Source organism: Benincasa hispida, chromosome 5, assembly GCF_009727055.1.
Source record: "Benincasa hispida cultivar B227 chromosome 5, ASM972705v1, whole genome shotgun sequence".
NCBI lineage: Eukaryota > Viridiplantae > Streptophyta > Magnoliopsida > Cucurbitales > Cucurbitaceae > Benincasa > Benincasa hispida.
The window spans coordinates 249346-321434 of NC_052353.1; the positions used below are offsets into that span (position 1 = coordinate 249346).

General features: G+C 36.3%; 2 protein-coding genes across 10 annotated transcripts; both read right to left on the reverse strand.

The window, feature by feature from the left end:
• Nucleotides 1-16177: 16177 nt before the first annotated feature.
• On the reverse strand, nt 16178-30764 carry LOC120077803. The gene is made up of 4 exons (XM_039031842.1): nt 30466-30764; nt 30125-30228; nt 29941-30025; nt 16178-16511 (listed from the first exon to the last, which is right to left on the reverse strand). The coding sequence occupies exons 1-4, from the start codon at nt 30691-30693 to the stop codon at nt 16422-16424; spliced, it is 507 nt and encodes a 168-aa protein (XP_038887770.1). The 5' UTR covers nt 30694-30764; the 3' UTR covers nt 16178-16421.
• Nucleotides 30765-63822: 33058 nt separating this feature from the next.
• On the reverse strand, nt 63823-67300 carry LOC120078359. 9 transcript variants are annotated; one of them, XR_005481993.1, is made up of 9 exons: nt 67092-67300; nt 66588-66720; nt 65860-65922; nt 65616-65699; nt 65467-65535; nt 65289-65387; nt 64892-65061; nt 64191-64277; nt 63823-64099 (listed from the first exon to the last, which is right to left on the reverse strand). XR_005481993.1 is itself a non-coding variant. In XM_039032620.1 (8 exons), the coding sequence occupies exons 1-6, from the start codon at nt 67092-67094 to the stop codon at nt 65038-65040; spliced, it is 342 nt and encodes a 113-aa protein (XP_038888548.1). In that variant the 5' UTR covers nt 67095-67300; the 3' UTR covers nt 63823-64099; nt 64191-64277; nt 64892-65037. The 9 variants fall into 9 exon arrangements, 6 of the variants coding, with proteins under 6 accessions (XP_038888548.1, XP_038888544.1, XP_038888546.1 ...); XR_005481992.1 differs by having other exon boundaries at nt 67062-67300; XR_005481994.1 differs by lacking the exon at nt 65860-65922 and having other exon boundaries at nt 67062-67300.
• Nucleotides 67301-72089: the final 4789 nt, after the last annotated feature.

The window sequence follows — 72089 nt, forward strand, 5'->3', positions numbered from 1 at the left end:
CATCTCTACTGGGGGGGCAACACAACAAATTGAAGATGTTCGTCCCTACTGGAGGCAACAAAACAAATTGAAGATGTTCATCCCTACTAGGGGTAACACAACAAATTGGAGATGGATGTTGTCTGCATGATACTACATAGGTGGGATGTGTATAACAAGGTTATGCTAGAAAATTCAATCATCTTTTCGCTCACTTAAACAAATAAGCAGTGTTGGGCGTTGCTTACTTCAAGTTCAAAGCATCACTCATCTAGAGTTCGACTCTTCATCTTCAACTATAGATGTTCTTCAATATCAAGTTCAAAAGTTATGTCAATGCTTCTTTAAATTCAAGTTCGGAGGCTTCACTGATGCTTCTTAAAATTCAATTTTAAAGGATTTTTCAATGCTTCATCAAATTTAAAGCTAAGAGGCTTCGTTAATGCTCCTCTAATTTCAAGTTCAGAGGTTTCGTCGATGTTTTTGTTGGGGTTGATGCCCTAAATCTCGTAGGGTTCTGGAGTTTGTAAATACGTGTATGAACAAACACTTAGATTTATGATATATGATATTTTATTTACTTCAGTCTATGATATATAAGATATTTTAGTTGCATTAACCACAAACCAATAAACTAAGATCCATGGTTATTGTTGTAACTTAAGCATGTATGTGGAGACATACAAGTAGATCGTGGTTTAAATGATAACCTAAATGGTCTGTAGTATATGGATAAGGAGAGATACCTTATCCTAGTGACACTACGAGTGTGGTCCGCTTTGTAGGTGTTACAAATGTTGTAAAGTACTACAAATGATCTAATCCTGATCATACATGTATTAGACATGCGAGTGAGGATATTCTATACAAAGAAGTTTGTATAAGACCGGACCACGAAATGTTTAGTCTCGTTATACAAAGAAGTTTAGTCATTCATGTTTCTATACAACGGAAGACTTTAGAATCAATAAGCACTTAAACATTTAATTTGAGTTTTAAACATGATGTTCATATGACATTCATAAGAGGGTTTGAAATATATATTACCTTTGAAGATCTCTTCCACGAATTCAACAGAAATCCACCAAGATAGAGCTTGAATCTTCAAGAAGACCACCACCAAGATCTTCTCCACTATGCTCAAGCAGGAACGTGTGGTGGAAACACTTAAATCAAGCTAAATTGAGGATGAACAAGTGAGGGTTGAGTAGAGTTTTCAGGTTTTCACTTCAGCAAGTAAAACTCAGATTTCTTGATAATCTTTATGCATGGAGCTTTTATATATAGATGGAATTCATGCAAAACCAATAGGCTGCATGGAGGGCACCACCTACTTGGTAATCATCACAAAATTGAATTGGATTTTGGTGATCATCCATTAAAATATAGTTAGTGAATTTTTCCCAAAAGATGGAAAAACTAACTTGAAAATGATTTCAAAAATCATTTTATTTTATTATTTAAATTAGTTTTATAAAATTAATTAAAAATAATTAATTTAAATAAACNTATCTTAATATTAAATCGATAAAATATCAATTTCACCAATATAAATCAATTTTATATTTAAATCATAACGTAAATATTAATTAATTTTAAATTTTCGTTTAATTTCAATTAAATTTAACGTTTTTAATTGTATCATATCGAAAACCCTAAAATTGAATTTGAAAATTTCAAATTCATAACCCTAATTTCATACATTAATACTCAATTTGTTATTTCAATTTAAGAGCTAGTAGAGGGACCTAATGGACCTACAAATCATCAACTTCAACGATCTGTAATTGATTCGTTAAACTCTATAATTAAATTAATTACTATTCGTTAACTATCAAAACACACCACTATAGCTTGATAGTTGCACTCTTCTCACTGTAGATATATTTTTATCCATGTAAACCATAATTAGTAAGTCGATCCTTCACAGGTCGATCATAATTACAGTTGAGTCAAAATTACCATTTTATCCCTGTAAATACATCTTGTTCCTTAAGTTCCCACTGACCCTCTAATGAACAATGTGATTCATAATACTACTTATGAACAATGTGATTCATATGACTCTCTCTATCATGAGAAGGTGAGGCTCTGATTGTTCAAGACCTGGAATCAGCACTTAAGAGAACAACCTATATGTTAACCCTAAAATGGGTAGGATTGAATTCCATCTTGCAAGGCTATGCCCCAGCTATCCATCCAATCTTTTCCCCAAAATGGAAGGCTTATTGAGCAGTGCTATTGAACTACTCTCACCCATACAGATCAAAGGATAAACCCGAATAAACAAGAGTTCATAGCTATCTCAGGATTAAGATTGAGTTATCCTAGGTTACTTTGGTATGAAATAGTCAATTTTAACAGTAAACAATCGTTGTAAAGAAAAGTGACTATTTCGTGGTCCAATCTATATGCAAACTCATCGCATAGGATGCCCCCACTCACATGTCTCTACATGAATGATCTGTGGATCACATCATTTGATTTACCTATACAAAATGGGTCGCATCCAATAGTGTTACCAGGATGAGATATCCAATTTCATCCATATACTTATAGACCATTTAGGCTATATACTATTAACTTGATCGTGTTTATGTCACCACATAAAGTTAAGGTATTCATACTATAGCATGGATATGTTTATTGGATTTTCATAATAGAATGCAAAATCAACAACTTTATTGAATAAAATACTCAATAATATTTTATTGATAAATAGAATGTTTAACACAAAATTTACGAACTGCAAGTTCTAAGACATTCCCAAAAATCTCCCACTTAGACTAAAACTCCAGTGAGAATAAATATATACAATACAATGTTGAGAAACATAAAAGGGAAAATACAATAAACTAGGGAATCTCTAATACCATAGATATTCTTCCACTTGCCCTAGATCACGTTGCTCGGAGTCCTAGTACAACCAGTTAGCCTTCGAATACTTTCGCCGAGAGGGCCTTCGTAAATGGATTAGCAAGGTTGTCTTCAGAGGCTATCTTCGTGACGATCATGTCTCCTCGGTGTACTATCTCTCTGATGAGACGGTACTTTCTTTCAATATGTTTTCCACGTTTGTGACTCCTTGGCTCTTTTGAGTTGGCAACAGCACCACTATTGTCACAATACAGTGTGATAGATAGGTGTATATCTGGAACTACTTCCAAGTCAGCCAAGAATTTGTGTAGCCATACTGCTTCTTTAGCGGCTTCACATGCAGCTACGTATTCTGCTTCCATCGTGGAGTCAGCGATACAACTTTGCTTAATGCTTCTTCAAACTATAGCTCCTTCATTAAGAGTGAAAACTGATCTTAAAGTAGATTTCCTTGAATCCCCATCAATCTGGAAATCAGAATTAGTGTATCTAGTAAGGATCAAATTCTTAGGTCCATACACAAACATATAGTCCCTCGTTCTCCTTATATACTTGAGGATCTTTTTTACAGCAGTCCAATGACTATGTCTTGAATTGGATTGGAACCTACTGACGATTCCAACTATGAAGCATATGTCAGGACGTGTACATAACATTGCGCACATCAAACTCCCAACTGCAGATGTATATGGAATCTTGTCATTTCCTCAACATCTTGAGGTGTCTTAGGACACTGTTCCTTTGACAAATGAATTCCATGTCTAAAAGGTTACATACCTTTTTTGGAATTTTGCATATTATATCTTGACAACATCTTGTCAATATAAGATGCTTAAGATAGGGCTAGGTTTCTATTCTTTCGATTTCGAAAGATCTGTATTCCTAGAACATATTGAGCATCACCCAAGTCTTTCATTTGGAACCGTGTTGCTAACCATCTCTTTACGTCAGCAAGGAAGCTTGCTTCATTCCCAATGAGCAAGATATCATCAACATAAAGTACTAAGAATGCTACAGTCTTATTGACCATTTTCTTGTATACACAAGGTTCGTCAACATTCTGTTCAAGGCCATAAGATTTGATCGCAGTATCAAATCTTATATTCCATGATCTTGAAGCTTGTTTTAACCCATAAATGGATCGTTTAAGCTTACAGACTTTCTGTTCCTATCCTTGTTCGATGAATCCTTCTGGTTGAGACATAAAAATACTTTCATCAAGATGGTCGTTCATAAAAGTTGTCTTGACATCCATTTTCCATATTTCATAGTCATAATATGTGGCAATGGATAGAAGTATTCTAATTGATTTTATCATGGTAACAGGAGAAAAGGTTTCTTCATAATCAAACCCTTCTCTTTGGGTAAAACCTTTTGCCACGAGTCTGGCTTTGTAGGTTTACACCTTGCCAGTTTGGTCTCGTTTTCTTTTGTAGATCCATTTGCAACCTATAGATTTAACCCCATGCGGTTGATCTACAAGCTCCCAGATAGAGTTGAATTACATAGACTCCATTTCAACGTCCATGGCTTTTATCCACTATTCTCTATCAACATTTTCCATTGCCTTTTTAAAGGTTATGGATCCTCTAATCCATCATCATGTATGATGTTTTGAGTTTCTGTTAAACCCATATAGCATTTAGGTTGCTGAATAACCCTCCGACTACGTCGAGGCATACTCAACTCTTGAGACGGATGTGACGGGACAACAACAATTGTTGATGGACCAACTTGATCAACAACGCTTGTTGATTTTTCTATAGCATCTTTGGTCATTAGTTTACTGTGAGGTAGGTGATTTTTAATATGATCTTCTTCCAAGAATATAGCATTTGTCGATACAAACATTTTATCTTCTTGGGGATCATAGAACAGTTCTTCTTTTGTTTCTTTAGGGTATCCTACAAAGAGGCATAATTTTGAAAGTGTTTCCAGTTTCTTAGGATTTTGTACCAACACGTGTGTTGGACAACCCCAGATACGGAAATGAAGTAAACTAGTTTTGCATCCTTTCCATAATTCATATGATGATTCTAAAACACTTTTTGAAGGAACAACGTTTAGAATATATACTGTAGTTTGCATTGCATGCCCCTAAAAGAATTGAGGTAACTGAGCATAACTCATCATTGATCAGACCATGTCTAACAAGTTTCGATTTCTCCTTTCTACAACACTGTTTTTTTGTGGTGTTCCAAGTGCTGTGAGCTAAGATTGAATTACATGATCTACTAGATAGTTTTTTAATTGTAAATCCATATACTCACCATCTCGATCAGATCGAAGTGTTATTCTTTTCTTAACAAATTTTCTATCTTGGTCTTAAATTCTTTGAACTTTTCAAGAGTTTCAGACTTGTGACTTATTAAGTAAATGTAGACATATCTCGAGTAATCATCAATAAAACTGACAAAATACTGATAGTCTCCTCGTGCTTTTACACTCATCGGACCACATAGGTCTGAATGTATAAGTTAAAGAGGCTCTCTTTGGCATGAAGATCTTTTTTAGAAAAAGATTTTTTTTCGTTTTTCCCCAAGACATGATTCACATGTAGGTAAAGAACTATTTTCTAATTGACTCAAATGACCATTTTTACCAATCTCTCAATCCTGTTGAGATTAATGTGACCAAGTCTGAGATGTCAAAGATAGGCATTAGGAGAAACTTTCCGTTTTTTATTTTGAGTCTCAGCCGTTTTAAACATCTCTATATTTAGAATTGCCTTTGCTTCAGTTGGTTTTAATATGTACAAGTTATTTTCGAGTCTTGCAGAACAAATATGAACACCTCTTGAAAAAACAAACAGTTTATTAGATTCAAAAGATATTCTATACATATTTTCTAGCAGACAGGAAATGGAGATTAAGTTTCTTTTCATCTTAGGTACATAATATACATTCCTAAGTAAGACGAAAGATTCTCCAAAAAATAGCTTGACATCTCCCACTGCATGAGCTGAAATGACTTCACCCATTCCCACTTTCACCCGCTCCCACTGCATGAGCTGAAATGTTCATTTCCTGTTCAGAAAGATTCTCCAAAAAATGACTTCATAGCTGGGTCAAAATTATCGTTTTACCCCTGTAAATACATCTTGTTCTTTAAGTTCCCACTGACCCTCTAATGAACAATTTGATTCATAATACTACTAATGAATCATGTCCCTCTCTATCATGACAAGGCGAGGCCCCAATTGTTCAAGACTTGGAATCAACACTTAAGAGAACAACCTATCTGTTAACCCTAAAATAGGTAGGAGCGAATTCCATCTTGCAGGGCTATGTCCCCAACTATCCATCCAGTCTTATCCCCAAAATGGAAGGCTTATTGAGCAGTGTTATTAGACTACTTTCACCCATGCAGATCAAAGGATAATCCCGAATAAACAAGAGTTCATAGCTATCTCAGGATTAAGATTGAGTTATCCTAGGTTACTTTAGTATGAAATAGTCAGTTTTAACAGTAAACGGTCGTTGTAAAGAAAAGTGACTATTTCGTGGTCTAGTCTATATGTAAACTCATTCATAGGATGCCCCCACTCACATGTCTCTACATGAATGATTTGTGGATCACATCATTTTCATTATCTATACAAAATGGGTCGCATCCAATAGTGTTACCAGGATGAGATACCCAATTTCATCCATATACTTATAAACCATTTAGAATATAAACTATTAACTTGATCCTGTTTATGTCACCACATAAACTTAAAGTATTCATACTATAGCCATGGATATGTTTATTGGGTTTTCATAATAGAATGCAAAATCAACAACTTTATTGAATAAAATACTCAATAATATTTTATTGATAAATAGAATGTTTAACACAAAATTTACGAAATGCGAGTTCTAGGAAATTCCCAAAATATCATGATTAAAGAGTTTAGTCAGTTATTCATGTACCGTTGGAGCTTCAAGCTACATGTCCATAAGGTCCTCTTGGTAGCTCAATGGATTCAAGTTGAGAATCAGTTTTTGGGTTAGTTTGAAATGTTCAAATTAACAAAAGAGAATTTGATTATATATGATATAATTAAATTAATTCAATTATATATGATATAATTGTATGATGTATTTGATACATTATTATTTGATTGGAGGAGTTAATATAAATATGATTTATATTAAATGTGATACAATATTAAAACTATAGATTATAAATATAATATGATAAGTTAGTTATATTATTTATTTATAATTTATTAACTATGAGATAATTAAATTTCCTTTTCTCTAATAGCCACCCTTAGTGGTTAGTTAGACAGTTTTATGGCTAAATGGGATAAAGGGAAAAAAATAATTTTTCTATTCATCCAACACATGGCCATAAGTTATCTGATTCACTATCGAGTAAAAAGAGTTTGACTACACGATAGCTTTAGAGAGTCTAAACAATCGAGTGTCGAGTCTATACGATAGACTTCTTCTACTACACAACTGTATCATCGCCTACTCGATTGTTCTTTCTTCTTTACTCCAATCCGTCCCTCACTCCAAAATAAGCCAGAGCCCACAACTCCTGGATTCTAACACCGAGAATACCAAGGTAATCTTGTGGTAGTGTCCTAATTTGTTCGTGGATCGAGTTGATACTCGTTGCTGATGTTCGAGGGAGATTGAGTTCTTGATCATTGCGTTCAAGTTCTTGTTTTTTGTATTGTTGAACGATCGAGGGAAATACATGAAAAAAGAGTTCTTCAAAGGTAGTTTTTTTCTCGATCCCTTGTATTTATTTTCGAAGTATGCTATAATTTATTGATTAATGCATAATCTGTTTAGTATGATTGTAAATGTTTGAGTTCTTTCATAATGAAGTTTGGAACAATCCGCTTCCGCTCATAGGTACTCTAGTTTTAGAGTTCCTTCAGTTTCTCCATCTTCAAGTTCAGAGGCTTCGTCAGTGCCCCTCCATCTTCAAGCTCAATGGCTTCATCAATGCCCCTCCGTCTTCAAGTTTAAAGGTTTTGTCGATTTTCCTCCATCTTCAACTTCAAAGGCTTCATCGATTGCCCCTCCCCCCCCCCCCCCCATCTTCAAGCTCAAGGCTCTTGTCGATGCTCCTTCTATCTTTCCAAGTTCAGAGGATTCGTCGGTGCTTCTCCATCTTCAAGTTCAGAGGCTTTGTTGATGCTCCTCCATCTTCAAATTCAAAGGCTTCGTTGATGCTCCCCCATCTTCAAGTTCAGAGGCTACATCAATGCTTCTCCATCTTCAAGTTCAGAGGCTTCGATGATGCTCCTCCATCTTCAATTCATAAGTTTCATCGATGCTCCATCTTCATGCTCAAGTTTGGAGGCTTTGCAATATCATCTTCATGCTTAAATTTGCAAAGTTAAGCTTAATGCGAAAGATTCCTCGGTGCTTCATCAACTCAAATGTAGAGGATTCATTGATGCTTCGTCAAACTCAATTGCGGAGGATTCATTGATACTTCGTCAAACTCAATTGCGGAGGATTCATCGATGCTTTGTCAAGCTCAAGTGGGAAAGTTCATCGATGATTCTCCATCTTCAATAACAGAGGCTCCATCGATGTTTCTCCATCTTTAAATTTAGAGGTTTCATCAATGCTCCTCCATTTTCAAGTTCAGAGGCTCCGTCGATGCTCTTCCATCTTCAAGTTTGGAGGCTTCACCACTTCCTCTTCAAATTCAGATTTGGATGCTTCACTCCCTCTTTAAAATATTGATGCAGCTTCATTCCTTCTCCAAATTGTTGGTGCAACTTTGCTTCCTCCCCAAAAAATGTTTATGAGACTTTACTCCTTCTCCAAAATGTTGGTGCAACTTCACTCCCTGCCCAAAATGTTGGTAAAGCTTCGCTTCCTTTACAAAAATGTTGGTATGGCTCTGCCTCATATGCGAGAACAACTTTAGTCCACCTGGCTTCACCTCATATGCGATCCGGTCTATTCAACTCCGCTCAAAAGCTTGATGGCATATTCTCCCCATCTTTAAAGCTTGATGGCATATCCACCTCATCTTCAAAACTCGATGGCATATTTTACTTGTCTTCAAAGTCAGATCAAGAAGTGATCAAATAGGATTGTTGGACCTTTCCGTGGTCATCCCTATGTTGATCAGGTGGTGATATAATAGGGCAGACCTTTCCGGGGTCATCCCAATGTTGATCAAATAGGGTTGTTGGACCTTTCTGAGGTCATCCCTATGTTGATCAAGTGGCGATATAATAGGGCAGGCCTTTCCAGGGTCATCCCCATGTTGATCAAATCGGGGTTGTTAGACCTTTCCAAGGCCATGCCCATGTTGATCGAGAAGCGGGCAATATAATAAGGTAGACTTTTTCAAGGTCATCCCTATATGGATCGAATGAGGATTGTTAGACCTTTTCGGGGTCATCCCTATGTTGGTCGAGATATGATAGGGCAGACATTTCCAGGGTCCTCCTTATGTTGACAAATAGGGGTTGTTAAACCTTTCCAAGATCATCCCCATGTTAATCAGGAAGTGGCAATATAATGGGGTAGACCTTTTTGGGGTCATCCCTATGTAGATCAAATGGGGATTGTTAGACCTTTCCGAAGTCATCCCCTTGTTGACCGAGATATGATAGGACAATCCTTTCCAAGGACATCCCTATATTGATCGAATGGTGATTGTTAGACCTTTCCAAGTCATGCCCATGTTGATCAAGATATAATAAGGTAGACCTTTTTCGGGTCATCCCTATGTTGATCAAATGGAGGTTGTTAGACCTTTCCGGGATCATCCTCATGTTGATCGGGAAGTGGCGATATAATAGGGTAGACCTTTTTGGGGTTAGCCATATGTTGATCAAATGGGGGTTGTTAAACCTTTTCGAGGACATCTTCATGTTGATCGAGAAGTGGTGATATAATAGGGTTATTTAGACCTTTCTAGGGTCATCCCTATGTGTGTCAAGGAGATGATCACGCAGCGAGCCATTGCTGCAAATAAACAAAAAAAATAATAATAGTGATAAAAAAAAAACTCACCCTTTGCAAAAATACTGGTGAGTTGGCATAAAAGAAAAGGATTACTCCCTCAATTGAGTAGTAGCTCCTGTAAACCCAAAAGAAAAGGTGGGGTCAAGTTAGTATATATATATATAAAGAAGAAGAAGAAGAAAATGAGAAAAATAAAGAAACAAAAAAAAATGAAGAAAAGAAATAGGAGAATATAGTAGGAGTGGAAGATGAGAATGAGAAACATGTATGTAGTGAACGCTATTTATAAATGCCAAGATGGATTTAAATTCCTAATTTAATTTGGATTTCCTACTAAAATCTTATCTTTCTAAAAGATTTTGATAAGATTTGACTCAAAATATCTTATCTTTTAAATTTGAATTTAAGATTATTGGTGGGTTTGAATGGATTAGCTTTAAATCAAATGATATCAAAATTCATTTACATCAATTTTAAATTTGGGCATATTCCAAATTTTATCTCAAATTCATTTCAAATTAAAATTTAGCCATATTCAAATTTTATCCAAACTCAAATTGTTCAATTTTGAGATTAAATTGTGAATAAAATTTCAAGTTAAAATTTGGTCATATTCCAAATTTTATCCCAAGTTCAAATCATTCAAATTTAGCCTTTTATCCTCGAAGTAAAATTAAATTAGGAATAAAATTTCAAATTTATCTCAAAATAAAATTTGGTCATATTCCAAATTTTATTGCAAATTCAAATCAAGTTTAGCTTTTATCCTATTTCCAAATCAAATTGTCATAAAATATCAAATTAAAATTTGTCTATATTCCAAATTTTATTAAAAAAAAAATCAAATTGTTCAACTTTGAGATTAAATTATATATAAAATCTCAAAATTGTACATATCCCAAAATTTATCCCAAATCTAAATCATCAAAATTTAGACTTTTAATCTCAAGTCAAATTAAATTAAGGATAAAATCTAAAATTAATGTAAAATTCAAATTTAGGCATCTTCCAAATTTTATATCAAATTCATCCAAATTTAGGTTCTTATCCCTATTTCCAAATCAAATTGGGATAAAATCTCAAATTAAAATTTGACCATATTCCAAAATTTATACCAAATTCGAGTTAGACTTATGCACTAAATTCATAATTTGACTGACACATCAATTGAGATCAAATTCAAGAACAGATATATTTGAATTTCGATTCCACCTTTATATTGTTCGAGATTCATCCACCCATATATGTACATAAATCTCGAAAATAGACATTTCTTGAATGAGAAATTTTGGCAAATTGCCACTTCATTCACTAAATTAATGACGAAATTTCAAATCATCAAATTTGGGACCAATTAGGAGTTGACATATGTCCCAAATTGAAGTTGAAGACAAATTCCGATGACACCACGTGGTTTCATCATGACCGTTGAATCAGATAAGTTAATTTGATCTAATTTGATATTATTATTTGGTTTAAAGTCCAGCCATGCCCAAAAATGAGCTAAATTTGACCCAAATGTTAAATGCTCGGATCCAACTAATTGGGCCCAAAGGCCAGGCCCATGGTTCAACCAAGTCCAAGTCCAACTAATTGGGCCCCAGGGCCAAGCCCATGGACCAACCAAGTCCAAGCCCACGAGGCCCACCAGAGAACTCTCTAAATAGAGAAGTTCTCTTCATTTGTCCGGGTCAGTAACTCTACACTCTAGAGGATCTAGAGAAAATTCTCTCAATAATTAGAAGATGCTCTAACTCCTGAAGCTGACCACACTTGAAGACTAAAGTCCTTTGAAGATACAAGTGTTCTTCCAAGACTCCAAGCTCAAGAACATCCACACGTTCCACTTCTATACATCACGCATACGCATTCAACTGAAGAACATCTACATGCTCTGCTTCTATACATCACGCATACGCATTCAACTGAGAGAGAATCAGAGGATCAAGTACTAGAGATCGAACCACATCACAACATTAACATCAACACAATGCAAGTTCAACTCCATGAAATAAGTTTCTCCATAAGGCTCGTGCAAACACTAATCATCCTAGAAGATCAACAAGCCCAAAGCGCGATCATCCGAGAAGATTATCAAACCCAAAGGCCGATCATCCAAGAAGATCAACAAGCCCAAAGATCAATCATCCAAAAAGATCAAGAAGTCCAAAGGCCGATCATCCAAGAAGATCAACAAGCCCAAAGGTCGATCATCTAAAAAAATAAACCAACTTAAATATTAAAGTTTATTTTAAATGCATCAAAGAATTATATATTAGAGATTGTACTTGCTATACTGAAATCAATACAAATACAAAAGTTCAAATTCTCCGATGCAAGTTTCCCCGGAAACTGCGTGCGAACAAGCACTTTCTATCCTTTCTCTCTTAATCCTATCTTCTTCTTGCACACATTGTGAGATGTCTAGCCTTTGGGCAAAAGTAAATGGTACTCTCAAGGTAATAATCAAAGCACTAACAATAAACCCTATAAACATGATATTTCTTTCGACCGACTATTTATTAGATGAGCAATCCTTATAACAGTCACATACTCATCACCACATGCATACCCACAATTTGGCCAAATAATTATTCGCCTTTGGGCCGATAATTATTCATATAAATTCATGAATATGCACACATTATATTTCATAATTAAATTAATTTAGATAACAGAGACTACATCAATTACATATTATTTTGACAAATTCAATCCAAAATATAAGATACAATAATTTAATAATATTATTGTACAAAAATTAACAACCCAAGAAATAAAAAACCACGAGCACTATCAATACTTAACCGACAAAAACTTCAATCGCACGCAAAACTTCAACCCAGAAACGCTCACAAACCTTCAATCGGCAATTAACCAAAAGGTATGGCCGACGTGTCCTTCAACGGCTACTTAATTGAAATAATAATAATAATAATAATAATAATAATAATAACATTCAACGCCGCTGAAGCCTTATTGGAAAAACCCACAAAACCCGGAAAAGAAAATAAGTTAAAAGAAGCAATTGATCAAACCTCCCCCGGCAAGCTTGTGCAATTTGTATGACAATAATTGCACAATCTGTGCATATTTATTTGATTGTACATGTATATATTTTTAATTCTTTTTACTATCTATACCGAAACAAAAATTGAACTCACATTCTCGATCGAAAACAAACATAAACTAACAATCTAACATGAAATTGATGCTCTGATACCACTTATTAGTATAATTACTTTGAATCTGTATTGAATAGATTAATCATAAAATCATTCATGTCAAATTGTCAAAAATAACATACCAAATTTCATTGAAAATTTGATGATGGATATAAAGTGACTATTGTCTTCTTCAACCAAAACTCTGAGGACAGTTTGTTTTGCGGGTATCCTAGATTCCTATGAAATGAGCATCTAGATTATTGTGTTTGTTTTATGGTATTATAAAATGTCCTAACATCTGAAGATTTCTAAGATACACGGACGAAAGGCATCTAGAGAGTTTTGGATGTCTTCCTCAAACATGGGTTTTCCAGATTCTTGAGTTGACGGCATCCCCATTTTACTTTTTTGTTATTCCTTTTTATTTTATTTTGCATATATATATTACTCTTCATTTGCATAAATTAAAATAAATATAGTAAACCATGTATATCATATATTTTTGTTATATCATAATTCTTATTATTTTTTAGCAATATATTCAAATTTAAATTTAAATTAACATTTGTTTTATAAAAATATTAAATTATGATATATTTTGTTGAGAAAAATAACATATAAAATAGTATAAGTTGTATTAAATTTAAAAGAAATTCAAATTGATAAAAACAAATATATTATATATGTTCAAATTATATCAAATTGATTATAAAGTAATAAATAGTCGTAAGAGCATTCTTGAAACATTATGTAAATTTAAAAAATTCTCGAGTAAAAATCCCACGAAACAAATACAGTTATCAAAATATTTCCAGATACCTGCAAAAATATTCCAACAAAACAAACATGCTAAACTAAAAATGCCAAACATTTAAGATTCTAATTATATACCTTCCAAAAACAAACGGCCCATGAGTGCCTTTGTAAGATCTCTCCTAGATGAGATTCAAGAAATACTTAGTGCGTATTGTTTTGGCATATAGGGAAAATCATAACCCTAATGTCTCTTTATATACTAGTTTAATTAAGGTTTCCATTAAACCCTAATTAACTAGAAATGAGTTTCTATCCATTAAGTTCATACTCAATTAGAAATCTAGAACCTTAATTAATTAGATCACATAAGATCCAATCTAATAAAATAACCCAATGTGATAAAATATTAATCCACATACATAGTTCATACTTTAATTCTATGTATTATTATTTAGATATGTCTAACAATATTTGGTTCCCAGTTTTTGTTTCTAAGTTACCCTCATTGGTAGGGGTGCTCAAAAGAAACTATAACCTCAAATATCAGTTCAACCCAATTCATCGTGTTCAGTTTGAGTTGGGTTATAAACATATTTGTGTTGGGTTGAATCTAAATAACTAAAAATTAAAATTTATTGATTGAGTTCGTTTTTGGATTCACCTAAAATTAGTTTGAATTCAACCGAACTAGCTGATTAATATTAAATTAGAAAAAATTGCATACAATAAATGAGTCTTTTTAAATATAAAAAATATTTAAAAATATTTACACTTTAACAAAATTATATATGCATATATTTACTTTAATTTTACTTAATTTCAAAATTCTGGTTGGATTAAATCCAACAACTTTTAAAACATAAATTTTAAGTCTTTTGAATGTAATTTTTCATATATATATATAGAAATCGAATTGCAAATCTTAATTAATTCAAAATTTGAGAAAATGTGTATTTTACGTATTAACATTTTACTTTTTCTCAAATAAAAAAATTTGAATAAATGATAAGTATTAAAACCTACAAATAGTTAATGATTTATATTTGGAGAGAATTTGAACAGAGAATATGTAATAATATAAAATTAGGCAAAAAAAATTGTCACGAAAAAAGGATGGTTGGAATTCGGGGGTTCTTTCTTTGTTTTATTATTGTTGTTATTATTTTATATATGTAAATATATTTCTTTCTCCTACTTTCTTTCTTTTCAAAATTGGAATGAAAAAAAAAAAAAAAAAGGTGGTGGTAAAGAAGGAGATTGACTTGATTCTTGTGGATGGTTAAAAAGAGAGGAATAATCATAAAAAAATTGGCTATGTTTTTTAAATACAAAAATAAAGGGAAAATTTGAACCACAAACCTTTTGATCTTTAATACATTTATATCTTACTCCCTTCTCTTTGATGTAATTTTTAACACATTGAACTACGTAGCTTCCTTCCCTTCCATGTGATTTTTAGCATATTTTGTATAATTTTAATTTTCTCAAAATAAGGTTTAGTTACACGTTTAATCCTATAGTCAAGATAATATAAATTTAAACAGTATAAACTTAAGAGTTTCAATTCAATCTCTATTAATTAAAGGTTTAATCTCAATTTGATTTCTATGTTTTGAATTTAAGCTGTACCTCAAGTGAAAAGTAATCCATCAATGGTAATGTAAAACATAGACCTCAGTTGATTACTTTTGTTATTTACTGCATTCCATAATTGTAACGAATCGTGGAACTCACCTCAAAATCTATAATAAAATTGTGTAATCTAATTGAGGAATATATGGTACTCAATCTGATTGTGATTGAAAATTATGTGAAACCCACTATCTTTACCAGTTATTATTAGAGATTATTATTGTAATAGTATAAAAATTTTGAATCTACTACATTTATTGTTCCCTCTACATTTACCATTAAAGTTAAACAATAATGGTAACGATAAGAATAATAATAAAATGTAAAAGATTCATAATTCTAAATCACGCAATAAAAAAACAATCCAATTATATTTTCATTTAAGACCTATTACAATTCATCCATCAATAAAATCTCCTTACGACTACACTGATTTTAGTCAAGTTTGGTAAACGTGACCTTAGAAGTTTGGGATTCAGTAAGAAATTTAACGAAAATGAGCTCAACTCATTATTAATAAACTCTAAATTGGTATTTACATGAAATTGTAAAATATTCACAAAATAGAACTTAATATGTAAATTTAAGATTGACGGGAATAAATTTACATAAATTAAAATTCTAAAAAATCATTGCAGTATATTTCTAACTGTATAGTGCACCAAAAACAAACACGAATTTAAATAACTCTTTATTTTCTTACCATAGTTTGCATCTTTCATAAGTACAAGGGTTGAATTATTCAAAATCTAAAAATAAAAACACATTTTTAAAAACTACTATTAGTTTTCAAATTTTGGTTTGATTTTTTAAAATATTAGTAAAAGGTAGATAATAATAGTGACCATAAAATTAACAATAGATCACAATAAAAAGATAACCTCTGTTTTAAATCAGAATCATCATCTCTATCAACTTCATATAACTAAGAAATAATTATTCTTCATCTTGGTTTGTTCTAGGGCTCTGAATTTTAAATCCAAAAGAGGAAAAAGGAAAAGCCAACTGAATGATGATGTTGAAGCTCGTACGATCCAGAGTAGCACAAGAGAGGAGGATCAAACCAAATAATTTAACCACAAAAGTTGAGCTTCTTCATTACCTTGGCATATGCTAATGGGACAATGGCAGGCTGTCTCAGTCTCCGCTTTGATCTTTTGGACTGCATTGAATACTCAAAAAAAGGTAATTTCAAGTCGAGTTTGCATTTTGCAATTTTTTAAAGAATATTATAACAACGACAAAAGGGTTCAGTGGAGGTATTTGTAAAGCTGGCATGTACTGGCAAAATACGTAAAGCGATACCAAACGCAAATTTAGTCTAATAACTTACAAATCTACCTGACGCAAAATTAAAAGTTCAATATTCCATTAGATATAAAACTTAAAAATATATCTAAGGGTCATTATTAGTTTTTCAAAATTTTTGAATTTGTTGGGGACCTATTAGACACAAATTGAAACTTCATAATTTATTAGATATTTCAAAAGTTCAAAGATCAAATAGATGCAAATCTCAAAGTTCAGAGGCTAAACTTGTAATTTAATAAAGAAAAAAAAGAAAGAGACAAGGGAAAAGAACAAAAGAAGGAAGAGCAAGAGCATGAGATACACATTTATTTTAAACCGGGGGTAGGTAGCTAAAAACCTTGAATCCATGACCATAAATTCTGAAAAGTTTCTCTACTGATTCTTCCTGTCCCCACAAGAAGAAACCCTTCATGCTTTCAAAATCACATTGTGTTGTCGGAGACACCAAACATTTCACAAAGAAGGCGACAAAAGCCCGGCGTAAAAAATACCTAACCGCACTGGGAAGGCACTATGTACAAATATTCTCAAAAACCAATGAGAAGGGTAGGCATTGCTTTAGTTCAGTTGTGAGTAAACAGAAATGGTTAGGGCCCTTTTGCAACTATCTGGTTTTTAGTTTTTGAAAATTAAGCTTATAAGCACTCTTTCTATCTCTAAATTTATTGATTCGTCATCTACTTTTCTACCAATGTTTTCAAAAACCAAGTCAAGTTTTGAAAACTAAAAAAGTAGCTTCTAAAAAATTGTTTTTGTTTTTAGAATGTGGCTACTTAAGAAAGATGAAAACTATAGTAAGAAATTGAGAGGAAATAGGCTTAATTTTAAAAAACAAAAGACCAAATGGTTATAAAATAGGATATTTAGGATCTCTATGAGTGAAAATAAAAGTTTAGAAGTCCTGTACCTTTGATAGTAAGTTTACTTATTACTATTATTAGTTTTAGGACTTTCATGGATGACACACATTGATGATGAAATTCTTAACTTTTATTAAAAATAAATGAAAGAATACAAAGGGCATAAAGGGAAATAAACTATGACAAAAATAAGACTTGGAAGTACAGTTAAAAAAAGCCTTAAAAGCCATGGCCTAAAGTGAGAAATGGAACTTAACAAACAAGCCCACACACCCTCTCTTCATACCTATCAACCCTACAAGAACTCTATCGTTCCTCTAGATCTAAAGGCCCCACAAGATAGCTCAAACCACCATAAAGAATAGAGGCCACAAAATGATTTCTCATAGAGGATAGGTGACGTAAACAAAGGAAAATGGAGCAAGGGTCTATCCCCCAACCACTTGTCCTCTCAAGAGTATGTATCCATCTCATCACACACCAAATACCGGGGGGGGTTGTGTGGGGTGTGGGGTGTGGGTAGACATATGTCTGCAAATTCTTGGACGTGCCTTTCAAAGTACCACTCAAGGTGCAGTCAAAAGGATGGAGAGCATACTTGCTTGCAAAAACCTAATGCCATAAAGTATCAAATTCGCGGGGAAATAACACAACTATTTAGCCAACAATATCACCTTTCGCACCTTTTAAGTTGCCTATGCCTAACCCTCCAAGGTCCACCGTCTTAGACTCCACATCCCACCCCACTAAATGAGAACCATTCCCCTAAGAAATCCCTTATAAGCTTCTCCAGGGTCTTACTAATTAATATGGAGACTCAAAAGATTGAAAGCACGTCGAGATGCCACTAAAATTGGCTGAATAGAAGAGTGTACCCTCTGGCCTCTTCAGAGAAAAAGCTTCACTTCCAAGAAGCTAGACGTTTTTGCATCTTTCTCACAATCGGATCCTTACAAAGATTTTTTTAAAAAAAAAACCGTGAAAATCAATGCTTCCATTGAGAATGAATGACATAATATAAAAAGAGAGGTCAACAAGCATTAAGAAAATCCGACATTGAAGGAGCCAAGCAATTTTTTTTTTTTTAATTTTATATATATTTGGAAGGGAGCCAAGAAATACAAAAAAGGGCTCAAATCCCCAACAAAAAGACCTTTGGCTAACTACAAAATCTTTGGGAGTTGGGAACTGATGTCCAAACAAAGACGTGGCCTAGGTAGCAATCAAACCTCCTCCCAAGTCATCTCCACATCTGCTACTTAAACACACTGATATTACTTTCAAACCAAAGACTCCAAAGGGTAGCAAACAGACCAGCCTACCACACTCGATCATCACATGAAAAGGAAGATACAACCGAATCTCCATTCTCCACAATCATAGAGCTACACTACATGCTCCTCATAAGGAAAACTCCACACAGCTGAAAAGTTACAAAGATTAAGACCTAGAGGGAGACCTAAAAAACATTGAAGGAAACACCGCACCAAAGCTACCCACCTATTCACCGTAACTATTGAAATAGAAGAAAAGAAGACGACACAAAGAGTTTACGTGGAAAACCCTAATTCAGGGAAGAAAAACCACGGTAGAAAAAGGACTTATTATTTAATGTCATACCTACAATAGACCCAACCTCAGATATAAATAGAATGAGGTGAAACCCTAATTTAGCAAATATAGCATAAATTACAAAAATGCCCTTAGGGCTAATTCAACTTATTTCAACACTCTCCCTCAAGTTGGGGCATAGATATCGGCAAGACCCAACTTGCTAATACAAGCTTCAAACGTCTGTCTCGATAACCCTTTCGTAAAAACATCTACAATCTGTTGGACTGAAGGTACATAGGGAATACAAATAGCTCCGCGGTCTAACTTTTCTTTAATAAAGTGCCTGTCAATTTCCACATGTTTGGTTCTATCATGTTGCACGGGATTATTCGCAATACTGATGGCAGCCTTATTATCACAATACAACTTCATGGGCCCCGAACTACTCTCGTGAAGATCAGATAAAACTTTCTACAACCAGATTTCTTCACACACTCCTAGATTCATAGCTCTATACTCTGCCTCAGCACTACTTCTGGCCACTACACCCTGTTTTTTACTCCGCCAAGTTACCAAATATCCCCATACAAAGGTACAGTACCCTGAGGTTGACCTTCTATCAGTCACAGATCCGGCCCAATCTGAGTCAGTATATGCCTCGATGCTCCGTGTGTCATGTTCCCTAAACACCAAGCCCTTCCCAAGGGTGGACTGTAGATATCTCAAAATTCGAGTCACAGCTTCCATGTGCTCCTCATATGGACTCTGCATGAACTGACTTACTACACTCATAGAAGATGTCGAGCCTAGTATGAGACAAGTAAATCAGTTTTCCTACTAAGCGTTGATACCTCTCCTTATTCACAGGAACTCCTTCCGAAATACTTTTCAGTTTGCTATTGACCTCAATAGGAGTGTCAATAGGTTTGCATCCAGTCATTCCTGTTTTCTTTAACAAGTCCAAAGTGTACTTCCGCTGAGATACAGATATTCCTGCTTTTGATCTTGCTAGTTCCATCCCTAGAAAATACCTTAAACTACCAAGATCCTTGATTTCAAATTCACCTACCATCCTTTGTTTTAGCTTAGCAATTTCTGCCATGTCATCCCCTGATAGGATGATGTCATCAACATACACAACCAACACAGCAATCTTTCCTAAGGGTGATTTTTTGGTAAACAAGGTATGATCAGAATGCCCCTGAACAAACCCTTGGAGTCTAACAAATATGGTGAACCTGTCAAACCATGCCCTAGGGGACTGCTTCAACCCATATAAAGACTTCCTGAGTTTGCAAACATGATTCCCAAACTTAGCTTCGAAACCTGGAGGTGGACTCATATAAACTTCCTCTTCCAACTCACCATTTAGGAATGTGTTCTTTACATCTAGTTGATGTAGGGGCCAATCTTTATTTACGGCGACAAACAGAAGAACACAAATGGTGTTTAACTTAGCCACTGGGGAAAAAGTTTCTGAATAATCAATCCCATACGTCTAAGTGAACCTTTTAGCAACTAACCTGGCTTTATACCTCTCGAGTGTTCCATCAGACTTATACTTCACTGTGAACACCCATTTGCAACCAACTGTTTTGTGACCTCTAAGGAGAGCTACTAACTCCCAAGTCTTATTTGCCTCAAGAGCTCTCATTTCCTCCATTACTGTTGCTTTCCACTCGGGAACTTCCATGGCCGCATGTACACTAGTAGGTATTGCTAGAGCATCCAGCTGAGTAGTAAAAGCCTTAAAACCAGGAGATAAGTTACTATAGGTAAGAAAACTATGCAAAGGGTTTTTGTACATGACCTGGTTCCCTTTCTCAAAGCAATAGGCATATCCAGAGTGGTATCATAGTTGTCAGTTTTCGTCTGTCCCTCTTCAGTATCAGACTTTTGAGACAATTCTGCATCTTCTTGAGGATCTTTCAGCACCTCATTACCTCCTGAAGTTTCAATCTTCTCTGAGCTCATTTCATCATTTTCTATGTTCCCAGACTTTTCTTCCAGACTCTCCTCTGAAACAACGGGATCTTGAACCTGAGCCGGTTCCGACGCTTGGACACTTTCCGATGGAACACCAGAGGTTTCCTGAATTTCCTTTCTGAGATTCTTCCTATAGTATGTTATCCAGGGCACTTGTCTAGTAGGAAAAACCGACACGGGAACAACAGGAACAGAGTTAGGTTCAAGACTAGGTAGACTAGGTCCAGGAACATTGGGGCTAGGCTCAAGTTCAGGAATATTAGGACTAGGATCAAGATTGAGGCTAATGGGTACGGAGTACGTGGAACTGTTAGTCTCTTCATTCGTGGTCTCCCCCTGAAGATGACTAACGGGAAAGAACGGTTTATCTTCAAGGAACGTGACATCCATAGTGACAAAATATTTTCTGGAAGATGGATGAAAGCATTTATAGCCTTGCTGATGAAGGGGATACCCGACAAACACACATTTTTTAGCTCGTGGAGCAAACTTAGTCCGGTGTGGACCATGAGTATGAACAAAGGCTGTACACCCAAATACACGAAGAGGAACCTCATGAATAAGACGGGTAGACTGATAGGACTCTTTGAAGTACTCAAGAGGGGTTTGAAACTTTAGAACTCGTGAAGGCATTCTATTAATTAGATGAGCTGCGGTAAGAACCGCATCTCCCCACAGGTACGAAGGGAGAGTCGCTGGAATTATCAAGGAACGAGCAACTTCAATGAGATTGCGATTTTTCCGTTCAGCCACCCCATTTTGTTGTGGAGTATATGCATACGAGTTTTGATGGATGATCCCTTTTGACACTAGAAATTCCTGGAAGGTGTGGTTGACAAACTCACGACCATTGTCACTCCGAAGAATGGCAATCTTTGTGTTGAACTATGTTAATACAGTGGTATAGAACTGTTTGAAGGTAGATAAAACTCGGACTTATCAGCAAGGAGATATACCCATGTAAGTCGGTATGGTCAATCGATGAAAGTCAAACCACCGTTTACCAGACAGGGTAGAGATGCTTGAGGGACCCCAAACATCACTGTGGACCAGGTGAAAAGGCTGGGTAGGTTTATAGGGCTGAGAAACAAACGACACGCGAGGTTGTTTAGCACGTATACAGACATCACAAGATAATGAAGAAACATTCACATTATGGAAGAAATGAGGAAATAAATATCGCATATATTGAAAACTAGGATGTCCAAGACGAAAATGCCACAATAAATAATTTGTTTCAGACATAGTAAACGAAGATAAAAGACTAGTCCTAAACAAGCTTCTGGAGGAAGCATCTAGAGAAAGGAAATATAGGCCTCCGTCATATCGGGCAGTGCCAATCGTCTTCCCCGAGCTCAAGTCCTAAAACAAAGCAGTATCTGGTGAGAAGACAACTCTACAGTTCAAATCTTTTGTTATTTTGCTTATTGATAATAAGTTCTAAGAAATTTTGGGCACATGTAAGACATTTTGCAGAGTTAATCCCTGAAATGGTGACAATCTGCCTTTTCCAGCAACAGGAGCGAAGGACCCATCCGCAATTCGAATCCTCCCATTTCCAACGCTTGGATAGTATGAGAGAAACCGGTCGGATGAGCCAATCAAGTGATTGGTCGCTCCTGAATCTAGAATCCATAACTCATTCCCTTCAACAAGGAAACTAAAAGATTGAGGGTTACTTGATTGAGCAACTGTTCTGATCCCTATGGTACCTGAATCACTAGGATTGGTCACTGGAGGCTGTGTTTGAGGTTGTGCAGCCCCCTCAACTGATTCACCCACTAGAGCACGCCCAGATTTCGACTTGTCATTCAGAGGGTGACGTTTACCATTTGGAGGGCAACCATGCAATTTCCAACACTGATTCTTCGTGTGCCACTGTTTTTTGCAATGCTCACATACTGGGGGTGTTTTACTATTCTGCTTGTCACCATCAGCTCCAGCGGACTTTACCCTGAAGGTAGCTGACTCTACAGTGGTAACACCCGGCCCGTTCATTGCACTCGATCTATCTTCTTCCAATCTAACCTCCGAACAGACCTCCATGAGAGACGAAATTGGTTTCTGCCCTAGTATTCGACTACGAACTGTATCAAATTTGGGGTGCAGCCCAGCAAGAAAATCATACACACGCTCAACCTCTTCTATCTTGGAGTATTGAATTCCATCTTGTGGGCAGTTCCAGATGATCTCCCGACATAGATCCATTTCTTGCCATAACAACGACATCTTGCTGAAGTATGACGTTACATCCATGCTCCCTTGTTTGCATTCGTGAACCTTTTTACGTAGAGTATACAGGTGGGATGTGTTCTGACGCCTCGAATATAACCGTCGGATTGCATCCCAAATATCTCGGGCAGTGGCTGAATAAAGTAAAGGTTTCCCGATTTGTGGTTCCATGCTACTGATTAACATTGAGCGGAGCAAAGAATCCTCTGCCTTCCAGACACGCTCTTGAGGATCCCCAAGATTCGGTCGTGGTATCTCTCCAGTCAAATATCCAAACTTATGGCGTCCCTTAAGAATCATTTTAATTGTTTGGGACCAAGAGAAGTAATTTTGCCCATTCAACTTCTCTCCCGTGATCATTCCTGCAGAATTTCCAATTGTTCCAGATAAAAAATTAGAAGTTGGAAGAGTAGGAAACATTGATACCGGATTTTCTGAATACATCGGGGAAGAATCATGGCCATTCAATCTGGCTCCAAGGGCATCTGTTGCTGGAGACTAACCAATTGTTGTTGGAGTTCCCCATGAGATTCAGATCTGGAATTTTTGTCTAAAAACCATGGGATTTTTTTCAATGGAATCACCCATTCGAAACTGGGACTGAACTGGATACACATGAGGAAGAAGCTGTCCACCATGGTACTGTGAAGAAGCTACTGTCGGAAGTCCACCGGCGGCAAAGTTCGGCAACCCGTGACTGGCGATGCTCCCAGACGGCTGTGATGGTGGGTAGGCGGACAGAAGGCTCGGCAATTCGGCTGCGAGGTTGAAAAATCGTCGCCGATCTAACCCGACCCCGGCAGCTGGAGCAAACCCACGGACTCGTCTGGTGCAGATTTCCAGTTCTGTGCGACGCGGACGAGGTTACTAATTTGCTGTAAATCGATCCGCGTGCGCCGACTGGAGGACGTGCGAAGCTGAGGACAGTCGAGGTACTGATTGGCTGTAAATCGATTGCCGTGCGCCGGCTAGGGACGTGCGAAGCTGAGATGGTTGTGTGCGAAGTCGAGGGTCCGATCGGTTTGTGCCCGCTTTATCTATGTGCGGCTGGAGAGCGTGACCTTTCTCTCGATGGTGTTCAAGCTGGAAACGGCAAGTCTGGAAGCTAATCGGCGGCGCTGGCTGGAGCAAGCCCACCACCTGCTGTTCGGCCTCGCGGCTGGATCTGTTCTGCTGAACACCAATGGGATGATGGTTTTAGAGATAGCGGTCAACTGCTGCTCGAATCACGAGCCTCTATCAGCGTACCTCACCTATCAAGTTTGATGACTGAGTTTCTTCTATCGGCGGCCTAACGGTTTCATCACCTTGCTCTTGATACCGCATATTGAAATAGAAAGAAAGGAAAGACGACACAAGGAGTTTACATAGAAAACAATTCAGGAAAGAAAAAATCATGAATAGAAAAAGGACTTATTATTTAATGTCATACCTACAATAGACCCAACCTCAGATATAAATAGAATGAGGTGAAACCCTAATTTAGCAAATATAGCATAAATTACAAAAATGCCCTTATGGCTAAATTCAACGTATTTCAACAGTAACAAAATGAAAATTGATGACTAGAATCAAACTCTTTCCTCTACTGATCTTTGGCCCAAAAATAAATTCAAAGGACAATACAATTTAGATTAGCAAAGGCCTACTCCCTGTCCAATCATAAGAAGATAGTATCAGTAGCAGACTAAAGATGAGTGACGACATGCTATACCGCCGAACCATGAAACCCTCGAGAATGTTGCCTTCCCCCAAGAATGGCTTTACTCAAAGTGTCCACAATCGAAAGAAAGGGGAAAGAAGAAAGAAGATCACCTTGACACATACGACAAACTGCTTGCAGCTTGAATTATATCTATCAGATTTCTACCAGTAAGGATGGAATACTTGGTAGACCTAATACACTCCAAATCCATAACTTCCACTTAAACCTGAAGTCCTCTTCCACAAGACATTATTTAAAAGTCCTAGTCCACATGATTATAAACCTTTCGTAATATGATCTTAAAAATGGCACCATTATACTTGCAAATCCTATAGTCCTCTCTAGCCTTTTATCATAAGCCTTTTCAAAATTGATTTCAAAACAAGACCCTCTTACAAAACTCACCTCATAAAACTTTTAGTATTAAGACAAAAAATGAGTTTAATTAAAGGAGCTATCCCGAATACTTCCATAAAACTTCCAAAAAATCTAAATCTTCCAAAGATCCTACTTCACATAATCCTGGTTTTCCTTGGAAAAACTCCATAGTAAAATTTTCAAGATTTAGGGCCTTATTTCTATCATAACCAAAAATCATTAGGAAGAGTCCAACTAAGCTTTGTCAATTTCTGCGATAGGACACGAATCTAAACCCTCTGTGAAAGGTCTAAAGGAACTGCTGAAGCACACAGAGAGAGAAAAAGGAAATATCCTCATTCTCTATCCCTTCATAATGTTCTCTAAAGGGCCTATGATATTCTTACTCCTTCCATTAAGGATTCTCCCTGCCCACCTCACTCTAGCCTTTTGCCTCCAACTTATCGCCTCTTTCATAACAAACTCCCCAAACTCTGCCTTTAGATAGGCTCACTCATCTTCGAAAACCTATCCCAAGAGAGGCCTCCTTTTCAAGTCGGTCTAAAAACTTAACCTCCCTCTAAATCTCTTGCTGATCTGGAACCTTCTTGCTTCTTGATCCAAATATCCCCATAGACGTCTTGACTCTTGATCCCAAGATTTCAAGGCCAATTTCAAGGAGGCTTAAGTGAACGTAACTTTTCCATTAAACGAAATCCTTCCCACCTGCCTGACACATTCACCAACCACCACTTCATTAAAGACTACTGGAAGGAAGGGTGAGTCTACCACATTCTCCCACATTTTATCTCACATTTTTTCTAGGGATAAGCATGGACATAAGATGTTGGATGATAACTTTAGGAGTAAAATGACCCGTTCGTGTAATGTTTAGAAAAATTATAACAATTTTCCCTATTCTTCAAAAACATAAAAGTTTGACTTTGGTGACAATTTGAACTATTACTACTTTTGCTTTAAAAAAAAGATACGAGATTTTACATTAAATATATTTTTAGTTAAAACTGATGCTTATGCCTCCGGTTGGTTATTGCCTCGCCTTTTCAAGAAGAAAAGCTTTAAGACCTGCCTTCAGCCTTTTAAAACAATGAGTGGAAGCCCCCTATATAAAATCCTTGTAGGTATCCCCACCCCCTCCCAATAACCAAATTTCTGCTCATCGCTTATGTGCCCTATTTGTGATTATAGGGTCATCATTCTTGTGTGACTCTTGTTATCTATCTACTTCCCTTCTTTTAAAAGATAAACAAAAACTAACCATCATGAGTTGGTCTAGTGGTCATTGGATAATAAAGGAGTTGAGCCGAGTGGGTGGGGTGTGAGGTTGGTAGTCTTCCATCCTCCTACCTGGGGCCTCCCTCTTGGAAGTAACCCAAAGTCTGTTTCTTTATGGAATCTTGTTGTGATAAAGTTCGAAGTAGGTTAGCTTCCTAGAAGAAGGGTTTCTTTTCTAAAGTGGGTAGACTCACCTTGATCAAGTCCGTTTTGAGTAGCAACCCTATTTACTTCTTCTCTCTCTTTAGAGCCCTGTGTGATGTGTATAAGTGTCTAGAGAGGTTGATGCATGACTTCCTCTAAGAAGGTATCGATGAAAAAAAAAGGCCGAGGGTCACATTTGATCAATTGGGCAATTAACGAGAGACCGAATTCCCTGGGGGGTTTAGAAATTAGGAATCTTAGGATGCATAACAAAGCCCTCTTAGCTAAATGTTTATGTCGTTTTTCCTCTAAGCCCAATTCCCTATGGCACAGGATCATGGTTAGTAAAAATGGCCCCACCCTTTTGAGTGGTTGGCAAAAGGGATTAAGGGTACCTATCGAAATCTAAGGAAAGACGTTTCAAAAGAGCTCCTAGGTTCTGTTCTTCAGGTTTGTTGTGTGGTGGGGGAGGGGAGAGATACGTATTTTTGGGACTATCACTGGGTGGGGGAGAGACCCTTTTGTGGATTGTTCCCTAGGCTGTATCATTTGTCTTCTCTTAAAAACCATTTTGTTGTTAATTTTCTTGTGTGGTTTGGGAGCTCTATTTCTTTTTCCTTCGGGTTTCGTCATGCTCTTTCCAATAGGGAAACCAGAGATGTGTCTATTCTTCTTTCTTTACTTGAGAGTCGACCCTTTAGAGTTCAAAGAAGGGTTGTCAGAGTGTAGAACCCCAATCCTTTGGATGGGTTCTCATATAAGTCTTTCTTTCAATGTCTTGTTGATCTTTCTCCCTCATGTGTGCCAGTCTTCTCAGTGCGTTGGAGGATTAAGGCTACGTTTGGCATTGGGTTAGTTGTGTCCAAAAGCCATTTGGAAAAAATCTTAACCGTTTTTTGCATTTGGTAAAATAGATTAAATCTGTTAAAATCACTTTTATAAATACGTTAATTTCACGTTTACTTTAAAAGCAGGATCCTACTAGCTTTTAGGTTCTCCTAAAATCAGGTAGAATTATTAATTAATATTTAGTTTTCAATTTTATACTTTAGAAAAATATTTGTTTTATATATTTATATATTTCTCACCTAATCAAATCTATTTTCTATTTTTCATGAGTTAAATGCATCATTTTTTAAAAAAAAAGTATATCATATTGATATATTTTTAAATAAAGCTATTTTCCTTAATATTCAAAAATCAATCTATAACAAACAAAATTTATCATACCAAACAATTATTTAAAATTTTAAATTACAAAAAGAAATTTAAAAAAGTTGATTATAAGTCTATTTTAATTATTATATCTAAAATAATATGCTTTTGTATTTATTTACCGAACATTCTAACCTACTTTTTCAAGTTTAAACTGAAATTTTCCAAACACTATTTTACTTATTTTTTTCACAGCTGATTTTTCTAAAAGCACAATTGCCAACGGTTATTTTAAAAGCTACAACAATCCCAAATGGAGCCTAAGGTTAGAAAGGTGAAAATCTTTATCTGGCAGGTTTTGCATGGTCGTATTAGCACATTGGACAGGCTTTTTCGGAAGCTGCCATTGTTGGTTGAGCCTTTTTGCTGTATTCTATATTGGAAGGTGGAGGAAGACCTTGATCATATTCTTTGGTGATGTGGCTTTGCGAGCGTTGTGTGGGATTCTTTCTTCTAGACATTTGGCTTCATGTGTGCCCGTCATAGAGAAGCCAGTGCTATGATCGAGGAGTTCCTCCTTAATCCACTGTTCGGGGAGAAAGGCCCATTTCTCTGGCTTGCTAGTGTTTATGCGATCATTTGGGTCTTGTGGGATGAGCGGAACAGTAAGATGTTTAGGGGTGTGGAGAGAGATCCTAGGGAGTTATGGTCTCTTGTGCGCTTTCATATTTTCCAATGGGCTTCGATTTCGAATGTCTTTTGTAATTATTCCATAGATATGATTTTGTATAGTTGGAGTGTTTTCTTGTAATGGGACCTCCCCTTCTTTTTGTGGGCTTGGTTTTTTGCTTGCCCATATATTCTTTCATTTATCCTCAATGAAAGTGGTGGTTCTTCATAAAAAAATAAACAAACAAATAAATAAATGACTTATAAAGAATGATTTCAATCCATGATGACCATCTATCTAGAATTTAATATCCTACAAATTTCTTTGGCACCCAAATATTGTAGGGTCAAGCAGGTTGTCCCTGAGATTAGTTGATATGTGTGTAAGCTAACCCAAATACTCATGGATATTTAATAAAAAAAAAAAAAAACAAACAACCAAACTAGTAAGTACAGGAGGATAAAACTTTGGGAAAGAGAGACATGCATTTGACGGAATGGGAGTTGTGCTATGAGAAATAAGAGTTTTGAAGAACAACAGTATTCATTCACGACATATTGATGAAATCACCTCAAATGAAGTCGCACAATATTTTAAAAAATCCACCAATTCAACATGTGGAACGATTTGAAAATCCACATATAGAGACTGAAGGTAAGTTTTCTTGCATTGATATGGTCAAATATTCCAATAAACTAACGCACATTATGAAGTTAGCCAAAATGGGATATAGATCTTTAGACACCTTTCAGGAAAATTTCTTTTAAGCGAGCCAATATTGAATGCTCTATCTTCTAATGCCCATGGCACAAATCTAAACAATAAAAGAGCTTGAAGACCTATGAGGATTATATTCATATGTGAAATACAAAGGCTAAAACTTGAACATTGCTACCAGGGAGAAGCCAAGAGTTCCAAAAGTTAACAGAAATGTGCATCCAATGATAGTAACCCAAGCATGGGAGTTGTGAAATGCAAATGAAACGCAGAAACCATCGACATTCTTTCTAATGATAAAAAATAGAAACTTCTCAAAATTATATCGGAAAGTTATAGAAGATAACAGTGCAAGGCAGCATCAATTAAACATATGGTACAATTTAAACGTCTAGATGAGAACTAACATTAGCGTTATGTCCATGACAAAGGAAATATGTTACGATAATCTAACCTAAGCGTCGCATATATGTACTTCAACCCAGAGAAAATGCAGTGAACCTGAGCTAACTTGAAACGAAGTTTTCCATGCTCCAAATATTTACATTTCAACGTCAATATGATACTAAACCAAGAAGCATATTTGATAAACAGAAAGACAAACCTTGGAATGTGCATTGTGCCTTTTCCCTTCCATTCGACGTTTAATGCTCCCATCCTTCATCATCCAAAACCTAGACTTGTAAGACCTGATCGACCAAAAACGCGTAATTTACGCACAAACTTATAAGACAGTAATGATAAAGTTCCAAAATTAAATAAAAACAACCATAATATTATGAACTCACGAGTAAAATTTCAGTTTAGTTTTCTTCAATTTGGAAGTGACTGGCGTCGTCCGCTTTCTCTTCTTCCGTCGGTCTCTTGATGAAACATGCCGCACTTGAACAACCTTAATTCAATGTAATCGAACATCGTTTTATATCAAGTGGTGCCAACAATATCGAAATAACAGGAATAGAGGCTCCAATGAGTCGATTTTCCTAAATAATTCCTCTCATCAGCTCAAAATCAAACAGTCCCCCTACCTTCCAAGCATTTCCCCGGCAATCCAAGATATAACTAAGAAAAAAACTCTTAACAAACTAAACAAAATCAACCAAAGAAAACAAAACTAAACTAAACTTACAGAGAGAGGCAAGAGCGAAGAACGAATACACTGGTAAGCGGCGAGGGGAGAATGAGTCTGTTGAGATGCATTGAAAAGGGACCTGGAATTCAAATTATTCGGAGAGAAATGGAGGGGCTGGTATAGAGATGTAGAAGAGTGAAAGATCCTGCGGGTGGAAGAAGCGGAATTTACAATTTGAGATGGCTTCGCCGCCGCAGATCGGAGCTTGGCGCACCACCTGAGCATCGTCGTCGCCGTCGTACACCAATGGCGAAGGGGAATTTTTCAGAGAGAGAGAGAGAAACCTACGCTTGGCGAATTGCTGGCGCCTTTCCATTTTTTCACGAATTTGGGCCATATTCGTGGGCCAGGCCCAATGTTGATTGGGCCGAATCTAACCCACATTCGTCGTTTCTTCGCTCAATCTCACTCTCGTCTCGTGCTTGAAATCGTGGACGGCTAATTTGGCGAGAATATTTATGGTTACATCGTTTGGTTAGATAATATAATTAAATTCATGTTTACTCACAAACTTAAGTTTTTAAATCAATCAATGATTTAAGACATTTTTATACATCTTTAAATTCTACAATATTCATAGCCTTGTTAATGTTTCGACCGACTGAAGACAAAAATAGATGTGTAGTTACATATATACTCATTAAATTATATTTTGTAATTATTCTAAAACATAAAACTTACCAAAGGAATTAATATAATGAGATGTGTACAATAATCATTCCACGTCTTCCATCCAAAGTTTTCTTCCAATTTCATGTTTCTATTTTTGAAAAAGTTTGAAAGCTTAGCTCTAATCATCAAAACACATTTGTTTCTTGAATACTCCATTGTAGGAATATGTTAGTAGCGGTTTGATCGAAGGCGTGGATGAGAGATTTTGGAAGAGATGTGGCAACGACCAATGTTGAAGTTGTTTATGTTGTTTGCTGGAAGAGTTGAATAAGAGAAGAAACCATTTACCAATCTAAAAAAAAATAACACCAAAACAATATGTTGTCAAGTACTAAGATCAGTTTTCAAGCATGCAAAGGTTGGGTTTGTTTACTTCTTTACAAACTTGTATTGGGTTTTCAAATGAAGCCAAACCTCCATACGGGTTGGCATCTAGTGATCAAGACGATTGCTTGTAAGGTGGGAATTGGAAGTGTGTCAAGCCCCTGCATCTTGATTGAACATACGGAAATTAGAGGGTGCCCAAAGAGGTCACATGAGGGGTTTTGACGACACATTGTAGGTGAGCCCAAGTTAATCGGGGGTGTTAACGGGTGCCAAAGGTGTGAACCTTATGCTAGGATTCGGACTCAAGGCGTGGTGTGGACCATTTATGGGCGAGTAGATAGAACCTCAGCCAAGCAAGTCGGCTAGGGCAACGACCGCAATTGGGCAGTGATGGGGCGCGACAGTAAGCACCTTGCATGCGGCATCAAGGTGCAACTGTGAAACCCGGATTTCCATTTTTCCTACTTAAGTAGGTGATTAAGGGATTAACTAGGTGAAAGTTAAATCCTATGTTAAAGTGGAAGAAATTTCTAAGTGTTGAATAGATTTTTGTTGAGTAGCTTTGAGTTAAGCTTAAATTGATGAAAATTGACTAAGTGTTGGACTAGGCATTCCTATGCATTGGCCATAAGATCTTGGGAAGATTACTTGGGCAAAGGGAGAATTTTGAAGTAGGAGTAACGCATGCCTTGGAGGTTAGACCAATGCATTGGACTCATTGGATGCATTGGTGAAGGAAGGAGGTTGAAGGGATGCGTTGGAAGGGTTGTTGGTGATGGCATGCGATTGAAGAAAGGTAGCCAAAGGTACACGGGGTAGGCGAGGACAAGGGCAAGGCATGCGACATGCGTTGATGCACCCAGCCCATACGTCGAGCACTACCGAGCCTGCCGAGCGCCTATGTGTGTGCCAAGAGCCCATGCGTCGAGCACTGCCGAGCCTACCGAACGGCCATGCCATTGCGTTAGCGCCCTACGAGCGGCCATGCATCGAAAACACCCCTGCCATGCAGCCAAGCGCAACCCATCGGTCGAGCGAGCGAGCGATGGCCAACCTATGTCGCACGCCCATGCCGTTGAGCAGCCACTATGGCAGCATGCCCATGCGTCGAGCAACCAGGCTATGCAGCACGCCCATGCGTCGAGTGGCCAGCCTATACAGCACGCCCATACGTCAGTGGCCAGCACCATGCGCCCATGCCAAGCAAGCCGTGTGATGCTACCTAATGAGCCATGCGTCGAGGATGGACAGTCACCCTATGCGCTGGTGATGGCTAGCTCTTGCGATGGCTAAGTTGGATTGCGATGGTAGTGAGTTGGCTTGCTATGCATTGATTATGGACTATGCGTTGAACATCCAAAAGTTTGACGCATATAAAGGATGAGATCACATAGAAAACGTCATCAAACATATGTCTTCTTGGGAGAAAACCTTAAGACTTAAGGATTTGAGGTGAAGGCTTGAGGAGACATGTAAATTTGGTCTCATTCGTTGGCATTGTAGAAGAAAGACATCCCACACTTGCATGGATCTAACCTTGCATTGGTAGACACCTCAAGCAAGAGATGAAAAGGGCTGTAGGTTGGCATATCTTTAAGAGTAACACATGGAGGAGGAGATATCGACCTTGGAGAAGGTTTAGACGCCTATAAATAGGGCCAAAAGACTTTATTTTCAGAACATAACTCAAAATACATTTAAAAAGAATGGTAAAGTTGAGTAAACATTGCGTTGAAAGCAAAATCCATGTATTGATCATAGAGCTTCAAAGAGGATAGTGAAGTCTGGAAAATAGCATCAACTTGGGACGAGAAGTTCTCCCAAAATACTCGTGAGTTTAATATGATTCTAAAGCCATTTGAAAGATAAAAGAGTCTAGTTTTCATGATGGGACTGCCAGAGAAGAAGCTCTAAGGAATCAGGCTGGAGAATGAGGAAAATACAGAGGGCTCGAGCTGTCGGGTAAGCGGGGCCAGTCCTGATATTTTGATGATTCCGGCCAAACCACGACGGATTCTGAGCTAATATTTTATGGTAAGCTACCTGAGAAATTTTAAAGCGTATTTGTAGAAGGAAGTAACTCGAGATAAAGCTTAGAACTATAAGTAGTTTGAGCTTTAATTTAAATCTTGAATTTAGGGTTCAAAAGAGGAGCCCGATAAGACCAAGGAACTTCTAGAGAGAAAAGTTCCTAAACGACCAAGGTGAGTGGTACTTTCTTTTAAGTATTAAAGCATATATTTTAGAGTAAATTGTATATGCTTAGGTTGTGAATGAGTATCTAGCTTGAGAATGAGATTATGTGATCGGGATAGTCAGGGGGTCGATAAACCTAGTGCTTGAGCCTGTAAGCAAAACTTCACGGGATGTTCAGAGGGTCAATAAACCTAGTGCCTGAGCCCGTAAGAGAAATCTCACAGGATGGTTAGGGGACCAAGGGGTCTAGTTCCTGAGCCTGGGAGGATCTTCGTATAGGATGGTCAGAGGGCCGACAGGCCTAGCTTCTGAGCCCATGAGCGAGGAGCTATGTGCACATAGGAGACAGAGAAAACACGCAGAGTAAGCGTTGTAGCTAGTAATAGTTATCTATCTATCGTGTGTGTAGGTAGACAGCATACTCATTCTAAGTAGTTATCGGTTTAGCTATCTACCGTGCGCATAGATAGAAGTTTGAGAACAGACTCACTCAAGGCGGAGGTTTGAATGTAACCTCGTATTTGTGATATGCTTGTTATTTATGAGTTGAAATAGACTCTATAAGTTACCTACCACTCACTGAGCTTTGTAAAAGCTCATTCCATTATTTCATGTTTTTCTTCCCAGGTAGCGAAATGTGAGGAGTTCCAGGGTGCTGCTAAGATCAAGGTCTGCCACAAGCTACAGTTACACTTTCGGGGTTTCACAATTATTGTTGTAAACTTTATAGTTAAGTCTTGGAGTTGTATAAATGTTATATTGTTGTAAAATAAAGATGGGCCTACTTAATCTGCTGTAGTTTGCCTCCTTGACTTAATTAGTTGGTTGTTGAATTTGTTTATGGTATCCGAGTTATTTTCGCAAGAGTTATTAGGTAGTAAGTGCCAATCAAAAGGTTGATAACTGTTGTAGTCATGCCCTTTCTCAGGCTAAGAAGGTGGTCTAGGGCGGGGTGTGACAGCAATGCCACACAACGATGCACAAAGATGTATGGTGATGGCATCAAGAAACACATGTGACAAGACCACACACAAAACTAGTTGTGCTCGCACTCGCAACCACAAGGTGTGTTGCAACATAAGGTTGGGTGTCACGGTCATGTGCTTGTCTAGGGCGTGTTGTTTGTGGCCGCATCCCCAAATTAACCTTCTTTTATCATGCTTTTATCTTATGAATTTTATTATGCAAGTTAGTTCTTTCTGTGTACTATTTCTTATAAGTGACTCCTTGCCATTTTTATATACAAGAATGACAGTCACAAAATGCTTGGAATGTACTATATGAGAGTAAGATTGACCATCACACCTTCGTACCCGGAGTTATATGCTATTAAGTCATGTCTCTTATTACTTACTAGCCTACAATAATCATTTCTCAAACATGCTTTCAAACATTTGTGAAGAACTTTTCTTTAACTCCGTTTTCTAAAATTGTTATATCCAAAATAGGGGTGGAGGTAGCAAGATACACCCAAGTGCCATCGGCTATCTGAATTTGAATTGACTATCCTAGGATCATAGATGAAATCAAGCCTCCTCTATGTATGATTGGTGCATGGTGGGCAACCCTAAGGGGGTCTGAATAGGGTGTATTTAAACTAATGAATTTTTTTTCTTAATGTAGGCCCAATTAAAAAACTAATCTTATTAGAAATAAGTTAATCTTTTATTCCTTTTAATAGGATTAATTTGAGAAAATAAAAGATTAGATTTATAAAATAGTGACTAAAAGAATTTTGACTAGAAAGGTTCTATCTAGGATTGAGGTATTTAAGCTGGCGAAACGGAACACCCCTACCTAGGAATCGGCTTGAAAAGTCAATTAGTCAATATTTTAGAAGCATGTTGTTGGGGTTCAACCCTAAATCTTGTGGGTTTCGTAGTTTGTAAATTTTGTATACGAATTATTTATTTAATAAAATAAGATGTTATTTTATTCGACATTTAATTTGTGTTAACCTAATCCAATTAACTGAGATCTAAGGTTATTTAATGTAACTTAAACATGTATATGGTTGACATACAAATGGATCATGTTTAAGTAATATCCTAAATAGTCTATAGTAGATAGATAAGATTTGGTACATTATTATCGTAACACTACGGATACCGCCTACTTTGTAATTGTTACAATAGTTGTAAAGTGTTACAAACGATATGATCTAATCGTTCGTATAGAGACATATGCGTAAGGGATCTTATAAAAAGAGTTTGTATAAGACGGAATCGTGAAATGGTTAGTCTCTCTTTATAACCCCACTACTTGAAAAGAATAACATTTCACTAGGGTGACCATAGGTGACTAGATATTAATCTTGAATGAGTTGTGAACTCCTGTCTATGAAGGCGATCCTTTGATCTATATAGGTGAAAATGTCTAGATTCATCGGCTCAATTAGCCTACCATTTTGGGAGTTTGTTCGAATGAGGAGTTGGAAACATAGCTATACAAGATGGAATTCACTCATTTCTGTCTTAAGGGTAAGTAGATGAATTGCTCCCTCCCCTGGGGGTTGATTTCGGGTTTTGAACAATGAGGTGTCTCACCCTCTCACTAGCTAGAGGCAAGGTCTAGCTTATAGTTTGATGACTAATTGTTTATTAGAGGGATCAGTGATACTTAAGGAGTTAGATGTAACTACATGGGTAAAATAGTAATTTGACTCAACTATAGTTACGAGCAATTTGTGAAGGGTCAACTTACTATTGATTGATTATATCCATGAACGCAGAAATATATCTATAGTGCAAAGAATACAGTTGTTAGTCTTCAGTGGAGTGACTGACAGTTAATGAATGTTGATTAATTTAATTAAATAGTTTAATCAATTAATCTCGTATCATTGAAGCTTATAATCTGTAGGTCCATAAGGTCTCCTTCTTAGTTCACTAAAGATAAAACAATGAATAATTGTTTTTGGAATAATTTAAATGGTTTAAATTATTTAAGGGAATTAAAGATATTAGTTATATTAAAGTGATTAATATAAAGTTTGATGTATATTGATACATTATAATATATAGTTAATTATAACTATATAACATGTGAGAGATAAATATTTGAATGAGATACAAATATTATTTATATGAATGGGATTCATATAAATACTATAGGTTAAAATCTAATGTGAATATGATTATATTAAAATTATAGGTTATAAGAAATATGTGCATTTATTATATGATTAATTAAGTTAGTTAAGTAATTAATCATTTATATTAGATTATATAACATAACTATAGGGGAGTTATTCTTCAACACGTGGGTGCGAGTTAGAGTAACCCCCTCCCATTCCTCTTCATATTTGATCTTATCGAAAATATAGAAAATGAATGAAAGTGAAGTGGTTAAAGTGAAATCACATCTCTGAAAATTTCCTTCCACAAACTCTCAGTAATCTTCTTTCCCTTCTTTCAAGAACTCTAAGGAGCTCACATATCCTTAAAGCCTAAATGAGGGCCATATTTTTTAAGCCAAGGGGGTAGCTATTCTTTCCCTTCTTAATAACCAAGCTCAGTGCAGCCCAAGGAATGTTGGAAGAAACTGAAGAAATACCTGTGCGAGGAATCATCACAAATAAAATTTTCCGTAAGCTATTGAAGGACTCTAGCAAGAAAATAATAAGAAGCGGCCTTCTTAGTCTCAAAAAGTACCTCCCCCACAACCATCGCAACCTAAAAGAAAAAGGTCGATGAAGAAGTTTTTCGAGACCACAGAGCCAAACAACGCATCTTTCTTGCCTGTGGAAGAAAGAATTGTGATTGAGTCACCCTGGGTTGAAGAGAATAGGTGATCCTCGTCCCTCCTCCTTGAGCTTGAAAGAGGAAAAGAAGTTGAACAAAGATCCCCTATGCTGCAACCTAGGCAACAAACTCAATTGCTCACTCATGATTCTAAGGTTGTGATCATTTCATCACCTCAAGAGCGATTAAGAAAGGAGTCACCTAGGCTTAATGTTTACCTAAATAAACACCCTTCTATCCTCACTACAAATCTTTTCTACCCCCCACTATACCATAAGGCAAGGGAAAACACTTCTCCTCCACCGCCTGAAAGCAATAAGTGTAAGGCTCCAATTTATGAGGAGCAACATCTTCCAGGCACTCATTTCTCAACACCTATGGCTGATAACCTGAGCCTTCTTCCTCCTATCTTTCACCAAGGGGAAGGATCAGGTGTTGGTGAGGCTAACAAGCGTTCACCACCTGTCGAAGAGTGAACTTAGCACAACGTTCCTCAGATGTCTAAAGATGAGCACACAGACTTTGATGAGTTGTAAAAAAATTTGCATGATGATGTCCTGTATGTTGGGTTCTTTGTCTTAAAACTCGCAATTTGTAAGATTAAACATATTCTGCAATAAAGATGTTATTGAGGTTTTGTTCAATAAAACTGTTATTGAATATATAAATTGCACTAAATCCAATAAACTAAGATCTAGGAATATTACATGAGTACTTGGGCTATATATGGAGAAATAAGAGTGGATCGAATTCGAGTAGATAGGCAAAACGACCTATAAGTATACGGATAAAGTTGAGTATCTTATTCTGAAAATACTATTGGATGTGATCCACTTTGTACTTTGTATAAACGATGTGATCTTGAATCGTTCATGTGGAGATATGCGAGTGGGGGCATCCTATGCAAAGAGTTTGTATAAGACCAGACCAAGAAATAAAGTCACTCTTATTTTATAACGTGTTTACTGTTTAAGACTGACTATTTCAAAGTGATGACCTAGATAACTTGACCTTGATCCTGAGCTAACTATGAATTCCTGTCTATTCTGGATTATCCTTAGATTTGCATGGGTGAGGGTTAGCTCAACAGCACCGGTTCAATAAGCCTCCCATTCCAGGGGTAAGACCAAGTAGATAGCTGGGGACCTAAGGTGCAAAATGATATTCTCTTCTACCCGCTTTTAGGGATAGTAGAGAGGTTGTTCCTTTAAGTGCTGACTCCAGATCTTGAACAAGGGGTCCAATAAGTGGGACTCAATTAATCTCGGATTGTTGGAGCCCATGATCTATAGATCCATTAGGTCCCCTTACTAGCTCACGAACAGACTAAACTTTAAAATAGCGTGATGAGTAAATTTGAATTGTTCAAATTCAATTTAAGAGAATCAGTAATTATATACAATATAATTACACGTTTAATTATCAAATTAAACAAAATTGGATAATTGAAAAATATTTAAATTTTATTTAAATATTAATTGCATGAATCGAAGTTCATGATTGTGGAATTGGTTGTGTAAATAATTTAATATTGGATATTAAATTATTTTAGTTAATAAAATTGTTTAATTAATTATTTAAATTAATTTTATTTAAAATTAGAAATTTGCATTTTATGAAAATTCAAATATCAAATTCAATTTTTATTTTAATTTAATTTTTTTGAAAATTCAAATTAAAGAAAATTGATTTTTAATTTAAAATTTTGAAAATTGTGTTTAGTGGGTTTTTCCCACTTTCAACACTCATCTTCCACCAAAAATCCACCTCATATTATGGTTGATTAGTGTCACCTCTTCATGCAAGGAATATGCATGAACTTATTGAATGAAATTGATTTTATTCAATTGAGTGGAAGAGAGGAATTTGGTTGAAATTCGAAGGTGGTGGAAGAAGTGTTCTTCAACTTCTAAATACGAACCAAAAACTAGTTTTTATTTCCAGTTCCTTTTACACAATCTCATTTTGGATCCCACAATCTAATCTAAGGTCCTAGAGGATAGTAGGAAAGATCAAGTGGTGGCCTATAAGCATTTGGAGATGAGATTCAAGCTGAAGTTTAAAGATTTGAAGAGTTCAACAAAGGTAAATTTCATAAACCCTACTTGTAGTTATGAACATGCTTATTTAATTGTTAAAATTGAAGGAATTAGAGTATTTAAGGACCTAATTGCTTCCGTTAATTACATGCTAACTTTATCAATTAGTATCAGAGCATGATTTAAACACTCAATTCGTGTTAATTTTGGCTTTATGGATGATTTTCATGAGTTGCATGAAATGGATATATTATAGCTTTAGCATCAAAATTTCTCTTCAATTTGCAAATAATTGTTGTAATTTGCTCTTTGTTTATGAGTCTATAAATTTATTAAAGTCAATAGAGTTGCAATTAGGTTGTAATTGAAGAAAATCCGAAGCATGCTCAGCTGCAGAATTTCAAAATTGAAGCTTCTGTCAGACAGCATTGCAACGCTATCCTCACAGCATTGTAACGCTGTTCTTCAGCCAGCTTAGAAATGAAGGAGATTTCCCGTGGCGTTGCAACACTGGGAAGAAGCATTACGACGTTATTCATCCCAGCCCAGGTTGCATGCATGTGCCAAACATTCAACGGTTCAACTGAATTGGTTTGACCGGTTCAAATCTTGGAGGTCCGGTTTAGCATGGTTTTGACCAGTTCGGCCCATTTTGAAGCCTTGGAAGTTTGGTTCAAGTGGTTCGCATCTGGTTCGGATCGGTTCAAGCGGTCCAGAGGCTTTTGGAAGCTGTTGTACAATTATTAATAAAATAATTAGCTTGTTTACTAAAACTAGTCCATTTTAGTGCGTGTTTAATTATTTATGCATTATAAATGTATGTTATAATTAAATAAATCTTGTATATGCATATAGTATGTCATGTAGATTTAAAATCCCACTATAGAAAGCATGTAGCATGCATTGAAAATATGTTATAAATAGTTATAATGTATAGTATGAAGTGTTAAGGTTTCAAGTGTTTAATATAAATAGTTATATTAAATCCCGAAATGCTTAATGTATGTTATGGATGGAAAGCATGTCTAAAATTTTATAAGTTATTATAAAAATGGATTAGACATTTAAAATTTATAAGGTTTTATAAGTTTTATAAGTGTTATAAGTTTTATAATAGTTATAATCTACTGCATCATGCGATGCATCTCTAATAATGTTGAGTGCATCATTGCAGCTCAAATGAGGACCATATTATTTAAGCCAAAGGGACAACTATTCTTTCCCTTCTTAATAACCAAGCTCAGTGCAGCCTAGGGAGTGTTTAAAGAAATTGAAGAAAAACCTATGCGGGGAATTATCACAAATAAAATTCTCTATAGGCTGTTGAAGAACTCACTACTTCAACCTGAGGTGGTCAAGCAAGAAAATCCTAGGAAGCGACCTTTTCAGTCTCAAGAGATGCCTCTCCTTCAACCGCTGCAACCTAAAATAAAGAGGTTGACGAAGAAGTTTGCCAAGAACACAAAGCCAAACAACGCATCTTCCTCGCCTGTGGAAGAAAGAACTATGATTGAGTCACCCAAGGTTGAAGAGAATAGACGATCAATGTCCCTCCACCTTGAGCCTAAAAGAGGAAAAGAAGTTGAAGAAAGTTCCTCTCTGTTGCAGCCTAGGCAACAAACTCCATCACCCATTCATGACTCTGAGGTTGTGATCATCTCATCGCCTTAAAAGTGGTTAAGAAAGGCGTCGTCTAGGCTCAATGTTGACCTAAATGAGAACCCTTCTATCCTCACTGAAAATCCTTTCTGCCCCCCACTGTCCCATGAGCCAAGGGAAAACACACCTCTTCCACCGCCTGAAAGCAACAAGGGTAAGGTTCCAATTTTTTAGAAGCAACATCTTCCAGCGCCCATTCCTTAACACCTGCTACTGATGACCCAAGTCTTCTTCCTTCTATCTTTCATCAAAGGGATGGATCACGCGTTGGTGAGGCTAGCAAGCGTCCACCACCTGCCAAAGAGCGAACTCAGCATAGCGTTCCTCAGATGTCTAAAGATGAGCACGCAGACTTTGATGAGTTGTACAAATTCTTGCACGATGATGTCCGAGAGCCATTCTTAGGAGGTCTTGATGAGCTGACGCACTAACAAGCCATAGTTATGCGACAGCACCAAGAGCTTGCACAACAACAATGCGAGCTTTGAGAATTTGGTCAACATCAAACTCAGCAAGTTCACCACCAATAGATTCTGACGAGGAACTTCATCTGACATCAGACACAACGTCAAAATGAGCAATTTTACTTCACCTTACAACACATTCAAGAAGTGCTTCCTCGGCTAATCACTGGACCTACTATCTCGCCATATCTTCAACAACCACTATACTTCCCAGAAGAAAAATTCTTTCTTCCCCTGCCTAATGATAGCAACAATGTAGGAGGAAACTAAATTTGGGAGTGTTCTTGTAGAATTTATTTTAATTCAATGTTTTGTATTCTCAAATTTCTTTGTATATTAATTGAATTGAATGATTTGACAAGTTTCTCATTGACCACGATCCTTTTTTTTTTTTTTTTTTTTTTGCGTTTGTTCCTTGTTTATGTTTACTAATTTCTTGATATTTATACTTGCTTTGATGTGTTTTCCAATAATCTCAATGATGATACTTGTGCTAGCCAATACACGATTTATTACGATAAGTATTTAGTACTTAGCTTTAGGATGTTGCCTTAGGAAACATTTCTCGCAATTCGCATGCGTGCAAACTTTATCTCAAACCTCTTTTGAAAAAATCTTTCAAAGCTATAGCATAATTCAATTTTCAGCAATGAAGACCTTGTTGCCTTCTAAATTTGGGGGTGAGAAAGGTTTAAGCTAAATACGTTGAAATTTTTTGAAAATCTCCTTTTATTACACAAAAAATGGCATTGAGATTGGAACTTGCTCGTATTTGGATGTTCGCATGACTCCCATAGGGGCAAGCCAAAACGAAGGTGGGAATCATGATCAACGCATAAAATATTTCATCACAACTCCACTGCTTGTATTAAAAGAAAAAATTTGCTAAGGCATGAGTTGAGTCTGAGAAGGGCGCCTTGCTCATAGTTGGATGTCCGCATGACACCTGTAGAGGCAAGCCAAAAGGAAGGTGAGATGTCTGGATCAACACATAACTAAACTGGAATAAAGAAATATCAAGGAGAAACTTTTTGTTAACTTTGAACCATAAAGCCCATTTCTGGAATATATATATATATATAAGCTTTGGAAATGAGTAGAGATTTTTTAAGAATAAGCTTGCTGCATCTAAGGTCTAGAAATATTTCCATAGGTAGGAAAATAAAGATAATAAAAAACGTGAATCTAATAAAACTTAAATTAAGAAGCACTTTGAGAGGTCTAGCCGATGTGTCAGAGTGAGTTGAGATATATTAAGACTTTAAGTATACGCTTGAGGACAAGTATAGTTTTAAATTTGGAGGCATGCTAACGTGTAGAAATACAAGTTCTTCTGCTTTTTATTATTATTATTATTGAGAACAATTAAGAAAAATCAAAGTAAAAATGTGTTAGCTTGACAAAGAGAACACGAATAATTATAATTTGTGATCATGAGATTACAAAATTAACAATCCTTGAAAAAAGTATGAAATATGTCACTTTTGGACGCAAGATGAATGAAAAAGAAAGCGAAACAAGATGTAGTCTAAAATGCATAAGTTCAACATCATCTTTGCAATGCACAGTACCATGTGATGAAGCAAAACATGACAAATAGAAAATGACAAATGTATGGGCGGTGAAAGTTAAGTCAACAGAGCAAGTTAGTGATCGATGTGATAGGTTCATTGCACAGCCAGTGGATTTCTGACGCGTAGCAAGCGGAGCAACAAGACATGGAATTTAATGCAAGGCATCATACCATCATTAAAAATAGGCGATGACCTTCACTTTTTTATGCCTATAAATAGCTCATGCAAGAAGTTAAAGACAACTTCATCCATCGAGAGAGGGAAGTTCTATCAAAACTCTATCCTAATCCTCTATAACCAACATTCCTCCAAGTTTTTCTTGTAAGATGTTTCAGTGAAAACTCGATATTTGTCCAGGAAAGAAGAGGAAGTTCCTCCAGATCATTGTAGTCAGCATAAAGCAGTCATCATTAAGAGCCTTAGGGAGTAAGAGATTGTCACCTACAACTTGATTTCTTCACTTCTTTTTTATTTCTTGCATCTTTTGTTCATTTGTATTAAGTGTAGTGATTGAAGAATACTACTCTTAATATGAATACAATTTTGTCCATATTTCATATATCTCTGTCCTTTTCCACAAGCATAAGTAACTAAATTATCCATGGGATGAGGGAGAGTAGTTAACATTTTTTTACTAAGTCATGCATAAGCAGGTGTTCATCTTGTTTTAACATGTGCTTATTGAATTGCTAAGACTAAATCGAGAGATTGATCTAAGTACAAACCACTTTGAGAAAGGAAAAGATTGTGGAACTAGTTTAACAAGGAAAGAAGTAACTTTAGAGATAAAGAGTCTTTTGCCATCAGAACTCATCTCATGCATCACAGAGATAGGGTTGTATGGCATCAAAAACCGATAGGTGAAGATTGTTAGTTATGAGTTTCTGGCATGAATGCATAACTTATGCATTGCTTAGGAAAATGTTGGTGAATCTTTCTCAACTCTATTCATCTATTTTTATTTCATCTATTCTTATTGCATACTGATTTATTTTGAATTGCAATTATCATCGCATCTATTTCATCCATCTCATTGAAATTAAATAGGATAGTTAGACACATACATTTCCATCACCTACTTTATAATCAAAACGTTGTGTCAAGATCGAGAAAACCTTATCACACATTTTAATCGCATGTCCCTGAGTTGGACACTCAGATCGCACTGAGGCATACTCTAGTTAGATTTATACTTGGATTTAATTAGAGAAAATATTGCATCTAGATTAAGAAATATTCATATTGAAGAGCAAGACATAGGACATTTCATCGCATCAGTCTAGTACGGCAACAGTTGATGCATGGTGATGTCCTGTGTGTTGAAATGATGGAATGTACAAGTATACAGTAGAAGCAATCAAAATCAATAAGCACTCTAATTACATTTAGTTTGAGTTCTAAAAGCATGCAAAACAAATTTTCAAATAGTAGGGTTTCAGAACTTATACATTTGAAGAATTCCATAAAATCCAAGCTGCTCTCCACGAATTTGAGTTTCAAATCAATAGTAGACCACCAAGAGTTCCTTCTTTACTATTCTTTAACTTGGATTTGAGTGGTGGAACTCAAAATTAAGAGTAATTAGGTGAAGGAAGCTGAAGGTTTGAGAGAGATTTTTGAATTTCAAAAATTAAAGCTACATCATCCTTTCAACTCTGAAAATCAGAGCTTTTATCAAGTTAATCCATACAGGCACTCACTTAATCAGGAACTCGACACATCAAATCACATGAGTTATTGGGCTTATGTGTTAAAAAGGGACCAATCCACTTCAATTAACAAAAAAATTGGAAAAACCTACTAGCAAACTTATTTTTGCCAATTTCCAATTTTTATTTAAGTTAATTTTTTATTAAAATTAAAAATAAACAAAAATTCAAATCTAAATTTGAATTTTACCAAATTTAAAATGTTTTAGTTAAATAATCAATTAAACCAATTTAATTAATTAATTAATTAATAATTTAATATCAAATATTAAATTAATTAAACATCTAATTCATACATGAATTCTATTCATGTAATTAATATTTAAATCAATATTTAAATATATAATTAAACTCTCCAATTACATTTACTTTCGATAAAGTAAACGTTAATTATATCGAATATAATTATCCAAACCCTAATTTGAAATTGAACAATTCAAATTCAAATCTTAATTGAAAATTTGAACCCTTAAATCTAATTCCCAAATTGAATTTGAACGCTTCAAATTTATTCAATATACTAATCTAAGATTTACGAGCTAGTAGATGGACCTTATGGACCTACAGATCTTGAGCTTTAATGATTTGAGATTAATTGGTTAAACTCTTTAAACCGAATTAATCGATATTCGTCAACTACCGAGACACACCACTATAACTCAGTAGTTGTACTCTTCTCACTATAGATATATTTCTGTCCACTTGATTTAACCATAACCAGTAAATCGATTCTTCACAAGTTGTTCGTAATAACGGCTGGGTCAAATGTTGTTTTACCCATGAAATTACATCTTGCTCATTAAGTCTCATTGATCCTCTAATGAACAATTGGTTTATGATCAATCACTAAACAGAATCCCTCTCGGGCCAATGAGAGGGTGGGGCCCTTTGTTCAAGACCTAGATTCAATACTTAAGAGAACAACCTCTCTACTATCCTTAAAACAGGTAGGTGTGAATTCCGTCTTGCACCCTATGTCCCAACTATCTACCCAGTCTTACCCCTGAAATGGGAGGCTTATTAAGCCGGCACTGTTGAGCCAACCCCCACCTACGAAAATCTAAGGATAATCCCGAATAAACAGGAGTTCATAGTTAACTTAGGATTAAGGTTGAGCTACCTAGGTCATCAATTCGAAAAAAATAGTCTTAAATAGTAAACAACGTTATAAAGTAAGAGTGACCTATTTCTTGGTCCAATCTTATGCAAATGCATTGCATTGGATGCCCTCGCTTCTCATGTCACTACATGAACGAATTAGCATCACTTTGTTTGTAGCACTTTACAACAAATTGTAACAACTACAAAGTAGGTCGCATTTGATAGTTTTACCAGAATAAGATACCCAATTTTATTCATATACTATAGACTGTTTTGGCTATTTACTGAACTTGATCCACTCTTATGTCTCCACATAAAGTTCAAATATGGATATAATAGCCATAGATCTTTAGTTTATTGGATTTAATCTTTATAAGTGCAATTTACATATTCAACATTAGTTTTGTTTAATAAACATCAATAACATCTTTATTTATAATAGAAAAATGTTTAACATTCTAAACTGCGAGTCTTAGGACATACAACCCAACAATCTCCCACTTGGACTAAAACTCTAGTGGATATATACAAATATATATATACAATGTTGAGTAATGAGAGGATAAATACAATAAACTAGGGCATCGATACCCAGTATTTCTCCCACTTACCCTATGTTTATCTATTTCGCAGTTCTAGTTCCCACTAGGTGACCCTCAAACACTTTAGCTAAGAGGGCATTTGTAAATGAATCAACCAAGTTGTCTTCAGAGGCAATCTACATGACAATCACGTCTCTTTGGTATATGATCTCCCAGATGAGATGGTACTTGCGCTCAATGTGTTTTTCGCACTTATGGCTTCTAGGTTCCTTTGAGTTACTGCTCCACTATTATCACAATACAGAGTGATCGGCAGATGCATATTTGGAACTACTTTCAAATCAGTCAGGAACTTTCTGAGTCATACTGCTTCTTTGGTTACTTCACATGCAGCTACATAGTCAGCTTCCAAGGTGGAATCAACAATACAACTTTGCTTTATACTTCTCCACATTATAGCTCCTCCGTTCAAAGTGAATACTGACTCTGAAGTATATTTCCTAGAATCTATGTCGGTCTGGAAGTAAGAATCAGTGTATCCATTAAGGATCAAATCCTTAACACCATACACAAACATATAGTCCCTCGTTCTCCGAAGATACTTGAGAATGTTTTTAACGACGATCCAATGATCATATCCAGGATTGGACTGATATCTACTGACGATTCCAACTATATAGCATATGTCGGGACAAATACACAACATGGCATACAATAACTCCCTACTGCTGATGCATATGGAATTCGTTTCATAACCTCAACCTCTTGATATGTCTTAGGACATTGTTCCTTAGACAGATGAATTCCATACTTGGAAGATAATATACCTTTCTTGGAATCTTGCATTTTATGTCGAGACCACATTTTGTCTATATAAGATGCCTGAGACAAGGCTATCGTTCTATTCTTAAGGTTCCGAACGATTTGGATCTCAAGAACATATTGTGCTTCTCCCAAATCCTTCATTTGGAATTGCGTGGCTAGCCATTTCTTAATGTCAGCTAGAAATTCTACTTCATTCCCAATGAGTAGAATATCATCAACATAATGAACCAGAAACGATATAGTTTTGTTGATAATCTTCTTGTAAACACAAGGTTCGTCAAAATTTTGTTCAAAGCCATGATATTTTATTGCAGTATAAAATCTCATGTTCTAGGATTGAGATGCTTGTTTTAGCCCATAAATGGATCTATTAAGCTTGCAAACCTTTTGCTCTTTACCCTGTTCAATAAATCCCTATGGTTGAGACATATAGATACTCTCTTCAAGATAGCCATTCAAAAAAGTTGTCTTGACATCCATTTGATAAATTTCATAATTATAAAAAATGGCAATGGATAAAAGTATCCTAATAGATTTGATCATGACAACCGGAGAGAAGGTTTCTTCATAGTCTACCCCCTCTCTTTGGGTAAACCCTTTTACCACGAGTTTAGCTTTGTAGGTTTGTACCTCACCAGCTTGGTCTCGTTTTCTCTTATAGATCTATTTGTAACCAATGGGTTTTACTCTTTTTGGTTAATCTACAAGATCCCAGACTGAATTGAAGTACATTAACTCCATTTTGAGGTCCATGGCTTTTATCCATTAGCCCTTATCCACATCACCCAGTGCTTGTTTAAAAGTCAATGGATCCTCTAAACCATCATCAGGTATGGCGACTTGAGCTTCGGTTAAACCCATGTACCGACTAGGCTGTTGCACAATCCTCCCACTACGTTGAGGCATCATCAACTCTTGAGAAGGATGTGAAGTACTAGTTTCATCAATAACTCTTGTTGAAGGACCTGCTCGATCAACAACTCTTGTTGATCTATCTGTAGTTTCTTTGGACATCTTACTTAATACTAGCTTACTGTGAGATTGATGATTTTTAATATGGTCTTCCTCAAGGGATGTTGCATTTGTCGACACAAATACTTTATCTTCCTAAAGATCGTAAAAGTAACCACCTTTTGTCTCTTTAGGATGACCTACAAATAGGCATACTTTTGAACAGCGTTCTTGTCACACCCCACCCCAGACCACCCTCTTAGCTTGGGAAAGGGTGTGACTGCAGCAGTTATCAACCCTTTAGCTGACACTTACTGCCTAATAACTCTTGCGGACTACCTCTGATACCAAAATATAACTCATTTATAACGGAATGTCTTTAGGCCAAAAATTTATTAATTTAGAAACATAACATATTTAGAGTCATTACAACACTAGATTTACAAGTTCCAAAACCACAACCCTAGTCCCTATATGAACGACAGTAACATGTGTACAATATTAATAGTAACCACCTAAAATAGACGGGTTACAAATCTTTTAATCCTTTAGTGGCAGAGCTCTACCTGTGGGGGAAGGGNGGGGAGAAAACATTTGAAAATGGGGTGAGCTTGCGCCCAGTGAGTGACTTAAGAAAGATAATTGATTCTCATGAAAAATCTCAATAAAGAGTTTAACTGAAATATAAGCTTCTACAGTAATTATACTGCAGTATAAACATTTTTCAAGCATAAAACATATAAAGCTGTTTTAATCATAAAACAGTAAAACTATTTCTCAGTTGAGAATAACCTTTACTGTGGATAAAACAATCCCAACACCAACTGCTAGTCAAAAGAGAACCCTTTTACATGCATGCCTCGCCTACTCGTGTTCCTTCCAACGCATCATCTCCATTTTCCTTCTTCAGCCGCATGCCCTCACCAACAACCCTTCCAACGCATCAACACCACCCACACAAAATTCTACACTTAGCCAAATTTTCCAAATTTTCCCCAAAAGTCAAATTTCCAAATTTCCTCTTTTCTTCTAATTTTCCACTCTTTTCTCTACCATTCACTCTAGTTTCCACATGAACCTACTCATCACATTGGTCTCAATAGGGAATATACTCAAGTAGAGAAATTAGGATTCGAGGTTCACATTTACTTCCCCCTTATGAAAATTTCGTCTTCGAAATTTCACTACAAGTCCGTCAATTAAACAACTACGGACACTTGTTCCTGATTTGCTCTTCGGCTTCCCACGTTGCTTCTTCCATGCTATGGTTTCGCCATAGTACCTTTACCAGCGGGATTGTCTTGTTCCTTAAAACCTGTTCCTTTCTGTCAAGAATCTTCACTGGTTCCTCTTCATAAGACAAATTCTCTTTCAACTATACCGGTTGCTCAGGCAATACATGGGTAGGATCGGGCATATACTTTCTAAGCATTGCCACATGAAACACATCATGGATACGAGGTAATTCCAATCTATATGCCATTGGGCCGACTCTTTCTATTGTCGCATGGGGTTCAATATATCTCGAGCTTAATTTCCCTTTCCTATCGAATCTGAGTATTCCTTTCCACGGGAATAACTTCAGAAATACTTTATCACCAACTTCAAACTCTAATTCTCTTCTCTGCTTATCGGCATAACTCTTTTGCCTATCTCGGGTCGTCTTAAGATTATCTCTTATAATCTTAACGTTGTCTGATGTCTGTTGTACAAGTTTTGAACCTAGTAATTTCCTTTCACCCACTTCATTCCAGCATATCGGAGTCCTACATGGCCTACCGTATAGTGCCTCATATGGTGTCATCCCGATACTCGAATGGTAACTATTGTTATATGCAAATTCGATTAATGACAGATGTGTATCCCAACTGCCCTTAAATTGCAATATACATGCTCTCAGCATGTCTTCTAATGTCTGGATTGTCCGCTCCAACTGACCATCCATCTGTGGATGAAAAGCGGTACTAAAATATAACTTGGTTCCTATAGCTTTTTGCAAACTAGGCCAAAACTTGGATGTAAATCTGGAATCTCGATCTGATACAATTGAAACTGGAGCTTCAAACTGACTCACAACTCGATCAACATACAACTTAGCTAATTGGTCTAGGGTATAAGTAACTTTAACAGGTAAAAACTTAGTTGTTTTTGTCAATCTATCCATAATTACCCATATACCATCATAGCTCACTGGTGTCTTAGGTAATCCAAACAGGAAATTCATCATAATATGCTCCCATTTCCACTCTGGTACAGGGAGTGGATTGAGTAATCTTGTTGGCCTTTGTCTTTCTGGTTTAACTTGTTGACATATTAGGCACCTGTCAACATACTCTGCTATCTCTCTTTTCATACTAGGCCACTAGTACAATCTCTTTAATGTTCTGTACATATTCTATTACCCGGATGCATAGCATAGGCCGAACTATGTGCTTCTTCTAGAATAGCTTGTTTAAGTGATAAGTCCTTAGGTACGCATATCCTACCTTCTTTCAATAGCACTTTGTCAGCTCTTAATTGGTAGTCCGTCCTCAATCCTTTATCCACTTCTTCAGCTAACTTCTGAAGATCGGAATCCTTTAACTGCTTGCGTAGAATATCTTCTACGAGTGTAGGACGCACTTGAAATCAAGCTAATAACCCTCCTTTTTGACTGATTGATAATGCTGCCCTAGCATTATACAACTCATGAATCAGTGTACCCTTCACTGAATTGATACTAGCTCTAGCTGATCTGGTTTTTCTACATAAAGCATCAGCTACTACATTTGCTTTACTTGGGTGAGAGTCAATGGTACAGTCATAGTCTTTGATCAACTCGAGCCATCTTCTCTGTTTAAAGTTTAGTTCCTTATGATCAAAGGTATGCTTTAGACTTTTATGATCCATGAATATATGACACCGTTCACCAAACAGGTAATGTCTCCACAACTTTAGAGCTAACACAACTGTTGCTAACTCCAAATCATGTGTAGGGTAGTTACATTCATGCTTTTGTAACTGTCGAGAAGCATAAGCTACTACCTTTCCCTCCTGCATCAGCACACATCCTAACCCTTGTCGGGATACATCACAATAGACCTCAAACTTCTTACTTGGTATAGGTAAAGTTAATACTGGTGTTGACACTAACCTCCGTTTCAATACTTGAAAACTATGCTTGCATTCTTGCAACCACTCATACTTCGTATCTTTTTGTCAATGGTAGAGCTATCTTAGAAAAACCCTCCACGAATCTCCTATAATAACCTACTAAACCCAGAAAACTGTGTACTTCGGTTACATTCAGGGGTCGTTCCCAATTAACTATTGCCTCTATCTTTTGGGAATCAACGCTAAGCCCATCAGCTAAAACTATATGCCCAAGGAATACGACTTGATTTAACCAAAAATCACACTTACTAAATTTAGCATATAACTTCTTTTCCCTTAGAATCTGTAACACCATCCTCAAATGTTCTTTGTGTTTCTCCGCACTACTAGAATACACTAGTATGTCGTCTATGAATACTATCACAAACTGATCCAGATAAGGATGAAATATCCTATTCATTAAGTCCATAAATACCGCAGAGCATTTTTCAATCCAAACGGCATTACTAGGAACTCAAAATGTCCATATCTAGTTCTGAATGCAGTCTTTGGAGCATCAGTGTCTTTCACCTTCAACTGGTGATAACCTGATCTTAAATCTATCTTAGAGAACACCGTGGCTCCCTTTAACTGATCGAAGAGATCATCTATATAAGGCAATGGGTACTTATTCTTAATGGTCAACTTATTCAACTGTCTATAGCCTACGCATAATCTAAGAGTACCGTCTTTCTTCTTAACAAACAAGACTGGCGCTCCCTAAGACGACACACTGGGTTTAATGTATTCCTTATCCACAAGTTCCTGTAACTGAACTTTTAGTTCCTTCAGTTCTATTGGTGCCATCCTATATGGTGCCTGGGATATAGGTGTTGTACCCAGAACTAACTCAATAGTGAACTCTATTTCCCTGTCAGGTGGTAAGCCTGGTAACTCTTCAGGGAATACATCTAAGAATTCTTGTACCAAGGTACATCCTCAGGTTTCAGTTTCTTATCCTTTGAAACTGCTACATAGGCTAAATAGGCTTCGCTCCCTTTACTCAACAACTTCCTAGCCTTCACTGCTGATATTAAACTTCCTGAAAGTATTCTTTTACTTCCCACCAGAGTTATTTCTTTTTCCTCTGGTTTCCTAAATACTATTTCTTTCTTAAAACAATCCATAGTGGCATAGTGTTTACTTAAGAAATCCATACCTAAGATAACATCAAACTCTAGTAATTCTAATGGAATCAAGTCAACCCATAAACTCTGATTTCCAAGAATTACTTCACAATTCCTGTAATACTCATGTACAACTAGAGTATCTCCTACAGGCGTAGAGATAAATAAATCCTCATTCATACACTCAGGCACTCTGTCTATATGTAATGCACACATGCTAGATATGAATGAGTGCGTAGCACCAGGATCAAATAATGCATAAGCAGATTGATTACATAAAGTTATTGTACCAGTTACAACATCTGGAGGCTCTTCCGCTTCCTGGTGTGTCATAGCATATACTCTACCTTACTGCTGCTGCTGTTGCTGTTGGGGTCGTCCAGCTACCCCTTTCTACTTAGCTACACCGAATCCCTCACCTCTAGTTCCGGTCGCTCTAGGTTGGTTTACAGTTTGTGTAACTTCTCTTTGCTCATTCTGTGCTCTATGACCTAGCTGAGGACAATCTCTCTTGAAATGCCCCGCTTGTTCGCACTGGAAGCACACATTACTGTTTCTATAACATACTCCTGTATGGGATCTACCACAGTTTACACAAAGTGGTTTCCTCCCTGTACTAGCTACTGACTCGCTAGCACGACCCGATACTGATTTACCACTCTGTCCAGTTATAGGTCTTGACCTTTTTCAACCTGAGCTTTGTTGGCTCATGCCTCCAAAATTCCTCATACCTGACTATCCAGAGAACGGGGGTCTAAATCTCTTACTTCTCGTTTCTCTAGGCATTCTAAATTGTCCTTTACCTGACTAGAGTACATCTTCCCTCGCTACACTCTACTCTACTCGGATAACGGTCTCAACTAACTGAGTGAAATTCACCCAATTGGATGTAGAGGTAACGAGTGCACGTATTTTTCTTCTTAAGCCATTTTTAAATCTTCTACACCTCTTCTTCTCTTCCGCGATGATTGGAAGGGTATACTGAGATAACTCAGTAAATCTTTGCTCATACTCAGCCACCGTCATTACTCCCTGAGTTAGCCTAAGGAATTCCTCCCTCTTTGCTTCTTTAAAAGAACTAGGGTAGTATTTATCCTCAAATACTTATCTGAACTCAAACCAAGTCATAGTTTCTGAACTACCCCTTCTAGCCTCTATTACTTTCCACCACTTCTCAGCCCATTTCTGCAGCAAGAAAGGCGCTAACTCGACCTTACGGTCCTCAGGGTACCTTATAACCTTAAAACATTTCTCCATCAAATCTAACCAAATCTCAGCATCTACTGGATCTGTGGCTCCATCGAACGTCATGGCTTCTAAAGCTTTCAGCCTCTCAACGTCAAATTTCTTTTCTGGATCGTTCTGGATTGATCCTACACTTGCCGTCAATCTTTGAGTGATTCTATCAAATACTCGATCCTCCATCTGGGGTTCTACACCTACTCTTGGTGTACTCGACTCATTTGCAAAAGTTATTTCCTACTCTACTGAGTCTCTAACTCTTTTCCCTTTCGGATCTGGGTCCCGTCTAACTTCAGGACCTCCGCTGGTAGGGTCAACATTCCTCTCCTCAGTTTGCTTGCTCCGCTTGCCACTTCTCCTCAGCATCTTTGCCTAATTATTAAGTACACATGTTAGAGACTTATCTATAGGACTTAATCTAATGCATGAACTCTCTCTTTCACCCAATACCTTATGCTTTAATACTAAACTAGCTCAAACCTTTCCCAAGTTTACATATACCTTTGGTCTGATACCAAGCTGTCACACCCCGCCCCAGGCCACCCTCTTAACCTGGGAAAGGGCGTGATTGCAGTAGTTATCAAGCCTTTGGCTGACACTTATTGCCTAATAACTCTTGCGGACTAACTCTGATACCGAAATATAACTCATTTACAGCGGAATGTCTTTAGGCCAAAAATTTATTAATTTTAGAAACATAACATATTTAGAGTCATTACAACACTAGATTTACAAGTCACAAAACCACAACCCTAGTCCCTATATGAACAACAGTAACATGTGTGCAATATTAACAGTGACCATCTAAACAGACGGGTTACAAATCTTTTGATCCTTTAGTGGCAGAACAGATGCAAAGTTATCTTCAGAGGATTTGATCGATACCTGTGGGGGGGGGGGAGAAAACATTTGAAAATGGGGTGAGCTTGCACCCAGTGAGTGACTTAAGAAAGATAATTGATTCTCATACAAAATCTCAATAAAGAGTTTAACTGAAATATAAGCTTCTACAGTACTTGTACTGCAGTATAAACATTTTCCAAGCATAAAACATATAAAGTTGTTTTAATCATAAAACAGTAAAACTATTTCTCAGTTGAGAATAACCCTTACTGTGGATAAAACAATCCCAACACCAATTGCTAGTCAAGAGAGAACCCTTTTGCTCAATATCTACTCTAACTACCTACGTGCACGTGGTCATACTAAGTACCGTCATACCTTAGGTACTTCTGTACAGATACCTTCTCAAACATCCTTTAGTACCGATAGATACCTTCTCAAATGTTCTTCGGTATCTAGTTGGGCGAATACCTTCTCAAACGTCCTTCGGTATCGCGTTTTAAGTAAAACTAGTCATAAATGACTCTCTTTCTTTAAAGCATGTAAAATATAACACATATAAAAACATGGCTTTAAAGGTACTAACGCATGCTGAGTATATTTAACACATATAAATAGCTTTTCAACAATTTCTCATACATGCATGCGTTTAAAACATAACTCACAGTTTGCTTGGAATCACTTTGTAAAACTAGCTGGCATGAGAATAATCTTCTTTAAAACATGATTTCTATAACACGTTGTAATCAAACATTTTAAGCAACTGTTTTAGTCAAAACGTTTTAGCCACTCACTTGAATTACTTAGGAGCTTTTCACTCTAGTAGCTCCCTTTTCTACCTCGGGCTCCCTTTTCACCCCTAGAATCCAGATTCAACTTACAGCTTAGAATTCTCATAGTTCTGGACCTTATTTTGAGATAACTTCCTTCTAAAAAAATATTCTAAAATGTCTCAGGAAGCTTACCCTAAAATTTTGAGCTCAGAACTCGTGGTTTGGCTGGAATCACAGAATATTCAAGACTGGACCAAATCTGATTTGATAGCCTGACCCTTCTGTCTTCTTTTAATTTTCCAACCCGATCCCTTCAAGATTTTCCTCCGGCAGCCCTACCCTGAAAACTAGACTCTCAGAGCTTTCAGGTGGCTTTGTAATCACTCCAAATGCACGAGTAAATTGGGAGAACTCCTAATCCTAAATTGATGCGTCCTCTTCAGACTTCACTGTCTAATGCGTTCTTTATGACTAACGCATGGATTTGGATCAATGCAAGGTTTGCTCACTTTCCCACTCTTTTTACAGTATTTTTGAATTGTGAACTAAAAATGAAGTCTCTTGGCTCTATTTATAGGCGTCCAAACTTCTCCAGGGTTGACACCACCTACTTGGCTGCATGGCCAAGTGTCTCATTCTCATCCCATCAACGCAATGCTGTGGTCATCGCAAGCTAAGTGTCTTCTTCCCATGTTGCCAACGTATGGGCCTCCAATCTGATGCCACCACCTCAAATTCTTAAGGCTCAAGGCTTTCCCCCAAGAAGACACATGGTTTTTGATGATGTTATCCTGATGATTTCATCCTTTTATGTGTCCAACTCTTGGTTGCTCAACGCCTAGTTCATAAGCAACCTATAGCCTCTACTCAACGCATAGAAAGCCAATTCACTATCATGACAATTCAGCTTAGCCATTGCAAGGAGCATCACCAACGCATAGGGTGACCGTCCATTCTTGACGCATGGCTCACTCGTACGGCTTGCTTGTCATGGGCACATGGTACTAGCCACACAACGCATAGACGCGCTGCATAGACTGGCCACTCGACGCATGGGCGTGCTTGGCTGCATGGGCTGCGTGTGACACCTTGATGCTTGGTCGGGTGCTTAAGCGTATGAGTGTGCTACTTCGACGCATGGGCGTGCGGCGTGTGCTGGCCATCACTCGTTTGCTTAGCTGCATGGGCGCATGACATGGGCTGCGCGCTTAGCTGCATGGCAGGGCACCTCGACGCACGACATGACTGCTTGACATGGCTCTCAGTGCATGAGCGTGGCCGCTCGACAGTGGCGCTCAACGTACGGGTGTGGCCACTCGATAGTGTGCTTAACGTACGGGCGTGTCCGCTCGATGCATTGGAGGACGTCTGGTCGAGACTGCTCGATGCATGGCGTAGTATTGGTCGAGGCTGCTCGACGCATGGGCTGCCTTTCCATGCATGCCTCGCCTACTCATGTGCCTTCCAACGCATCATCTCCATTTTCCTTCTTCAGCCATATGCCCTCACCAACAACCTTTCCAACGCATCAACACCACCCACACAAAATTTTATACTTAGCCAAATTTTCCAAATTTTCCTCAAAAGTCATATTTCTAAATTTCCTCTTTTCTTCTAATTTTCCACTCTTTTCTCTACCATTCACACTAGTTTCCACATCAACCTACTAATCACACTGATCTCAATAGGGAATATATTCAATAGTGAAATTAGGATTCGGGGTTCACAGTTCCAACTTCTTTGGATTTTGCACCAACACATCCCTAAATCCTGAAGTGACGTACACTACCTTTACCTCCTCTCCATAACTCGTAAGGTGTTTCTGAAACACTTTTCAAGGAACCATGTTCAATATATATACCGTAGACTCTATTGCGTGACCCTAAAAAGAACTTGGCAATTGAGCATAACTCATCATAGAACGAACCATGTCCAATAAGGTTCTATTTCTCCTTTCTGCTACACTATATTATTGAAGTGTGCCACGTGCTGTGAGTTGTGACTGAATTCCATGTTCTATCAAATAGTCCTGGAATTTTAAGTCCATATACTCATCACCTCAGTCTGATCGAAATGTTTTAATCTTTTTACCTAATTGGTTCTCAACCTCTGCCTTATAATCCTAGAATTTTTCAAGTGTTTCGGACTTATGATGCATTAGGTAAATGTAGCCATATCTTGAAGAATCATCGATGAAGCCGATGAAATATTCAAACACTCATTTTGCTTTAACATTCATTAGACCACAAAGGTCTGAATATATTAGCTCTAAGGGTTCTTTGGCTCTAAGAACTTTTCCAGTAAAAGATCTTTTGGTCATCTTACCCTCAAAACAAGATTCACATGGAGGTAATGAGCTATCTTCTAATTGGTTTAGAACTCCACTCTTAACCAATCTCTCAATCTTATTGAGATTGATGTAACCTAGTCTTAACTCTTAAGTGCCAAAGATAGACATTTAGAGAATTTTTCCTCTTCTTATTGTGAGTTTCAGCTGTTTTAAACATCTCTATATTCAAGACAGCTTTTACCTCAGTTAGTTTTAACACGTATAAGTTATTTTCTAAATTTGCAGAACATATCTTAAGACCTTTCGAAATAGTGAACATTTCATTATTTTCAAAAGAAACTTTATAATTATGTTCTAGAAAACACGAGATAGAAATTAAATTCCTTTTTATATAAGGAATATAATAAACATTTTCAAGTAAAATGTATCTATCTTTAATAAATAAATTCATATCTCCACTGCTTTAGCTGAAACAACCTCTCTGGTCCCTACCTTAAAGGTTGTTTTGCCTTCTGTAAGCTATCTCCAGGAACTAGTTTCCTGAGTGAAAGTACAGATATGATTAGCGGCACCTAAATCTATTATCCAGGTTTTTTTTTTAATCATTTTCCACTAAACACGTCTCAATGACAAGCAAATCATATTTACTTTTCGTGCTACTTTCATATCCTCATCTACGAAGTTCAAAATTTTTTTATTTGAAGTTGAGTTAGGAGATAGAGGACATTCCTCTGTTAGAACAAATTTCAAATCATCGTCTGCTAGTATATTAGATTTCCATGTCGAATTATCGTTAACTAAACTGGAAGCGTGTAATTTTGAAGATTTCGACATGTTGAAATTATAAACAAATTTTAATTAGTAAACTGTTTTTAAATCCAATTTAATTTTAGCAAAAGTAATAATGCACCCAAATTTCATTATTTATTTGCAATGATACTATAGTGAGTCAGAATAATTGCTACCGAGGGACAGTGAAATACTCCTTCACTAAAGCAAGACATTCTTGACTAAATACTATCTATAGAATAACTCTTATTTCTATAGTCATTTAGTTACTGTTTCCGGTAAAGAACTTACTAACACTTAGTAATTCTGTAAGTGTAACCCTCCATTTTTAAACTTCAGAGGTCAACCCCAACGATGCTACCGAATTGGAGAGTCAAAGTTAGGAATGGACCTAAGAAATCCTATCCATTTCTGGAGTTTGAGTTGTTCTGAATCCTATGTTACAACTCTCTGAAGGGATAACCGTGATTAGCAACTAGCTGATGCACTTACTTGAACTACTTCCCCCATTCACCTTGATATTGACTCATGCAAACATTTCTCGAATGGAGGTCACTCCCAGGGTGACATGAATCCAAGAATGAATCTCATGGTGTGAACTCTTAGGGACGTGAGAGTTAAGATCAATATATCGTACATATTTAATCGTACCATGAACTACTTCCCCTATTCACCTTGCTATCGACCCATGCAAACACTTTCCAAATGGAGATCACTCCCAGGGTGACACGAAGCCAAGCATGAATCTCACGGTGTGAACTCTTAGTGACATAAGAGCTAAGAACAACATATTGTATATGTTATTAATCTCTCATTGAACTGTTCAAACAACATATCATATATGTTAACATTTCCCACTGAAGTGTTCTAATAACATATCATATATGTTGTTCATTTCGCACTGAAGTGTTCTTACTCGTTTGTGTATACTTTGTTTATTCCGGCTAATTAAACAACCTAAGTCTATGTGGTTTATCCAAGTATAATGTTTATAATTGGAATTTAACCTACGATGTTTAGGTGATAAACCAATTTTAACACCTCACACCACTTACGCATGCTCATAAAACTGGTTAACAATGCTCAATTATTTGGCCATAATCCCCCAGGTAGAAGATGTTCCATCAACTTAAGTACCCCCAACCTTAGATAGGATTACATACCGGTTGAGTTTGTAACCGTAGTTTTATAAGATACGACCTATATTAACTATTAAAACAATTGGTTACCTACATGAGCATGCAACTTACCTTTGTTATGAATTTTAATGTGTAATCTAATTTTATAACAACTTATAAAATAATAGACATGCTTTGCATCCATAACATACATCAAAGGCATTCATACTTTAATATAACACTTTATAATATTTTTTCAATGTATGTAACATGCTTCCTATGGTAGGATTTTAAATCTATATGGTATACATTATGCACATATATGTTTTAATTTAAATATAACATACATCACATGCATAAATATTTAAACAACACTAATATGGTTCAACTTTGGCATCCTAAGCAAGCATTAATAACTAAATTATTACAAAACTACTAAAAAACTACTCCAAAATGGTTCTAGACCACTCGACTCGACCCGAACCGGACGTAAATCATCTGAACTAACTCTCTAAGGCTTCAAATGAGGCTAAATTGGACCAGAAACCAACAAAACTAGTCGAATCGGTTTCACCAGTGTGAATCGGCTCACGAACGCATGCCTTTATGAGTTGGGATGAGCAGCGTTGCAATGCTCCACCCCAGCCTTGCAACGCCACGGGTTTTATCAAGAGCAGCGTTACAACACTGCTTTGCAGTAGCTTCGAATCTAGTTTTTTATTGCTGACCTTGCTTCTTTCAATCTTCGATTACAACCTAATTTTAACTCTACTAACTTCAATAAAATTATAGACTCTAGAGCACTAAAAAAAGCTCATCAAACAAGAGCCAATTACAAATTAAACTAAATAATCAAAGAGAAATCTAATGCCAAAGTTGAATTTCAACCATATTAGTCAACCAAACATGCATCCATAGAAATTCACCCACCAAACTTAAATTAACGTTAATTAAGTGCTTAAATCATGCTCTGATATCAATTGATGGAATGCACAAAATCAATAAGTACTTTAATTACATTTAATTTGAGTTCTAAAACCATGCAAAACATATTTTCAAATAGTAGGATTTCAGAACTTATACCTTTGAAGTATTCCACGACTTCCATGCTGCTCTCCAGGAATTTGAGCTTCAAATCGATAGTAGACCACCAAGAGTTTCTTCTCTATTATTCTTCAACTTGGATTTGAGTGGTAGAACTCATAGAGTTGTGGAACTTATAATTAAAAGTAATTAAGTGAGGGAAGTTGAAGGTTTGAGAGTGATTTTTGAATTTCAGAAATTCAAGCTGCATCCTCCCTTCAACTCTGAAAATCAGAGTTTTTATCAAGTTAATCCATGCAGACACTCACTTAATCAACAACATGACACATCAAATTGCATGAATTAGTGGGCTTAGGTGTTAAAAAGGGATCAATCTAGTTCAATTAACAAAAAAATTGGAAAACCCCATTGGCAAACTTATTTTTGCCAATTTTCAATTTTTTTAATTTAATTTTCTATTAAAATTAAATTTAAACAAAAATCCAAATCTGAATTTGAATTTTACCAAATTGAAAATGTTTTATTTAAATTTTTAATTAAACTAATTTAATTAATTAAACACCTACTTCATACATGAATCCTATTCATGTAATTAATATTTAAATATATAATAAAACTCTCCAATTATGTTTAATTTCGATAAATTAAACATTAATTATATCAAATATAATTATCCCAACCCTAATTTGAAAATGAATAATTCAGATTCAAATCTTAATTTAAAATTTGAACACTCCAAATCTAATTCCCAAATTGAATTTGAACGCTTCAAATTTACTCAATATACTAATCAATGAGCTAGTAGAGGGATCTTATGGATCTATAGATCATGAGATCCAACGATTTGAGATCGATTGGCTAAACTCTTTAAACCGAACTAATCAATATTCGTTACCTATTGAGACACACCACTATAGCTCAGTAGTTGCACTCTCTTCACTGTAGATATATTTCTGTCCACTTGATTTAACCATAAACAGTAAGTCGATCTTTCACAGGTTAATTTCACCTTGCTCTTTAAGTCACATTGATTCTTTAATGAACAATTAGTTTGTGATCCAATCACTAAACCGAATCCCTCTCAAGCCAATGAGAGGGTGGGGCCCCTTGTTCAAGACCTGAATTCAATATTAAGAGAACAACCTCTCTCCTATCCATAAAACGGGTAGGTGAGAATTTTATCTTGCACCCTATGTTCCCAACTATCTACCCGGTCCTACCCCTGAAATGAGAGGCTAATTGAGTCGGTGTTGTTGAGTCAACCCTCACCTATGAAAATCTAAGGATAATCCCGAATAAACAGGAGTTCATAGTTAGCTCAGGATTAAGGTCAAGTTACCTAGGTCATCGATTTGAAACAGTCAGTCTTAAACAGTAAACAACGTTATAAAGTAAGAGTGACTTATTTCTTGGTCTGATCTTATGCAAACTCATTGCATATGATGCCCCCACTCCTCATGTCACTACATGAATGGATCAGGATCACTTCATTTGTAGCACTTTACAACAAATTGTAATACCTACAGAGTGAGCCGCATCCAATGGTCTTACCAGAATAAGGTACCCAACTTTATTCGTATACTATAGACCATTTTGGCTATTACTGAACTTGATCCACTCTTATGTCTCCACATAAAGTTCAAGTATGGATATAGCAGTCATGGATCTTTAGTTTATTAGATTTAATCTTTACAAGTGCAATTTACATATTCAACAACAATTTTATTTAATAAACATCAATAACATCTTTATCGATAATATAAAAATGTTTAACATTACAAACTACAAGTTTTAGGACATACAACCCAACAGGAAGAATACTCATGTTCGTGCAGAGTTGTTGTTCGTAATCTTGGAGAGGAAATTCTTGAAAAAGATAAATTCCACATTGGTGAGTTTTCTCTTCCTCTTCCTCTTTGTAGAAAAACATGCTTATAGGTTTTAATATGTTTATCCTGTGAATTTCTGTATATGTTCTTCTCTGTTTTTTTTTTTTTCAAATTGAATGCCAAATATACAACGTTTACACGCTTCCGCGAGGAATTCTATTCGTTCACATGCAACAAATAAATAATGTTTATTAAAGTGTTTAATGAATATTAATTATTTTTGTTAAAATATCCAATATAAATGTTATATTGGGCCAAATGATCATCATTTAGATAAACAACTTAGCGTAAGTTTAACTAAGTGATGAACCCTAATTTGTAAAATACTTAGTGGGAGCAAAAGTATATTTGATATACATTTACTTTCACGTTCTCCATAAAATTCACACCCTGAGATCCATACTCTGCCTCGTGATGCCCTGGGTGTATCCTCCCTTCGGAAAGTGATTGTATGGGTCAATATCAAGGTGAATGAAGAAAATATTTATAGTAAGTGGGAGAAGAGTATGTGTCAACATACCTTACGATCCCTTTTATTAATTTGCATCATGAAATTTCATACTTAGTCTTGTGGTGCCCTAGGTGCACCCTCCATTCCGAAGGTTTTCATATAGAATCAATATCAGGGCAAACTCCAGAAATGGATAGGATTGCCTTAGATTTTGCACTAATATTATCCTTCCCTTTGGCAAGTTAATTAGGGTGAAATTCTAGGATTAAAATCACTACTACAGAAATTGGATTACTTGATGTTTTTCTAATGTCAAGTAGAGGGTATACTTGATGCTAATAAAAGCGTCGAGTATTCAACTGTCAAGTATAATGTCATAACTTGATACTGTAAAAACGTCAAGAGAAATATTTCTTCATACAATTTCCGTGTCGAGAAATATAATACACTTGACGCTGATGACATGTCAAGTGTATTAATTCTTGACATTTATTATTATGATTACTCTTGACATTTTTTATTTGTCAAATATATTTTTATCTTGACACAAAATAATCTAATTCTTGACACATTTCCAATGTCATCTATGTTTTTTTTTTCCAAATTAAACATTCGATTTTAATTTTTATTTCTCATTTCCTGCATTACATTTGTTCCAATAAGATAATTTTATCAACTAAAATAAACAGTTGCACATATTTCAGGTCTACATATCAACCCAATATATCCAATGTAACAATTCAGAATACTAAAATAAACAATTCTATTCTTCTATTACCTTCTATGTATATGAAGGATTCAAAAATTTACAAGACCAATCGTACAACAGTATATACTCTATCAACTCACCCTAATATATGATAATTCTAAAATTATAAGACCAATCTATATGTGTTATGTATTCCAAAAATCAAAAGACTAAAATTCTATCCTCCACCATACATTTCTTTGAAGTATATAACCTATAATGGTTGAACAAAACATTTACACAAAAAAAAATTTGGGCATTCCTATGTAGCCACATATAGAAAATTTATAGGAAGTCCATCAGATATAGCGACCTAAATATTCAGCTCATTCCACGCATACTTCATCCAATTCAAGTTGCGAGTACAAGCTTCTCGTATCAATCTATAAAACATAGAAAGTCAAATATATATATTAATTTACTATTTACACTATCTATAATGTTACAATATATATAAGTAGTTTAAAGATATACCGCATCTGTGATAATATTCTTCTCTTTAGTCACGATTTCTCGCATAACATAATACCCACATTCGACAGTTCCCACTTGTAAAGGACACTACAATACAAAACCAAAAATTAATACATATCATACAGATGCATTAAATAAACATCATTCTATTAGTTTTTTCAATGCTCTTATACTTACCTTGACTGTTTTTCATAATGTGGTTTTTCGAGTCTTTTACAAATTTTTTTGACTGAAAAATGGTCATTGCGCTATATTCGTCAAAGAGTATAGTATAATTTTCATAATGAAATAAACTTTACACTAAAAAAAAAAAAAAACTCAAGCAAAGTTAGCTTATATATTTGTTATGTATTTGATATCTTCTCGTGAACTTGTTCTCAATGAGTCAAGATAGTACACCACGTCATCATATGCATTGATAACAATTAACGACCAATGATCACTAAATAAAATACACAACTAATTAATATGGAACATGAAGGTAGCTCATTACATTAAGGTAGAACATGAATATAAGGAGCTTTCAAGTACAATGATCCCAACACAATTCTACATTGGAAAAAAGAAAAGAAAAGGTAGAACATGAGTACAAGGAGCTTTCAAGTACAATGATCCCAACACAATTCTACATTGGAACAGAATAGGAAAAGGTAGAACATGAGTACAAGGTTCCGAACATGAGTATAACTAATTATACTTACTGGGATTATAAGGAGCAATAACTAATTGACCGTGTTCAAAAGCCATTAATCTACTACAAAGCTTCTAAGCTTTAACTTCTCGAGTATTTTGGCTCGCGGATATAAGAGATGGATCTACAAAAATATACTTCGACCCTTTATTTGAATCAACAATGAATGAGTGTAGGTACCTACAATAATAGATCGAACACATTAACTTACTATTAATTAATAAAGGGATAATATATCATAAACAAATAACATTTACTTATGCGATATAAGCCACCATTGATAAAGTCTTCACTTTTTGCACACTACAAAATTCGATCACATTTTCTCGCAGAATATAACTCTTTCGGCCAAAACCAAAGAGCTTAACAAGTAGTTAGAAGGAAATACCAGTCCCATCAACCATTACCTTTTTAGCGTAACTAAGAATAGACTTCAAGGATATTGATAAATTGGATGGTGAACTAATAACTTCATTGTCTTTCGACATCGTCTTTAAAGCTTTTTCCTAGCACAATGAAGATAGAACATAAGTAAAATGTTCATTCCTAAATAAGATAAAAGAACATGAGACTTATACAATTCACCTTCAAGATCGGTAGTACACTAATAGCAATCACTTCCTCATCCTTTCCCACATTCTCTGAAACTCTCTCCTAAAACCACCAAGTTATAATTTTATAAGTAACTAATAGTAAATTTACCTCATAAATTTACCTCATAATACACAATTCACCTTCAAGATTGGTTGTACACTAATAGCTTCCATCTTCTTCTTCCCTTCCTCATATGTGGTTGACGCACTAACATCTTCCTTCTCCTATGATATAAATATAACAGTACAAATTAAACAAGTTAAAAATTATCATAACTAATAGTTGTAACCTTAATACATAAATTAAATAAGATAGAACGTGATACTAATTGTGACCCAACATTTGAATTTTACTTCTTTCAGATTTTATTCTTGGAGCAATTACCATGCTCAGATCTTGGCGTATTTTGAATTTGATCTTCCAACTCCTTAATGCTCTTACGAAGTGCTTCATTTTCAAATGGAGAATCCAAATTTTGGTACTCAAAACTATGTCATTAATTTGTTAAATAAAATAAAAGATAAAGACCAAAATAGCTAATTAAAGTTCAATAACTAAAATAGACATCAAAAAGCATATGGACCAAAATGAAATAAATTTGTAATATAGGAATCAAAATTGGATATTATTGTTAGTTTTCTTTTGAATCCTCCCGCCTCTCAATTACATATGATTTGTTTTGTTTTTGGTAACACACCCCTCCCCACCGTATACACTTGGAAAAATATTACCATCACAAATTTCCAATCAATTAAATACAAATGAGGCAAAGGCAAAACCATTCAAAAGTGACCAAGGTTTTGGCTATCAATTATGACCATTATTATTAATATTATTATTATTTTGTCAAAATTTATGCTATGCCCCATTTTTTGGATTCTTCTCATATAGCAATGAAAATGAAATTTTCAGGCACCTAGTCAATAGGAGCAGAAGATAAATTGCTAGTAAAAATATTCTCAAGGAAAACCCAACTGTGATTTCTACAACTTGTCGACTTCCCACAGTCCTGATGTAAAGTTTGAATAAGATAAAAATTAAGCACATAAACTAAAATATTTTAAAGAATAGTATATCTAAGCATTGTTAACTTACTAGCATTGTTAACTTACTATTATTAATATTTGGTTCAGTATGAAGTAACATGTTCATCATTATCTTTGACCATTCCACACTCTATCATGCTTCCCATATGGATTTTTCAATTTTGAATAATTGCAATATCCTTCTTCCCATGTCAATATTCTGAAAATAATCCAAGGTTTTAAAATTTATCATAGTGATTATAGAATTGAGGCATTATCAATATATCAAGAAACTTACAGTAGACTCTGATACTTAATCTTTCAAAACAGAACATAAATCTATTGTGAATTGGTGCAAAGACTTTTTAAGAGGTGGTTAAGAGACGAAGCTACCAAGGCACAACAATTACCCTTAAAAATTTGCACAGTAACCTTACTACACAATATTTGTAGTCCTTCAAACTCTCCGAATCCTAGAATCTAAGATAAAAATAGAGTGTATAATCCAAAATTAAATCAAATAGGTGATAGGTGATAAGAACGAATCAAGGTAAATCAAACCTCCCAATACCGAAAGTGTTGATCACAGACCATGTTTGAGCATCTATCACAGCGGCGACGGTGAGACCCGCGACGGTCGACACGGACGAGCGGCGTTGCAACAATCGATGGCTAGACTGGTCGACAGACGAGGCGCTGTAATAGTCGATGGCTGTAGAAGTCAATGGCGCAATGGGAGAGAAGACGAGGCGAGAGGCAAGAAACTTCAATGGACTTCATGAACGGCTAGGGTTTCAAAAAATAAGATATTCTATTTGAAAAAAATATTATTAGGCAATTTTTTTTTATATTTTACTTGACAAGAAAAAAAATGTCAAGTAAGAGCTTCTTATACTTGACATGTGAAACGTGTCAAGTAAGACCTTATATTACTTGACACGAAAAACGTGTCAAGTAAAGGTTCGCATGAAAATATCTGAAATTTTCTGTCAATCTCCACTTTTTTAACCCTTTTACTTGACATTTTCTTGTCCAAAATCACATTACTTGACGTTTTTTTCTAGAGAAACATCAAGTAATTAAAAACTACAAGTGTCAAGTAATTCCATTTTATAGTAGTGAATAAAGGGTTACAGTTACAAGAATCATTCAGTAAGTTAATGCTTTCTTAACCAAAATAATTCTTCTCAAGAGTTGAGGGAGCTTCTGAAGGAAATCGAAAGCGAGATTTCCATGAGTAGCGGAACAAGACTATTCCAAAGTACAATCATGAATCAACAAATCATTTACAGTCGACTTCAAACAAATGGTTATACAATTATATAGAGAAATTACAACATGAACAATACAAAAGAACAGAGTTCAAACTCTATACGAACATCGGCAGAAGTGTCTCCACACTCCGATGCACAACTCTGATCGAACAACAGCAACCACGAGCGCCCGATCTATACGACCACAACACCGCATCGAACTCTTCGTGCTTGTCCTCAACGATCTCCTTTGTCACAAACTCCTCCACAATAGCACTAACACCGCGCTCGTTCTCAGCGATACGAACGGCCTCCACAGCACCACGAACTCGACGGTGTCGAGTTGAATCTGACACCACCAACAAGGCGACCTTGGTATTCTCGGTGTGAGAATCCAGAGGGTAGGCTCTGTTCGAACTTGGGGTGAGGTAGACAAATAGAGGAAACAATGATCGCGTACACAACTGACCAAGTGGGAGAAGGCTGAGATTTATCGTATAGGTCGATGCCCAATCGTTTAGATAAAACTATGCGATCGTTTAGCTCTATCGTTTAGCACGGTTTGTCATGTATAGACTCTACATGATCGTTTACCTTGGTCCAACGATCGTCTAGTAAAGCTATGCGATCATTTAGTAAACACTGAATGATCGTTTAGCTCGCCCAGCCGTCGTTTAGTAAATCTATATTTACTTGACGACTTCCGTGAGTTTCTTTTCACTGGAGAGAAAACTTAAATTCCTTTTTCAAACTTTTGTAAAAATTTCTTTTCAAAATAGGAAACCATTTTCCTTTTAAACTCACAGTTACCATGATCCAATAACCACACACTACTTTGGTTATTTAAAAGAAAAAGTATTAAAATATCTAATAATTAATATTATTATAAACATAAATGATAACCAACTATTCATACTATATTTATAACCTATAGTTTTAATATTTAATTTCATGAAACATATAAACCATAATTCTTTTTCTATTCCATGGTACTTAATGTAAATCTCATTTACATCAATCCTCCACTAGATGTATTTTATACATCATACCGATTATATCATATATAATCAAAATACCTCTTGTCAATTTGAACATTTCAAATCAACACCAAGAACTGATCCTCAACAGAATTCAAGCTACCAAGGGGACTTCATGAACTTGTAGATCCGAAGCTTCAACGGTACGTGAATAACTGACTAAACTCTTTAGTCACGGGATCCACCATCTGTTAACTGCTAGGCACTCTACTAAAGACCGACAGCTGAACTCTCCTCACTACAGATATATTATATGTCCATCTTAACCAATCAGCAGTGCGACAACCCTTCACAGATCGCTCGTAAGTATAGCTGGGCCAATAACCGTTATGCCCCTGTAGTTACATCTGTCTCTTTAAGTACTATTGATCTCTCTAATGAACATAAGTCATAGTCCTACTATGACTGAGTCTTCTCTTCCAAATAAAAGTTGTGGCCATTATGTTCAAGCCCCGGAATCAGCCCTTGAGGGAGTAATCTTTCTATTTATCCCTGCTTCGGGAAAGGAGTGAATTCCATATTGTGAACTGAGTTCCCAGCTCTCAGATCAGACAAGTCCCCAAAAAGGTAGGCATGTTGAGTTGGCAATCTGGCCACCTATACTAATCAAAGGACCGCCCTCAAAGGCAGGAATTCACAAAACACTCAGGTTTGAGGTTGTGTCACCTATGGTCATTTAGGTGAGATGCAAGTCTCTAGTATCAATAGCGTTATATACAGAGTCTAGTCATCTCGTGGTCAAGGTCTTATATAAACTCTTTGTATAGGACACCCCCGCTTTACATCTCCATATGAATGGTCAGGATCTACCATCTGTAGTAGTTTACAACACTTGCAAACATCTACAAAGGAGGCCATATCCGTAGTGTCACCAGGTTCAGGTATCCCACCTTAATCCTTATACTACAGACCGATTTAGGTTATCACTTAAGGCATGATCCACTTGTATATCGCATATACATGTTTAAGTTCACATAAGATAACCAAGGAGCTTTGTTTATTGGATATAAGTAAATGCCAGAATTAAATCACACTTATTTTATTCATTGAACAATGTGTATCTTTACAAAATAACGAGACTCCGGAAGAATTAGGTCACCATTCATAACAATCTCCCACTTGTCCTAATGACTCGGGAGACTAATGTACAATACAATATATAATAAACTAGGGCATACCCCAGTATCATCTCCCACTTGCCATAGACAAGATGCCGCATGTCCAGCAGACCCAGACTCTCCAGGTGACCCTCGAACACTTTAGTCGTGAGGGCCTTTGTAAAGGGATCAGCAACGTTGTGCTCCGATGCGATTTGCTCGACTATCACATCACGGCGACACATAATCTCCTTGATCAGGTGATATTTTCGTTCTATGTGCTTACCTCCACGATGACTTCGAGGCTCCTTCGAATTTGCCACAATCCCGCTGTTATCACAATAAAGAGTGATATGCAAATCCATATTTAGAATAACTTCCAAATCTGTAAGGAACTTCCTCAGCCAAACAGTCTCTTTAGCTGCTACATATTCGGCTTCCATAGTGGACCCAATTTTTATGAAATACAAGATGCTCATTAAATAATACGAAACTCTGCTATACATCCTTGCTTGATGTTTCGCCAAACTACAGCCCCTCCATTCAGAGTAAACACTGACCTCGATGTCAATTTGCGAGAATCTCGATCGATCTGAAAGTCAGAGTCCGTGTATCCTGTAAGGATCAGATCCTTAACTCCATACACATGCATGTAGTCCCTCATTCTCCGAAGATACTTGAGGATCATCTTGACTGCCGTTCAACGATCAAATCCTGGATTGGACTGATACCGACTGACAATCCCTACTGCATAGCAAATGTCGGGTCTGGTACACAACATTGCATACATCATGCTTCCTACAACTGAAGCATAGGAAATCCGTCTCATCTCCTCAACCTTTTGAGGTGTCTTAGGACATTGATCCTTAGAAGGAACGATTCCATGCTTGAAAGGTAAAAAACCCCTCTTGGAATCCTGCATCCTTTACCTGATCAATATTTGATCAATGTACGATGCCTGAGACAGAATGTTCTTGTGATCCCAAATGATCTGGATTCCGAGAACATACTGTGCCTCACCCAAATCTTTCATTTGGAACTGGGCAGCTAGCCAACTCTTAATGTCAATCAGATGTCCTACATCATTCCCAATGAGTAAGATATCATCTACATACAGTACTAGGAAAGCTACTGAGTGTTGATGATCTTCTTGTAAACATAAGGCTCATCAACATTCTGGTCAAAGCCAAACGACTTGACAGCAGTGTCAAATCTGATGTTCCAAGATCGAGATGCTTGTTTCAGCCCATAAATGGACCTATTAAGCTTGCAAACTCTTTGCTCTTGATCTGGAACTACGAACCCCTTTGGTCGAGTCATATAGATGGTCTCCTCAAGATTACCATTCAGAAAAGTAGTCTTGACGTCCATTTGCCATATTTCATAATCATAAAATGTGGCTATGGATAGGAGAATCCTGATAGACTTTAGCATGACAACAGGTGAGAAAGTTTCCTCATAGTCAACTCACTCAACCTGGGTATAACCCTTTGCCACGAGTCTAGCCTTAAAGGTTTGCACCTTTCCATCTACACCTCTCTTTCGCTTATAGATTTACTTACACCCAATAGGTCTTACCCCATCAGGTGGATCAACAAGTTCCCAGACGTTATTGAAGTACATAGACTTCATTTCCTGGTTCATGGCCTTAACCCATTCATCTTTGTCAACATCCTACATTTCTTTCTTAAAAGACAATGAATCCTCAACCCCATCACTCGTAATGACGTTTTGGGCTTCAGTAAAACCCATGTAGCGATCCGGTGGGTTCATAACCCTCCCACTACGTCGAGGCAGTCTCAAATCTTGAGCTGGTTGACTAGACGTCCCGATCTTAACAACTCTTGTTAATCTGTCGGCCTGTTCAACAACTCTTGTTGAATCTTCAGCAGTCTCAGTCTCACTTTAGATCTCACATAAAACGATTTTACTTCGTGGCTTATGATCCCTCATGTGATCTTCTTCCAAGAAGATAACATTAGTGGAAACAAACACTTTGTTCTCACTTGGATCATGGAAGTATCCTTCTCTCGTTTCCTTGAGGTAGCCCACAAAGAGGAAAATCTTCGAACGCAGTTCTAACTTCTTTGGGTTAGTCACTAGCACATATGTCGGACAATCCTAAATCCTGAAGTGGCGTAAACTACCTTTACGACCTCTCCATAACTCAATAGGTGTTTCAGAAACACTTTTCGAGGGAAC

Coding starts and splice junctions, on each gene's coding strand:
- LOC120077803 (XM_039031842.1), bottom strand. CDS start 30,693: ATGCTCAGGTGGTGCGCCAAGCTCCGATCTGCGGCGGCGAAGCCATCT. Junction 30,229..30,465: donor CTTCGCTCTTGCCTCTCTCT/GTAAGTTTAGTT, acceptor CATTGAATTAAG/GTTGTTCAAGTGCGGCATGT. Junction 16,512..29,940: donor GGCACAATGCACATTCCAAG/GTTTGTCTTTCT, acceptor TATTCAATGCAG/TCCAAAAGATCAAAGCGGAG.
- LOC120078359 (XM_039032616.1), bottom strand. Junction 65,700..65,859: donor TACGCCAAGATCTGAGCATG/GTAATTGCTCCA, acceptor TTTATATCATAG/GAGAAGGAAGATGTTAGTGC. Junction 65,536..65,615: donor GTGTACAACCAATCTTGAAG/GTGAATTGTGTA, acceptor TGGTGGTTTTAG/GAGAGAGTTTCAGAGAATGT.